The 72,089-nt window shown below is 39.7% G+C and overlaps 1 long non-coding RNA gene across 1 annotated transcript; it reads right to left on the reverse strand.

Moving 5' to 3' along the window:
• Positions 1-6,604: 6,604 nt before the first annotated feature.
• Positions 6,605-28,228, reverse strand: LOC122727771. The gene is made up of 3 exons (XR_006353198.1): positions 28,101-28,228; positions 7,382-7,454; positions 6,605-6,709 (listed from the first exon to the last, which is right to left on the reverse strand). It is a non-coding gene; the product is annotated as an uncharacterized LOC122727771 (long non-coding RNA).
• Between the last annotated feature and the right edge of the window lie 43,861 nt (positions 28,229-72,089).

A 72,089-nucleotide genomic window follows, 5' to 3' on the forward strand; every position in this document is an offset into this window, starting at 1 on the left:
TAAATCCTACCTCAGACCCTTACTCACTAAGGGCCCACTGCTTAATGACTGGCAACCTCAGATTCCTTATCTTGAAAATAATAACCTTTTGTTGTGTTGAAACCTTAAAGTGCTAACAAAAATGATTGATCATTATTGTTCATCAATCAATCATTCAATCAACAAACACCTATTAAATTCCTGCCCTGTACCCTGCACTATGATGGATACTGAGAATACCAGGACTAAAAAAAAAAGTCCCTGACCTCAGAGAGCTTATATTCTGCTGAGGCAACAAGACACATGAATATAAGTAAATATGAAAGATATACAACATGTTTTAGAGAGCTTAAAGGGCACAACCAGAGGGCATCAGAGAAGGTTTCATGTTGGAGGTGGTATTTGAGGTCCTACACTGTTGTGTTTTTTTTCAGGCAATGGGGGTTAAGTGACTTGCCCAGGGTCACACAGCTAGTAAATGTCAAGTGTCTGAGGCCGGATTTGAACTCAGGTACTCCTGAATCCAGGGCCGGTGCTTTAACCACTGCACCATCTAGCTGCCCCTGGAGGTGGTATTTGAGCTGAATTTTAAATGAAGCTGGACATTCTTAGAGGCAGAGATGAGGATGGCATGCCTAGGAGTCATCCAGAGCAGTCAGTACAAAGGAGCAGAGATGGGAGATGGCATTCCATGTACATTGAATAGCAAGGCCAGTTTAGCTGAGATATTGAATATGTGAATCATGTGTAACAAATTGGGAAAGGTAGGTTGCAGGCCTATTATGAAGGGCTTTAAATGCCAAATGGATGAGATCATATTCCATTCTAGAGGTAAGAGAGAACCCCTGGAGATTTGGAACAGAAGAGTGACAGGGTCAGCCCAGCTCATTAGGAAGATGAATTGGGCAGCTCTGTGGTGGATGGATAGAAGAGGGGAGAGACGAGGCAGGGAGACCAATGAGAAGGCCATTGTTATAGTTTGGGGAGGTGACAAAGGCCTGAACTAGGGTGTTAGCTACGTGAGTAGAGAGTAAGGAACAGATGTGTTATCTGTCATGAGTAAGAAACAATGGCATGACAACAAGAGAAACTCTAGATAAAGTCACAAAGTGTTGTTTTTCTTTTCCCCCTTAGAAAAACAACTCCCGTTTCTAGAGTGTTTTAAGAATGACAAAGTATTTCCCCATAGTGTTATTATACCCATTTTGTAGACATGGACACTGAGGTTCAGAGACATGGTGAAATTCACACACCTAGTAAGTGACATAGACAAGATTTAGACCCAGGTCTCCCAGCATTCCCCTCCCCGCCACCTCTATACCGTGCTTCAGTCACTCCAACTCCTTTGTAGGATTATACACAGGAAGCAAAAGAATCCTGCCTTAGACATTGGATGGTTAACATTTGAATCAGGACAAAGGACCCCTGACCCATTGTGACTGTGTGACTCTGGGCCAGTCACCCAAACTCTCAGGGTACCTAGGCAACTCTCAAAAGCTATAAATTGCTCATCATTGCAGATCTGCACTGGTGCAAAGACATTGCTACAAGGAGTCAAGATAACCTATAAACTTTAATCAAAGATAATGTGATTACCTGCTGAAGTCACCAAATATGAGTCAGAGGTCATAGAGATGTCTTGAGTTGGCAAAGATGACATTTCCTGTGGTCTGCAATTGGCTGACAACAACAGCAGATGAATAACTAGAGAAAAATTCCCATTCTTTCTCCAATTTGCAATCCAGAGACCATCCCTTATCCGACCTGATTTTCTCTTTTTTTTTTGCTGGTAGGGGCTGGAAAATGTCTCAACTGAATTAAGCTAATGGAGGTCAATGTGGGGGGACATACCATTAATTTCAAAGAACAAGGAGATAGATGGAGAAAAGACAAGGTAATGATTTGTGACAGGGGGGCCCAAATTTGATTTGAACAATTCAATTACCCTTTTGCAAGTTCCCCAAAGAAATCTGTTACAATGCCTTCTACTCCCCACCCAGGCTGATAGGAGACAAAAGTTGTTTAATAACTATCCAGGATCACTTCCTCTGGGACATGCTATAGGATCCCAGGGCAAATATAGAACAGAACACAACAAACCACAGGCATAGGGAAAGGGGTGTGTGTGTGTGGGGGGCACCTGTTATTTCCATTGTTTGACCAAGAAACAAGAGATCAATTAGCAATCAGAAGGCTTTTCCGTCAGATACCTATAGGGTGTCAGTTGCCCACCATGCCACCTATGAAGCACCTACTATGTGCTAATAGTATTGTGTACTGTCGGCAGCTAGGTGGCACAACGGATAGAATGCCAGGCCTATAGCCAGGCTCATCTTCACGAAGACTCATTCTCCTGAGTTCAAATCTGGCCTCAGACACTTCCTATCTGTGTGCCCTTGGGCAAGTCACTTTACCCCATTTGCCTCAGTCCCTCATCTGTAAAATGAGCTGGAGAAGGAAATGGCAAACTACTCCAGTGTCTTTGCCAAGAAAACTCCATGCATAGTATGGTCTTTAGGGTCATGAAGAGTTAGATACGACTGAATGACTGAACACACACATGAGGCACTGAGACATTTAAGTGTCTTGCCTGAAGGCTCACAACCAATATGTGTCAGAACTAGGTTTTGAACGAACACCTTCCTGAGTCCAGGACCCTCAATCTATTATGGTACTGCCTTCCAATGGTCATTTTTTAGCTAAAAGGATATGAATCATTTTTTAATTTTTATAATCAAAGGGCAGGGGAGTAGTAGATAGAATCTTTCTGAGCCTCTTGTTCACAATGTGGCAAAGTGTCATTTCACTTTTGTGAGGCTCAGTTTCCAAATCCATAAAATGGGAATAAACGGTTGGAAAGGGAGCTTTGAGAGAGACTTCCTCCAGACACAAGTTCCCATGCTGGCCAATAGACACTATGGGAGAGTGAGAAGTCATTGTTGGTAGCAACAAGCCAGGGCAGATCTGGGCTGGGCTCTCCTGGGAAGGAGGCAGGATATCTGTGGGATCCCCACTTTGGCCATCAGATAGAGATGACTTCATTGCTATTGCTTCTTTTTTCTTTTTCTTTGTTTTTTGTGAGGCAATTGGGGTTAAGTGACTTGCCCAGGGTCACACAGCTAGTATGTGTTAAGTGTCTGAGGCCAGATTTGAACTCAGGTCCTCCTGAATCCAGGGCCAGTGCTCTATCCACTGTGCCACCTAGCTGCCCACTATTGTTTCCTAGAATTACATCCTACATGGTCCATCACTATCAATATGGGAGAGGGGTGACCTGTCCATGAGAGTCCAAACTATTTCTTGACATTCTCCAACCCTCAGGAGGACAAAGAAGGGAGGGTTAGGGGAATGAAGGAGGGGGAGAAAGAGATCTCATTTTTCTCTAGGGAATACAATAATGTGCCTATCGTTTTGTGGACCCTGGAAGAAATGTTTATGGGTCAAGGGACAATCAAGGGTGCTGACCAAAGCTGGATGAAAGAGCCGAGATGGTTGGCTTTGAATACAAGAGGCTATAGTGGAAGGGTCAGTAGAAGACTGTTAATAAGGAGGGAATATGTCCCCTGAATTTGGCCACCCTGAGTCACAGCCCCTATCACTCCACCAGAGTTATGCTCTGGAGACAAGAAGACCTTCAATACCTATATAACAGAACTGTTTTGTGGCTCAAATGTCCTAAAACATTTTGCAATTTTAAAAAGTAAAATTCAAACTCCAGTTATTTGTCATCAGCATTATTATTGTTATTTCCTTGTTGTTTGGTTGTTTCAGTCATGTCTGACTCTTATGACCCTGTTTGGGGTTTTCTTGGCAAAGATACTGGAGTGGGTTTGCCATTTCTTTCTCCAGATCATTTTTACAGGTGAGGAAGCTGAGGCAAATGGGATTCAGTGATGCACAGGGCCACACAGCTAGGAAATGTCTGAGGCCAGATTTGAACTCAGGAAGATGAGTGTTTTCCTGACTCCAGGCCTGGTGCTCTCTCCACTATCCACTTGGCGCCACCACATGTTAAATTTGTAAGGCTTTCCAGGCTCTCCTCAGAATTCTACACAAGCACAACTACCGGGGTAGAGGAACATGGCATAAACACTTAAACCTACTATTACGAATTCAAATACTTATACTTTAAAAAGACCCAGCTTGGCCTTGAAGTATCCCCATTACCTTAGTTCCCTATTTGTTTGTTTCTTTTTATGTAGATTTTCCAAAGTTTACAGAATTAGTCCTGGGAGTTGGGGTGGTGGCAAAGATACTTGGCCTTGCAGGCACAAATACCTGGGTTCAGTTCTCCCTATGACCCATGCTGGCTATGCAACTCTAGGCAAATGACTTAACCCCTTTGTGTCCCCAGGCAACTCCCTACTATTATAAATTGTACACCAGTTCCCAATTTGGATTGGTGGACGGAGTTCTCACTCAATAAACAAACCTCTTCGAAGCATCTATGTGCCAAGCACTGTGCTAAACACATTGGTTTTCTACCAATAGTTTTCTATGGCAATGAAATTACAAGTCCAGGCCCTTCCCCTTCCACCAAAAAAAAATTAAAATTAAGGCGGAAAACAAATAAATATCTATGTTTGTAGACTTAGGGTCGAAAGAGACTGAGGAGACATCTAGTCCAACACCCTCATTTTACAGATGAGGAAACTGAGTCCAGAGAGTTTAAGACTCTTGTGTCAGGGCAGCTAGGTGGTGCAGTGGATAGAGCACTGGCCTTGGAGTCGGGAGTACCTGAGTTCAAATCCAGCCTCAGACACTTAACACTTACTAGCTGTGTGACCCTGGGCAAGTCACTTAGCCCCAATTGCCTCACTAAAAAAAAAAATTTTTTTAAATTAAAAAAAAGACTCTTGTGTCAATGTAGTAAACACCAGAGCCAATATTTGAATTTGGGAGCTTTGGAGCAAAAACGACTTTCCAATGTGCCAGGCTGCTCTTTTCTTCTGGAAAACACATTTTCTGATGCTACTGCTGAAGGAGCCAAATTGCTCTTTGCTTTAGGGTAAACAAAATGAAGGGTACTGATTCAGGAAAGAAGTTCTAGAAATTATGTTGGCTATCAGCCTGGGGCAGGCAAGAGGAGAAAGTATGAGGCCTTGTTTTTCTGTGGCCTATATCCTTAACCATCCTCATCCGCTGCCCTCTTTTCTCTATTTGTCCTGGACAAGAGCATTTGCTCCCATCACCACCACTACCAACACCAGCATCAAAATCATCATGTCAGCCCTCTTGGAACTCCTCACTTTGGTATTCACTTCAGTTCTGTTTATTTCAATCCAATAGATATTTGTTATATATGTATGTGTGTTCTCTCTCCCAATTATACCGTGAGATTTTCTCCAAAAAGAGATAATATTTGTAGAAAGTTCTTAGCACTGTATCTTGTATATAGTAGGCACTCTATAAATGCATAGGGCAGTTAGATGAAGCCATAGTAGATAGAGCAGAGTGCCAGGCCTGGAGTCAGGAGTCTCCATTTCCTGAGTTCAAATCTGGCCTCAGACACTTGCTAACTATGTGACCCTGGGCAAGTCACTTAATCCTGTTTTGCCTCAGTTTCCTCATCTGTAAAATGAGCCGGAGAAGGAAATGGCAAACCACTCCAGTATCTTTGCCAAGAAAACTCCAAATGGGGTGACAAAGAATTAGGCACAAGTGAAACAATCGAACAACAATAACTATAGATGCTCATTCCCTTCTCTCCCCCCTTTCCTTAAGAGCAGAAACAGTTTTGTTTTACCTTTTTGAATCCTTAATCTTTAATACTGTGTTTGACAGTGAGTGCCGAATAAATGCTTTTCTATTCATTTATACGATGTAACCATCACTGTGCTTTATGTGAGGGATGAAGGAAGAAAAAAGAAGAGCCTTCTACCTCTTTTTTTTTTTTGCAGGGCAATGGGGGTTAAGTGACTTGCCCAGGGTCACGCAGCTGGTGAGTGTCAAGTGTCTGAGGCCACCTTCTACCTCTTTTTACTCATGGAGCATTATTTTTTAATAATCATTTGCATCCCTACTACTAGGATTGGATAATCTTAGAGACTGTATCCTTCTGTCAAAGAGCTAGAAACTGAAGAGGGACTAGGGGCATCAATTGGGGAGGGACTGAATAAGTTATAGTATGTAGATGTGATGGAGTATCATTGTACTGTAAGAGAGGATGGTGATGGTTTCAGAGAAACCTTAGAAGACTTGTATGAACTGATGCAGAGTGAAGTGAGCAGAACCAGGAGAACAATTTATATAATAGCAGCAATACTGGAAAGATAATCAACTTAGAAAGACTTAAGAATGCTGATTAACCAGCAATGACCAAATACAATCCAAGGGACTGATGAGGAAATATACTATTCACCTCCTAAGAGAGAAATGATAAACACAAAGTACAGATTGAGATGTATATGCTTTTGGACATAACCAGAGTGGGAATTTGTTTTACTTGGCTATGATATTTGTTACAAGGATTTTGTTTTTCTTTTTTAATTGGGGAGGGGGAAAGTGGGAGAGAGAAGGCAGATTTTCATTCATTAGAAAAAATCATTTAAAAAGCAAAGATTGCATCCCTGTACCTTGTGCATATCTTTGCCCCTATTTCCTTTCTTTGCAGAATATTTCTTTTTCCATAATGAAATAATTCATCCCACATATGATTTTCCTTCTTCTACATTTCTTTACATCTTTTCCCAGTACTGACTTTGTCCATCACTGCTCCTTACTTGCCTCCCTGGAAAGAAAGAGCCAGAAAAGATCTCTTAGAATACTTTGTGTTGTGGAAGCCCCACCCCCCAACCCCCAAGCCAGTGGCATACGCCCGTGCCTTGCCTTGGTATTCACACATGCTCTGCCCGCAGGATGGCCCAAGCTTTGGCGGGCAACATGGCCCTCAGAATCCGTGAGCTGATGATGAATGGCTGTGAAGCCTTTGTAATTGCTCAGGCCCCTTTGTGGGGTCAGACAATGGAGGAAGACACAAGTCTGGCTCAGGAGAGCAACGGATAAAACTGCTGGGCAGGATGGCGGGCTCCTGCCGGCATTACTACTTGTTGACATTGAAAGGATTTCACAACAAGTGAGCAGAAACAGAAACGATTCTGTTCCACGGGGCTATTAGCTGCAACGTGTGGCACTGGAGCGGTCACTCCTGATGTGTTTCCTTGCTAATGAGCTCTGAATGCCCTATTAAACTGGGATGCTATAGGCCCAGAGCCACCAGGACAATGGTATGCATGAATGACTTTCCCCATTGCTATTGGTCCATCCAAGGAGGAAGCAACCGGCAATACTCAAATTTAAATGAGGCTGACAGTATAGTTCAATGATCATTAATTAGAGTTCATGGACAGATAAAGACTCAAAGCCATCTCTAATGACAAGATAGCAGGGTACCATTACTCACTCAGGAGCTGGCCTGTGCTTGTGTCCTGTCCTATTTCTCTCTCCATATGGACTTCTTGTATCAAGTTGGCTACCTAGAAAATGAGAGAACCCCTGTCAAAATGCTCATACCTTCTTTTTGAATGAAGTAATGAATCATCAGAATAAAGGGCAGCATTATAATACAGATGTACCTAGTACCATTTACCTGTCACGTATTACCTATTGTCAAATATTAAGTTAAGGCTTATGGCTCAAAGAGCTTTTTGATAAGTTCAAAGAATTAGAAGTGCCCTCAGAGGCCATCTGGATCAACCCGCTCATTTTATAGATAAGAAAACTGAGCTCCATGGAGGTTGAATGGCTTGCCCATGGTTATGCAGGTATATCATAGGATCACAAATTCAGAGCTGTAAAAGACTCTACCGCTCATCTAGACAAGTGGTATCAAACTCAATAGAAGTGAGTGTCATTAAGCTATATGTGAGCTGCTAGGTGGGACAGTAGATAGAGCACCTGGCCTGGAGTCAGGAAGACCTGAGTTCAAATCCAGATTTGGACACTAGCTATGTGATCCTGGGAAAGTCATTGAATAACTGGAGTGAAATTACTATTGTTTTCCCCAAACCAAAGAACTAATTTAATTTAAAATTTTTTTAATTTTTCATGATTTATAAACCATGCTTTCTGTTGTACAGTCTCTACCAACCTATTATACGCTCCAGGGATTTCATTTTCTCCTTTTTAATTGGCTTTTCTCCAACTTGGCAAATAGCTGCTGTTGATATGGGTTCTGGGAGTTGGTCTGGACTACTCCAGTACGTTGGGTAGGATCCTAGCAGCATCTTAGAATACAGAATTACTCCAATCCATCTATGACCTCATCAGAGTGGACATTAATTACCCCTAATGGTATCATTCTTAATCCATCCATGCCTGCTCATCCTGCATGATTCTTGTCTGTGTTGTCCATCATTCCAAGTGTTCAAAACTTTTCTTGCTTCCTCTTCCTTGATTTTTCAGAAATCAGTGGAAAAAATGAATGGCCAGATGGTTGTCTCTCACCCTTGCCATGTGACCATCCCACCTGACATTTTGCTCATTGCTACTTCCATGGTGCAGGAGACCATGAAGAATGAACCTCTGAAAGAAGGTAGGAGTATTCCTAAAGTTGCATGAATTACCCAATATCTGTCTATATCAGACCAAGGCTGAAACTGGACCTCTATAAGGCAAATGATCTGATGTAGAAAAGCTATTTTTTATGTGTTACCTTCTCACATCTGGATCAGGTTATGGGCCTCCTAGAAGCCCAATATAGGTAATATCAGTGTCCTAAACAGCTGGCTCTGCACTTTCGAAACGCCATGGCGTAGGGGTTAAAGCAGATTTCAATCCCACTTCTGACCTTCACCATATGTGTGACCCTGAGCAACATCACCTCTCTGAACCTCAGTTTCCTTATTTGTAAAACGAATGGTTTGGACTCAATTATGCATCACTGCCTTTCCTATCATCTTTGGCATGGCTAAATTGGCTTGCTTTTCTGTATCTTTACTTTATCATCCTATATGTTAATTGTCCCACTCTGCTTCATATCATTTCAAAAAAGATTATTTATTTTTAACATTCCTTTCTTTTGAAATTGAGGTCCAGGGGCGGCTAGGTGGCGCAGTGGATAAAGCACCGGCCCTGGATTCAGGAGTTCCTGAGTTCAAATCTGGCCTCAGACACTTGACACTTATTGGCTGTGTGACCCTGGGCAAGTCACTTAACCCCATTGCCCCATAAAAAAAAGAAAGAAATTGAGGTCCAAAATCTCTCTGTCCCTCCCATCCTCTCCCCCACCCACTGAGAAGGCAAGCAATGTAACAATTATACATGTGGAATCATGCAAAATATATTTCCATATTAGCCATATCACAAAAAAGCAAGAAAAATAAAGTGAGAAAATTTCAATTCATCTACACTCAGAGTTCATCAGTTCTCTCTCAAGAGGTGTGTAGCATTTTTTCATCATGTGTCCTTTGGGGTTTTCTTGGATCATTGTACTGATCAGATTAGCAGAATCTTTCACAGTTGATTATCATTACATCATTGCTGTTATTGTGTACAATGATCTCAAGTTCTTCTAACTTCACTTTGTATCAGTTCATATAGGTCTTTCCATATTTTTTTCTGAAACCACCCCTCATCATTTCTTATACTGCAATAGTTTTCCATCACAATTATAGGCTACAACTTGTTCAGTCATTCCTCAATTGATGGACATCTCCTCAATTTCCAATTCTTTGCCACCACAAAAGAGCTGCTTTAACAATTTTTGTAAATACAGGTCCTTTTCCTTTTTCTTTGATCTCTTTGGGATACAGACCTAGTAGTGGTATGGCTGGGCATACACGGTTATATAGCCCTTTGGGAATAGTTTCAAATTGGTTTCCTGAAGGTTTGGACCAGTTCCGTATTTCACCAACAATTCATTAGTGTACCTATTTCTCCCCATCCCCTCCAGCATTTGTTATTTCTGAGAGGTGGGAGGTGGTACCTCAGAGTTGTTTTAATTTGCCTTTTTCTAATCAATAGTGATTTAGAGCTTCATGTTATTGATAATCAAGTCATTTATGCCTTCACCCAAGTCTTTGATAAAAATGTGAGAGTATGCTCAAGGTTTTTGTGATTTTTTTTCTTCCTGGGATCATTTTGTACTTTTCAGTCTTGTTTTCCCCATTATTTTCCCTATCCCTTACTTCTGGCTCTTGACCTTTCGATTGTGTTTCTTGGGGGACTAGGTCTCAAAACATTTCAACTTCCATCCACACTGGGCAATTCATGGTTCAGTTGCATGGGTCACTGTCCCAACTGACTTTTGGGTGGCCAGAACTGGCCCCAGCTGAATGCTATGTTCTTCTCTCAGGCTTGGCAGAGCACTGTACAGCCTCCCCCCTCCCCCTCACATGCATAGTGTCTTGTCCTGGTGACCTGTTACATGTTTTTTTTTTTTTTTATTGGTTCTTTGGCCTGGTGTGGCGTCAGCCTTATGGAGCTACCAGAAGTTCAGAACTTTTGCTCCTGGAGGACCATGACCAAGCTGGCTGTTGGTGTCCAAGAAAACTTCCAGAGCCTGTAGCAGAGCTCTCTACAGTGCTGGAAAGAGGGAGGTAAGACCATGATATAGGAGTGGGTTTTGATGTAATCCTGTGTCTTGTCCTTGGGTCTGCTAGTACAGCTTTGATATCAATAGTGGGGGAGGGAGGAGGAGTGTTACATGAGTTATGGATCAGTGAGCATCAGTCCTGGATTTCGTCTTGTTTTTTTAACCTTGTTTTAGAATCTTGGCATCTTAGACCATGGAAACAGCTGAAGTTGCTTTATCTTTAGTTCATAATGTCTATTTTAGGGACGTTTGAGACATCAGGATTGGAGAAAATATCTAGTCTGCCATTTTCGTTTCCATGACACAGAAGTTTAGGATTGGCTGGGAGGTTCCCCTTTTCTCACCTGGGATTGGGGGGCTCATGCTGTGCAGGTTGTAAAAGAAAGCACATGGGGAAAGCAGGACATCTTGGAGGTACATGCCTGGCAGATAGGAGCAAATTTCGATAGCTATGAGAGATAGTATGATGTAATAGATGGTGCATTGGACTTTGAGCCTTGAATCAGGGTCACCTTGGTTGAACTCAGAAATTTGTTAGCTATGTGATCCTAGGCAAGTCACTTAACCTTGTTGTTCAGTTTGCTTGTCTATAAGGTGAGAGTTAGAGTCGATGACCTCCAAGGTCCAGTCCAGTTTTCAACCTGTGATCCCATATTGACCAAAACAGGACTAAGGGAGAGTGGTCAAGTAAATGTCTCCCTCCAATCAATTAATCAAGAAGTACTTATTAAGTACATATTATGTGCCAGACATAGGATACACATTCAGTATACAAGTACAAAAAAATGGAATGATCTCAACTCTCAAGAAGCTTACATTTTAAGGGGGATTAAGGACATATATAAATATGCCCAGCATAAGTACAAAGTGAATAAATATAAATATTTCAATATTAGTTAAATACAAGGTAATTTGAGAAGGAAGGCACTAGCTTTGGGGGGAATGAACAAAGGCTTCATGAAGAAGATGGCTACAAATTTGAGAGGGATTCTTGGAGGCACATGGGATGGATGGTGAAAAGATACAGATGAAGATGGAGTGGCATGCATAAGGAACAGAGAGAAGACCAGTTTGGCTGGAATGAAGAGGGTAGGAGGGGGAGTAGTGTCCAATGAGACTAGTCATCAATTTACAGATCAACATCCTTGGGATTCCATTTTTCAACAATTTCTGAATCCAACTAGCTGTGCTATTATCCAATCCCCATCTCTCCACTGTGTCTAACTCACAGAATTTCACAAGCATTGAATTTCCTTTGAGAGAAGGCTTAGTCTTTACATTAAAGGGAATATTTTATAGAATAGGACAATATTTTAAGTAACATGCTCTGACCGGAGATTTGATTCCATCAAGCAATAAATTCACACAGAATTTGCAGAGTTATGGTCCCATCCTTCCAAAACTCTATAAATAGCAAGCCTATATTATTATTATTATTATTATTATTATTATTATTATTATTATTTTGCGGGGCAATGAGGGTTAAGTAACTTGCCCAGGGTCACACAGCTAGTAAATGTCATGTGTCTGAGGCTGGATTTGAACTTGGATCCTCCTGAATCCAGGGTTGATGCTTTATCCACTGTGCCACCTAGCTGCCCCCAGTAGCCAATATTATTTAAACAGGCTTTGTGTTTACTTGGGTGTTTTTTGTTCAGCTGTCACTTGCTCCCAGGGATTCAGCAACAAGAAAAGTGAATAAAATTGGTTCCATTTCATTTCTGGCCTAGGGTTCCTTGGAAAGCTATGAAGATTTCAGGTGGAAATGAACAAACCAATAAAATTTAGCCAATAATTGGGAAGAAAACAAATTCCTGAACTTTTATCAGTCTTATCAATCCACCTGAAAGCAGATCATCACCATTCCATTCCCAATGAGTCCAAATTTACTTTCATTAAAAATTAACCAGGTGTATTTTTGATTCTGGAGCAGAAGCATGACTAGGCCTGCCTCCCTGGGATTGGGAGAAGTAATTAAGTAAGGGAAAGGTATAGGGGTTACAGCCAACAGCTTTTGAGATTTCTTCTAACTCTAAGAGACTATTACTTGATTAGGGGTGATTAATCAACTGAAAATATTTGAAGAGGTTTATAGGGTCTTGGAATATAAATGAAAGGGTTTCAGGAGTCACAGAGTCATTGATTTCGAACTGGAGACCACCTCATAGCCCCATCCCTTCAAGTTAAAGATGAGAAACTGATTCCTAAATAAACAGGCAGTATTCATATTCGGCCCACTGGATCTAAACCCAAAACACTTTTCACTAATGGAAAGTATGACTAGATCTAGTTGAAAGTCTAGCTGCTCCTAATCACTGGGACTTAAATTGAGTGGGAGACAAAATATATCTTTGCTTTTCTAGTTCACCCTTTAGCCCTACCATTATGGATGATGATTAAGAAAGGACAGTTGCAAGAATGGGTCTCAGTCCAAGTTGACACTATGTAGGGTGAATTGAAAAAGGGGACAATCTGAAACTTGTAACTGGTCCAATTGGCCTATTGGAGACTTCAACACTGACCAATGAAGTAATCAACCATGAATTTGGAGGACTGTACAAAAACAAAACTGAATCACAGTCGCATAAGTCAAGAGATTTTACTCATTTAAACAAAAGGAAACAGGGTCAGATTTCTGGGAGCATTGCTCCAATTCCACATGGAATTACTTTATATTTTTCTAAGTTTAAAGGGAGAGCAGATTAAGCAATAGTGGAGAAATGTCAAGGACATAGTAACATTTTGTGGTTTTTTGTTGACATTCTCAAACCATGATATCTGGGTTTTACACGCTAAACCATTTTGCTTCATAAGCATCCTTGTGATTTCATAAGAACATAATTGTTAGATGAGTTCTAATTGTCAGAGTTCCTCCAAGATGGAGGTAGTCTTGTTCTTTCTCTTCAGCTGTAAAGTGGAAATAATACTGGCTTTGGAATCACATGACCTGGTTTAAAATTCCACCACTGTCACTTATACTCGTGTGACATTGACCAAATCATTTGTAGGCCTCAGTTTCCCCACCTGTAAGATGACAGTGTTGGATTAGATGGTCTCTAAGATCCCTTCTAATTCTAGATCTAAGACCTATAACTGTCATTGAAACATATCCTCTGATTTTCAATAGACAGTGGCAATTGGTATGGAGTAAGGAATACCTCTTTAGATATGTAAAATATGTTGATTTTTTCTTAGATATTTATTCATTATGAGAGATTTCATTTACTAAGCTGACAGACTGTTTTGATGTGTTGATTTGTTTGATGAAGTACTTTTTTTCTCATTCTTTTTTTGTTCTTTGTTGTAAGGAGTGCCTCTTTGGGAAGAGGGAAGAAAGAGGGATCTATTGAGAAATGAACATAATGTAAAAAAATTCAATAAAAATTGAAAAAATAAAATGAGTCACATGCATAGGTATGCTAATTGAAAAATCAAGGGGCTAATTTTGGGATGGAGGGAGTACTCTTAAAGTGACAATGGTGAAAAAATACATAAAATATTTCTAAAAGAAAAGTCATGCCTTTTTAACAAATAGGTATGTGCTTCAGGAGAAAAAAACCATCAAGTTGGTGGTGGGGTTTTTAAAATTTCTTTCCATTTGCATTTCTTGTACCTTGTGGTCCTTTCTATATAATACGCCAAATTACTTTCAGGATTCTCAACTATACTATCAACTCTAACTGCCCCACTGCTAAAAACTAATTCATACTAAAGTGTTAGTGAATAAAATTCAATTTAACTCATTTACTGAGTGCACTCTATGTGCTGGTCTGTGAACTAAGAGAGATACAGAGGTAAAAATCAGATGTATTTCCTGCTCTTAAAGATTTAGAATGTAGCAGAGAAGCAAAGAGAAGAACATTTGATTACAAATATGGTTTCTTGCTTATGTGGGTACTCTCTCCATTACTGCAGACTGAAAGCATCCTGTTCGATGCAATCATACACAAGTCTATGAAATTGTAATGACTAAGCTTTAGCCCTCAATAGAAATAGGAGAAGACACCTTCTCTTGCTTTTTTTATAGGGGGAGAGGACTACAGGTGTGGAACTCTGCATAAAATGGTAGTGTGGGTTCACTTTTCTGAATTGGTTTGCCCTCCTTTTTATCCTTTGTTATGGGTTATTGCTGTCCTATGGCAGCATGACAAAGTGGATTAAGCAGTGGCCTAGAATTCAAGAAGACCTGGGTTCAAATCTTGCCTCATAAATTTACTGGCTGTATGAGCAGTCACATAATGGCTTTATACCTCAATTTCTTCATCTATAAAAAATGAGAGCCAAAGCCCCTTCCAGCCCTAAATTTATGATTTAGTGATTTTGTTCAGTTAGAGCAACTCTCACAGAAGTGTGACCCTGTTTCCTTTTGTTTAAATGAGTAAAATCTCTTGACTTATGTGACTGTGATTCTTTGTGACCCTATTTGGGTTTTTGTTGTTGTTTTTGTTGGGGGGGGGTTGGCAAAGATATTGGAGTGGTTTGCCATTTCCTTCTCCAGTTCATTTTACAGATGAGGAAACTGAGGCAAACAGCATTAAGTGATTTGCCCAGGGTCACAAAGTAGTGTCTGAGGCTGGATTTGAACTCAGCATTCTATCCACTGCACCACCTAGCCGCCCTAAATGTGATCTTGGTTGTTCTTGTCCGCTTTAATTCTAGGTCCAAATTCTTGTCGATCTGCTGTGTCTGTCCAAGATATGTGCAATGATAGATTGATTTTTCTTTTTGGTGGGGCGATGAGGGTTAAGCGACTTGCCCAGGGTCACATAGCTAGTAAATGTCAAGTGTCTGAGGCTGGATTTGAACTCAGGTCCTCTTGAATCCAAGTCTGGTGCTTTATCCACTGCACCACCTAGCTGCCTCCAATGATAGACTGATTTAATGGGCTTCCCATCTAACTACAAATCCCAATAATTATGTGCGCTTCAAACTATATGCATTTTTTTTTTGCGGGGCAATGGGGGTTAAGTGACTTGCCCAGGGTCACACAGCTAGTAAGTGTCAAGTGTCTGAGGCTGGATTTGAACTCAGGTCCTCCTGAATCCAGGGCCGGTGCTTTATCCACTGCGCCACCTAGCCGCCCCCTCAAACTATATGCATTTTTAAGTGGATTATTGGGCTGCTCTCTTCCGAGTGGTCTCAAGGATTATAAGATTGTAGATTTAGACCTGGAAGGGATTTCTACTTTAACTCTGTTGTTTTATGGATAAAATTGAAACCCAGTGAAGTTAAGTGGTCACTTGAAGTCACCTAAAAAAAATCAGTGAAAGAATCAGAATTTGAATTTGGTTCCTGTGACTCCAAATTCAGTACCTGTTCCATTATACCATGTTCCTTTCACTGGTGAGTGCTTGTAGAATTCCAGGCCCTGATGCAATGGACACCTTGAGGGTCAAAAAATGGGCATCTATAAGGAATCCTTCTTCTATCCGAACCTGGCAGAGGTAACTTTCCAATGACCCTAGGAAATTCCTCTGGAAACATGTTTCCTTGTTTTATGACTTTCTTAATGTGGTTTCTCAGAGGTTCATTGAGTAAAATGATCTCTGTGGTTGTATCAGTCATTGAGTCGTATACATATATACACACACGTGTGTACACATATAAGTACATATGTGTGTATATATGTATATAGAGATTCATATATATGTGTATACACACACACACACACATAGACATGAGAGGCATCTTGCTAGAGCAGACTGTGTTTTGTCCTACTGAGTCAAATGCTTTCCCCCACTAAAAACCACCATAAAACTACAGTGGGATCTCATATTCTCTATATGTCTTAGAAAACTGTGGTAGTCACATAATATGAGAATGTAGTGTCCTACATAGAATCTGTTAGAATCAACCTGTCCTCTTCTAATATTTTCATCAAGGATGCCTTTGGAGTATGCTTAGACTATTCTCCTGAACAATTTTAATGAAAAATAAATGGGTATATTGGGACAGCTAGGTGGTGCAGTGGATAGAGTACCGGCCCTGGAGTCAGGAGGACCTGAGTTCAAATCTGGCCTCAGATACTTAACACTTACCAGCTGTGCGACCCTAGGCAAGTCACTTAACCCCAATTACCTCACCAAAAAACAAACAAATAAATGAATTAATGAATGAATAAATAAATAAATGGGTATATCAATAAATTACCAAACATTTACTAAGTGCTTGTCTCTCTGTGTATTTCCCCTCTAGGGCCATCTTCCATCTGCGTCATTGTTCAGTTATTTTTCAGTCACATCTGACTCTTCGTGACCCTATTTGTGATTTTCTTGGCAAAGATCCTAGAGTGGTTTGTCATTTCCTTCTCCAGCTCATTTAACAGATGAGGAAACTGAGGTAAATGGAATATAGTGACTTGCCCAGGGGCATCCAGCTAGGAAGTGTCTGAAGCTAGATTTGAACTAATGAAGATGAGTATTCTCAATTTCAGGCCTGGCATTCTGTGCGCTGTGGAGCCACCTACCTACTCCCTACCTTCCATCTAATGGTGGAGACAGCAGCATCATAGTGGCCAGAGAGCTGACCTTATAATCCGTCAGACCCTTCTTCATTCCCATTGGTGTATCACATATTGTCTGTGAGACCCTGAGCTTTTGACCTTTCCATCTACTTTATATGTATCTTATGTGTGTGTACATATGCATATACATATACACACATGTATGTATATACAAACAAGATGTGTATGTATGTATATGAGTACATATGTGCCCTAGAGGCAATAGGAAACATTAGAGTTTATTGCATAAGGGGGAGGGAAAAGGTGGCAAGATCACAGCTACACTTAAGTGTAAAAATCACTTTGAGAGCTCTATGGAAGATTGCATTGAAGTGGAAAGAGGCACAGCAAAAAGGGCATTGTGGAAATCCTTGCAATAGTCAGTATGAGAGGTGATGAACTAAGATGGTAGCCATGTGAATGGAGGGAAGGAGATTTATGTCAGAGATGTAAAAAAGGAAATGACAAGATTTGGCAATTGAGTAATAGTAAAGGGGATTTTCTGAGGAGGGATGTGTGTGTGTGTGTGTGTGTGTGTGTGTGTGTGTGTGTGTGTGAGAGAGAGAGAGAGAGAGAGAGAGAGAGAGAGAGAGAGAGAGAGAGAGAGAGAGAGAATGAATGTCTGGTTTTGTTTGGTTTAGTATATGGTAGGTCAATAGTGCTCTTCAATAATACCATCCTTGATCTTTTCCATTTGGGGGAAATTTTCCCCTCTGAAAAACCTTGAAAATCAATTTCTGAGTGTATTTAAAAGTCTGTCACCTCCTGCATGAGTTTTTTCTTCAGGGATTTCGTTAGGACTATCTAGTCTTCCTTCAATGTCTATCAGGTCTTGGGGTGTTCAATTTAAACATGATGACTCCATTATCATCACTGATGAGAATAGCAATAGAAACTAAAATATCTATTCCCTTTTCACTTCTGTTTATTATCCTATTGGCTCCAACTGTGTCTTCTTTTGGTATGATTTGTCTTAGTCAATTAGTCACACATTAATGTTATTTATGAGTTTATTTCCTCCCCTGTTGGGACAGCTAGGTGGCATAGTGGAGAAAGCACTGGTCCTGAAGTTGGGAGAATCTGAGTTCAAATTTCACCTCTGACACTTACTAGCTGTGTGATCCTGGGTAAGTCACTTAACCCCAATTGCCTTAAACAGCTAGGGCCATCTCCAGTCATCCTGATATATATATCTTGCCACTGCACTCAGATAGCTCTGGAGGAAAGAGTGAGGTCAGTGACTGCATATCCCCCCATCACTTAAATTCCAATTCACTGCAAGTCATGACATCACCCTGATGTCATGGTCCTCTTTGAGATCAAAGGACAAACAACGCAAACATTTTATCCCCTGTTACTATTCATGGGGCTGAGAGGAAAAAGTGCTTAATATATTTTCTGTCTTCTCCTATAATGTTTTGCAAATAGATTTGTACTCTAAATCAGTGTTTCCTTGGACAACACTCATTTCTTTGCTTAGCAAGGAAGTCTAATGTTTCCTGGCTGAGGAAATTTGGGGGCTCTTGTTTAATAAGTAGACACTGGAATATGGATAAGTTCACATAAATAAGGCCATACAATCATTTTAACCAATAAGACTATGCATTTTGACAGATTTAACATCCATGTTCCAATATTCTCAATGAGATCATGCTCTTGCTTAGTTTAGTTTAGTTTTTTTAGGGTTTTTTTTTTTTTTTTTTTTTTGCGGGGCAATGGGGGTTAAGTGACTTGCCTAGGGTCACACAGCTAGTAAGTGTCAAGTGTCTGAGACCGGATTTGAACTCAGGTCCTCCTGAATCCAGGGCCGGTGCTTTATCCACTGCACCACCTAGCCGCCCTGATCATGCTCTTGCTAAACCATAGTTGCTCCTTCTCAGGATAGCCCTTTCCATCAAAATTAAAGAGATCTCTGCTTTCCAGAGGGATGAATTTTTAAAAAAATAAACTTTTTCCAAATTGAAAATTTGTAATTGAAATTAACATAAAAATGGAAGCTAATGCAAAGGAGTTTTTTTAAAATGCTCTAATATGAGCTGTTTTAAATGCAAGAAAGTCTTCATATTTTCTGCGAATGACCAGTTAAGTTTGTGAAATTTGGCTAATGTTCTTGGTGTGGATCTCTCATTTTATAATGCTACCCCAACCTTTTTTTCTCCATAACCCACTGTGAGAAAGTCAACATTCTGGTGATCTGAATTGATTTAGGGCACGGTGACATTTATTTAGCCCTGTCCTTTAGATAGCAGATTTCTAGAAAGTTTATTATTTACCAGGAAAAACAAGAAAACTTGCAAGTTGTGCAAAAAAAATTAATGACAAAAAGGATGAATGTTTGCATCTTGGCATAATTCTTTTCCAAATTAACCAGTCCTACCGATAAGACAATGTACTCTGAACTTCAATCCTACCGATAAAGTCCAAGAATAAAGAACATGTGAAAATGGAGTTTCTCCCCAGTTTTTCCATGTAGAGCAATGCAAAAAGTAAGTTAAATGTTGATATTGCCTACTGGTTGAGTGTAGCCTGCCTCAAGTTCTTTTTAGGGGAAGTCATTGAATCTCAGAATGGAAGGCGATTGTTGATGCTATCTAGACCCCTACCTATAGCCTCAATCCCTTGATATAGTGAGAAGGACAATCATGGAGTCAGGAGACCTGGGTTGTATTCTTACCTCTAACAGTTACTAAGTGTGTGGTTATAGCAATTCAGTTAACCTCTCTCAGCCTCACTTTCCTCATCTTTAAAATGGGGATGAACACTACATGTAGAATTTTTCTCACAGGATTGTGACCTGTCTCACAGGACCTCATGACCTGAAAGTTGGTCATACAATTTCTCAATAGATAAACCATCCTATTTTTGTACATATCTAATTCTTAGAACAGTCTTACTTCTATGTCAATACCTCAATGATTTTCTGATCACACTGATGCATATAGTCTCTCCAAAATGGTATAGATAATAACTTATCCATGCTCTTTCATCTTGTACATTTTTTTTCTTGGGAATCTTTCCATAAATCCACCATGGAGATTCTACCCAATAGGCTACAGGTTTCACTCTGAATCTTTAAAAAAAAAAACCTCTCCATAAGAACAACACTAAGGCTCTCCATCTGTAAAACTCTTGATACATTTCAAGCCCATCTCTTAAGAATACTAAGAATCACTTGGTTTTAGATTAATTATAAACATTAATTGTTGGTACTCTAAAGCTACCAACTTTGTCCAACATCCATTGACTGGAGAGGCCAACAATGATATTCTTACTATAACGAAATCAGTCAAGTAATAAGCATTTATTATGCACCAATTAAGTGCCAGGCACTGTGTTAAACCCTGTGGATACAGAGAAGGTCAAAATCCTTTGTAGTATAGTAGAGGAGCTATGCAAACAATTATATACAAATAGCATATATACAGGATAAATTGGAGCTCATCTCAGAGGAAAAGCATTAGCAATAAGGAGGATCAGGAAAGGCTTCTTTATACTGAGCCCAAATCTGACTTTTAGCTTAGACACAATGCTTCTTTTTTCTACCCTCTTCAGCTACATGAAATAAATCAAATCCTCTTTCTACATGACAATCCTTCAATTTGCTGAATGCAGTTGTCATGTCCCCTAAGTCTTCCTTTCTCCAGTCTAAAAAGAAAATATAAATCAAAGAAGGCTATTTGACAGTTGTTTGTCTTCTGATCAAGCTGATGCTTTGAAGATGATATAGTTCAGATATCAGCTTGTGACCTTATGAAAACATTTTCTGCCTGGGGGTGGGGGGCAATTCAGTAGTAATACAGTCTTCTGGAACCAATACTTGGGTTCCATGTTACCTTCTAATAAATAGAGTTATCCAAAGTCAAATAGGAGAATTTAGGTTCCCCAACTCTACCCCCTGGCCTGTTTAGTAAAGGTTTTCAAGCATATGTAGGATAATTACACCTCGGTTATGTCGTATGAGAATTCTTGTACAGATATGGATTGGACTAGATAGTATCCCCAATTCCTTCTAGTTGTAATAGTTTATGATTCTGTGCCATGAAAAAAAACTGGTGTCGAGTACAGTGCTAAGGATGGTACCTGGGGGGAAAAGTAGTCTGGGTATATGGAAAGAATGAGGGGTAATTGATGAACTAAGGGGGAGTCAAGAAATGTCCACTAACATTGGTTGGAATTCTTCTGGTGAATTTAGGTTAGGATGTGGATGAAAGTCATTGAGAATAACACTGGATGGGTAGTGATAGAAGGGGTTTGATCGTTTGATCATATTGTTGGAAGGCATACCCCTCCAACTACATTACACTAAGCTAGGTGGTGAAGTGGTTAGAGCATTGGGCCTGCAAACAAGAAGATCTGAGTTCAAATCTAGTCTCAGATGCTTAATAGCTATGTGACCCCAGGCAAGTCACTTAAGCCTGTTTGCCTCAGTTTCCTCATCTGTAAAATGAGCTGGAGAATGAAATGGCAAACCACCCCATTATCTTTGCCAAGAAACCCCTAAATGTGGTCACAGAGAGTTAGACATGACTGAAAAACTACTGAACAACAAAAATTGATCTAATTAATATAAAACAATGATCATTATTCATTTATTCATTGATAAACATTTATTAAGCTACAACTAAGTGCAAACCACTTTATTGACTTCTAGAGAAGATATAAACATATGTTCCTTAAGGACATGGAGTTTTCTTTTTGTCTTTTTTCTCCAGCCCCTTGCATAGTATATATAGTAGGCAGTTGATAAATACTTATAAATTGACTGATACACAGATCAATGAAACAGGACCACATACTTAACAAGCTTCCAATCTAGTCTCAGAATTTTAAAGATAGCTCTTTTAGTTTTAGCCTTTTAACTTTTTGGTGGTACCATGCCATTTACTCTTCCTTCTGTTCAATACTATATTGCCTAAAAACTCAAGAAGGGAGTATACATCCTCTTTCTTCTCATAACTAGCATTTATATAGTGCTTAAAGTTTGCAAAGCAATTTACAAATATTACTATCTTCATAACAACTCTAGGATGCAGATCCTATTATTATCTCCATTTTTACAGTTGGAGAAACTGTGGCAGACAGGTTAAGTGATATGTCTAGGGCCACCCACCTAGTAAATTTCTGAGGATAGATTTGAACTCAGGTCTTTCTGACTCCAGGTCTCTTCTCTATCCCCTGTAATACTTAGCTACCTACTCATAAAGCAGAAAGACAATTGATGTAGAACTGGAAGGGATCCAATAGTTCTTATAGTCCAACCCTCTCATTCTACAAATGAGAAATTGATACCCAGAGAAATTAAATAATCTCCCCAAGGTCACATAGAGTTAGGATTGGAACCCAAGCCCCCGACTTCAAATCCAGAATGCTTTCTACCTGTTCAAACTTGATGACTACTTCAGCTTCTTTGGGTTTCAATTTCAGGTAGAAGAATGGTCTTAGTCTACTTTCTCTCCTATCCTCACATACCCACCATAACTATTGCTATTTCTATGGAAAGGGTCAGCCCTAAATGGGGGTCTATTCTCTGGGCACCCAATTTAAGAAAAAGATCTCCCCATTCTCCAACTCATTCCGTGTTTAGTATCTGGGAAGCATATATGTTTCCCACATGAAGTTCCTTCAGGACTTTTGGGACTCAGTTTCTTATCTGTGAAAATAGGGTGCTGGGACTAGATGACCTCTGAGTTTTCTTCTAGCACTAAATTAATGATCATATGGTTTACTTGGACCCTCATTTGTCAAATGAGTGTTTGACTGGATAGCTTCTGAGGTCCTTCCCAGGCCTAGATAGGGAATATTAAGGGAGTCAATATGGTAAGACAGATCAAGGGCTGATCTTGAAGTTGGGAAGACCTGGGTTCAAATGCTACCTTTGGTATGTACCAGTTGTATAATGATGGACACTTCAGTAAATCTCTCAGTGATCCTAGGCAACCCTCTAGGAGCATAAGTTCTAGATGAGGAAATGATTTACCGGATGGTTTTCACATTGAGGTTATCTACACCAGGTCTGGATTATATCAACTCCCATCAGTCCCAAATCCCAATACACACAATGGTGGGAAGTGTTGCTAGCAGAGCTTCAAAGAGTCTCTGGATTGGAAGGGAACTCAGTGGACAGTGGACTCATTCTGGACCACATATCTCCACTACCACATACTAGATTAAAAGGGAATTCAGGCTGTGTGTAAAGACCTCCTTCACTGGAAGAGTCTATCACCTCTCCAAGAAGTCCATTTCGCTTTCATTTCTGGACCTTTTTGCACAGAAACCTGAGACCTCAATCTTAATTCCTTCTACTTGTGAAGCCATTGCAAACACACATATTGTTGTATGCCTCCTAACACCCACCTGAAAGCTGGAAGTTGAATTTGCTGGCATAACTCTAAGAATTATTGATCTGTTGCTGAAGTCTCCCTGGCTTCACACCAGTCATCAATTGCCTTTATGACCTCGGTCTTGCCCACAGGTATGACTGGGCCCAACAAACTCACCACCCATCACACCACCCCCTTTTTGCCTCTCAGTCAGGTATTGAACAAAGTGAAGCAAACTCATTCAGCAACCATCAAATATTTGCACAGTCCCCAGCGTTTTAACATAACAGAATCCTCTTAAAACAAATAAAGAAATCAAAACGAAGGCTCTCCCTAGTTCATGTATCCAGACATTGTCAAGCACGTTTATTTCACATTCCCCAAAGTAGCTTTCTTTTCAAACAAATTGTCCTCAAAATTCCCTCAATAAATTCTGCTCCTCTGAAAGGAGATGCATGCAGGAGTCATTTATGACTTAGGCAAAATCCTCACATATTAATCTTACTTCTAAAATTCAGGTGGAAATCACAAAATATTTGATCATGCTTGATAGAGATACCAAGTTCAGGCTCCTTCAGAGTAGGGATTGTTTCACTCTGTCTTTGCACCCCAGGGTCTGATACACTGGTTGGCATGCAGCTGTGTCTTAATAAATGCTTGTTGTTGAGCCAAGGCTCTGGGTACCTAGACCATCAGGAGATTGAATGGAGCTGAGTTGCTGAGTCCTACAAGAAAGGGCTGACTCCTTCCACTGGCTGTGCTGTATTTGGAAGTGAATTTGGTGGGACAAACATTTTATAGCAACCATTTTAAGTTTGAGCCCACTGTTCCCAGGGACTGAAGGTGGTAGATGAGAGAATGTGTCTGGCTGTACGGGGATGTATTTGTACTTCTGTTCTTACAATATCTTCTTATTAAATATCCCTTTGTAAAAAAAACAACCCAATGCCTCTAATTGTATCTGACTTGAACCCCCAGTCAGGCATGTTCTCCCCAATATCATTTGTCAGTTAATTATTATTATTTCTCTCCTATATCACTGATTGGCCGAGTTACTAGCTATAGTTGATTTGTTGATTGATTTATGCCAATTGGGTAAATCAAATTAGTTCCATTACAAAGCAATCTCTCTTTGAGGTGAGACACAAAAGAAGATATATATCAGAATGGAAAAGGTAATACAACATTTCAGATAGCTTGTTCCATTTCAAGAGTATCACTACTTTTCAGAAGGATGATAGGAAAGGCTATCCCTCTATTGATATTATGCAATACCACAGACTAACAAGTCAGGTTTCCAAAGGTTGTGTACAAGAGATAAAAGAGGAGGGGGTGTAAGCAGGTCATTGTCAGTGAATACAAAAGAGATAATGTGGTTCTGGGATAATAGTGCCAGGAAAGTAAAGCCTAGTCTGAACTGAAACTTGTGACAAATGTTGAAGATAATGAAAAGGACCAACTTAACTATGCTGAGGACAAGAGAAAAATTAGGTAAGACATAGGACCATTGCTCGGTGTGGATGCAAAGATGAAATACAAACAACAAAGAGAAGGCAGAACAACTCAACTCCTATTTTGCTCCTATTTTCCCTTCCAAGTATCTTCAAACTAGAAAGACAAGGAAAAATGGTTAACAGGATGTTGAGACCAAAGATAAATGAGGAGATGGTAATAGAACACATAATTCATTTCAATTCAATACATGATACCTAGATGAATTACATCCCAGAGTACTAGGGAGAAACATACCAGTTAAGTTCCACTGTGAATCACTATAGATTACCTTTTTTAAAAAAATTAAGAGGAATGGGAAAGGTATTCAGGATTGGAGACACGTTTCCACTTTCTAAAAGATAAAACATAGAATCTTCAAGCTATTGGCTGACAAGCCTGATGCTAATTTATAATAAAATTCCAGAACCCATTATTAAAAGGACAATTTGTAAGTACTTAGAAAGGAAGGAAGTGATCACTAAAAGTCAGCATGAATCCCTTAAGAACAAGTTGTTCCATAACCAATCAATCTATAATCAATAAAAATTATTTTTTCAGACAATGTGTTAGAAGCTGGGGAATACAGACATAAATCCAAAACAGTCCTTTTTCTCAAGAAGCATAAATTACACTGCATTCTAGTAGTGTTTAATAAGTGCATTTTGAATGAATGAATGAATGAATGATATGATTACTTTCTTGTAATATTTGAAGGATTTTCATATTGAAGATGAATTAGATTGTAATCTGTTTGTCCAGAGGGAAGAATTAGGATAAATTAACAAAACACATAGTGAATGAGAAAGATTCCAGAACAGTATAAAAGAAACTTATTAATACTAATAGTTGTATTGGAAATTGAAAATGGACATCTCCCTCCAGAAGCAAAGTAATGACTTTATTGGCCCTGAGAAAGTGTTTCACTGAGACTGGCTGATACTTTACAGGATTGCTATAGATGGATCTATAAGATCATAGATCTAGAGCTGGAAGGTACCTTAAAGGCCACTGGGTCCAACCCCTGCATTTTACAGTTGAGGAAACTGAGGCACATAATAGTGAAATAATTCACCCAGGGTCACACAGCTAGTGTGATCTGAGTGTGATCTCAGGCAGGAGTCATATTCAGGTCTTTCTGACTCCAATAGCTGTGTTCTATCCACTATGCTAGTTAGTTAGCTGGGACTCATGGCCTGGATGAGGGTTGAATTGTGGTATTTCTAAGCTCCCTTCCAATAAATTTTTATTATTTAAAACTCTCCCTCCTTCTCTCCTTCTCTCCCTCTCTCTCCCTTTCCTTCCCTCCTGCCATCTCTTTCCCCCTCTTTCTCCATTAGTCATTTTTGTTTTGTCCTTTTTAGTCTAAAATTCATACTTTTTAACAGAGTGAATACAAATAGCTCTGTAGGTCTCACTTTTCTCCATCATTACCAACCAACAATTATTTTTTGGGGGGTGGGGCAATGAGGGTTAAGTGATTTGCCCAGGGCCACACAGCTAGTAAGTGTCAAGTGTTTGAGGTCGGATTTGAACTCTGGTGCTCCTGAATCCAGGGCCGGTGCTTTATCCACTGTGTCACCTAGCTGTCCCCAACCAACCAACAATTATTAAATAACTACATTGTATAGAACACTGGGCTATGTGCTGGTAGAGATATAAACATAAGAGAACATATTCCTGGTTTAGGAGGTGCTTATATTTCAATCCTTGCTATACTTTCTCAGCAAATATCCCTTTATAAAAATTAGCTGAACTTCATTTCTTAAATAATATTGGGGAGATACTAACTCATAATCAGTATGGGGTAGGAACAAACCTAGAGGCAGCTAGGTGGTGTAGTGGACAGAATTCTGGACCTGGAGTCAGGAAGAACTGAGTTCACATTAGGAAGACTCATCTTCTTGAGTTCAAATCTAACCACAGACACTGTATGACCCTGAGCAAATCACATAACCTTGTTTGCCTCATCTGTCAAATGAGCTGGAGAAAGAAATGACACACCACACCAGTATCTCTACCAAGAAAACCCCAAATGGGATCATGAAGAGTCAGGCATGACTGGCCAACAAAAATGGGGTGGGAACAAACCACATGAGGTTCATAAAAATAGCATTGGAAAGTCAGCCCTATGGGGGCAGCTAGGTGGCACAGTAGATAAAGCACTGGCCCTAGATTCAGGAGGACCTGAGTTCAAATCCAGCCTCAGACACTTGACACTTATTAGCTGTGTGATCCTGGACAAGTCACTTAACCTTCATAGCCCTGCAAAAAAGAGAAAGAAAGAAAGAAAGAAAAAAGAAAGTCAGCCCTGATTCCTCAGAGTCACTCCAGAACCCCAAAAGGGGCATCGCCCTTGCTCTGGAGACCCAACCTCCTTTTTGTAATATACATGAGGAAAGTGAGCCCAGAGTTTATGAGCTACACAAGAATTCGATATGGTGATATCTATCTTTTAAAAAAAACTATTAATATCTCATTCTTCCCATATTTTACCATGAAGTTCAGATAGAAAGGGTCCTGGGACAAGTTGCTGTCCTGCTATTATAAGGACCGGTGGGTGTTACAGCGAATAGAGCACCAGCTTCTTCCAATCAGGAAGATCTATTTTCAAATCTGTCCTCAGACATCTACTAGCTAATATGACTCTGGGCAAATCACTTAACATCCACTTGCCTGTTTCTTCAACTATAATATGGGAAAAATAATGGTCCCTACCTCTTATGGCTGTTATGAGGATCAAATGAGATATTTGTAAAGTACTATATGCCAGTGTTTAGCATATAGTAGGAGTTTAATAAATGATCATTCCCTTCACTTCCCTTTCTTTGCAGGGAGAAAATAGCCACTGGTATAATTAGCTTAATTAGGATTCCAACAAAAACATTAAGAGATATTCTTCTTTCCCCCCAAAGAGTGGCGAGAATTGACTGAAGACAATATGTCCTTCCCTAGCACACAAAGAAAGCCATTCCCCGTTCTTTTCAGTTGCGGAGGCCTGCCTTGGGACAGCCACACTTCTCAGGAATGTCATTTCTCTGGGGTTTCGTGAAACTGAAGAACATTCAGATGCATCAAGCTGAAATATCTCCAGTCTCTCGCTCTTCTTCTGTACCATCTGGTTGGGGAGGAGCAGATGGACTGGGTCAGCAGCGGTGGGGAGAATGAGAGAGAGGCTGTATTGTTATCTGACCCACCGGGCCAACGCTAACAGACCGTCCCCAGTGACCATGCTATTTTTAGCCCGGCAGTCTGAGAAGAATCTGATACTCACACAGATTTGCCCTCAGGTAATTCTCTCATGTGAAGTCTCATCAGGATAACCCCTGTGTTACAGTCCTGGCGCCCCAGAATTTGAATCACACTGAAGCCAATGAGCGGAGGCTCTTGGTGGCATTTCAGAGTCTTTTGTGGTTTTAAAATTCAGAACATGCCAGAGGGCAGGCCAAAGCTTCCCTCCAGCCCTCTGAGGACACTTAGCAATGAAAGGCTGTAAGGGAAGGCGGATAAATCCTGCATCCTGCTTGTTGATCAGGGAAAAAAGAAGGAGAAATACTTCAAACTATTGCTGATTAGAAGCATAACTGCAGTGCTTGTGAGAAAATGGCTATAATTTAATTTAATTTGGGGGGAAGGGCTATATTTAACATGAAATGGAGGTTATTTTCTAGAAAATTCAGGTGCAAAAGCACTTTCAAGTGAAGTATTCTGATGACTGGAGCCAAATTGTGGGGTTTTACTTTCTTACATTGTCTGGGAAATTGCCTGGATTTTCTCCTTCGTTGTGCATGTGTAGACTTAGCCTCTAGGTCAGTGAAAGCTGCCACTTTATTATGTTTCTGAGACACTCAGCCCAAAGGGACTGGATGGTTTAATGGGCAGTGCCCGCCTATGAGTGCATATGTGTGTGGAGGAGAAAGGCCCTGGAAACTCTGGAAGGTGCTTATGTTTTAGCAGGGTGAACTATACAGTTTTCATGCTCTAGGCATCATGACATAAGAAGAAGTCTGGATTATGAGGAATTCAAAGAAATATGGGAAGAATTTTCTGTACTGGTAAAGAGAAAAGGGAGCAGAACCAGCTGAATAATCTCTAATAGGACAATAACAATGCCAAGGAACCTATACTTAGATTAATTGTGATCAATCTTTCTTAAATTTTATTACATTATCTTTTTAAAACAATATTTAATTTTTAATTTATGGAATAAAACAAACATTTCTAGAACATAGGTATAATAAAAATGATTGCACATAAATTGATCATAGTGATCAATCTTGATCCTAAGAACAGATAATGGAACATGCCTCCCTTCCATAAGAGAGAGGTGGGGGACTTTGGGTGTGGAAGGTCAAATACACCATCTATTACAGACACTGAGTCCATTTGTTTTTGTTTTGTTCCAAGGATAGATTCTATATGGCGGGGCACAGAAATGAATGTGAAAATGCATCAAAAAATTATTTTTTAAAATAAAATTCCATGAAAATAATATTCCATGACCCTCAAGCATATATCAGCTGAAGAATGTTGATATGAAAAAGATAGTCATTTGGATATGATTAGGCAGTTTTCAGAAGAAGACGTCAAAGCTATCTGTAGTCTTACGAAAAAGTGCTCTAAATCATTATTTATTAAAGAAATGCAGGGCAGCTAGGTGGCACAGTGGATAAAGTGCCAGCCCAGCATTCAAGAGGACCTGAGTTCAAATCCAGCCTTAGACACTTGACACTTACTAGCTGTGTGACCCTGGGCAAGTCACTTAACCCTCATTGCCCCCCCCCCACCAAAAAAAAGAAATGAAAATGACTTTGAAATACCACCTCAAACCTTATCAGATTGGCTAATATGACATCAAAGGAAAATGACAAATGTTGGAAGGGATGTAGAAAAATAGCCAGCTCTGAGCGGTTCTACAACTCTTCATTTGAACTCTCTTGCACAGCCACAAGTTACTCAAGGATAAGAATGGTTTCATTTTTATCTTTGTAGATGCAATACTGAGAATAGTACCTAAATGTAGTTGAAATTTTTTCCCTATACTGAACTGCCTCATCAAACAATACCCACCATGTATGCCTAACATAGTTCTTTGCATACAGTAGGGATTTTGTTTTTGATATTCAGTCATTCAGTCTTGTCCAACTCTTTGTGACCCTGTGGAGCATAGCATGTCCATACTGTCTGTGAAATTTTCTTGGCAAGGGTACTGGATGCTTTGCCATTTCCTTCTCCATGGTAGGTACTTACTTAATCCTTAATTAATAAATGATACCTATCCCTCTCTAACTTTCACCCCCTGATTCCTTGAGTTGTGTTGAATATGATGAGATGATACTAAAAAATAAAATTTGCTAGGGAGAGGTAAAATGGATAATTATCTCATATAAATGAGGTGTGGATGGAAGAGCTGTTCCATTGGAAGGAGGAAGGGATGGAGGGCTGGTAATGCTAGAAACTTATTCTCATCAGAACTAGGTTAAAGATGAAATAACATATGCAACTAGAATGTTAAAAAAAAGTCTTCATAACTGACAAAGAAATGGGAGGGTGAGGGGATAGGATAAGGGAAAGACTTTTAGAAGGGGAGTGTAGATCAAGAAATAGGAGGTAAAAGGAAAGTAAAAGGGAAAGACTCTTAGAAGGGTAGATTAAAGAATAGAAGGGTAAGGGAGAAATTCTTAGAAGGCATGTGGATTAGAAGTAAATTAGAAGGGGGGCAGCTAGGTGACACAGTAGGTAAAGCACCGGATTCAGGAGTACCTGAATTCAGATCCGGCCTGAGACACTCGACACTTACTAGCTGTGTGACCCTGGGCAAGTCACTTAACCCTCATTGCGCAGCAAAAAAAAAGAAGTAAATTAGATCTCTGAGAAGGGATAGGGTAAAGAGAGCCAAACAGAAGGAAAAAAAGGAATCAGATTGAGCAATGAAGTAATAAAACTATCTCTTTTTGCAGGTGATATGATGATATACTTGGAAAATCCTAGAGATTCAACTAAAAAGTTAATAATCTTAGCAAAGTAGCAGGATAGAAAATAAGCCTACATCAGTATTTCTATGTATCACCGACAAAACCCTTCAAGGAGAGATAGTAAGAGATACCCCATGTAAAATAACTGTAGACAATATAAAATATCTGAGACTATGTCTTCTAAGAAAAACCCAGAAACTATATAAACATAATTATGAAACACTTTTTATACAAATAAAATCAGGTTGAAATAACTAGAGAAATATTAGTTGCTCATAGGTGGGCAGAAGCAATATAATAAAAATGACAGTTCTACCTAAACTAATCTACTTATTCAATGCCATCCCAGTTAAATTATCAAACAGATATTTTATTGATCTAGAAAAAATAATTCATTTGGAAGAACAAAAGAATAAAAATATCAAAGGAGGGGGCAGCTGGGTGGCGCTGTGGATGAAGCATCGGCCCTGGATTCAGAAGGACCTGAGTTCAAATCCAGCCTCAGACACTTGACACTAGTTGTGTGACCCTGGGCAAGTCACTTAACCTCCATTGCCCCACCAAAAAAAAAAATCAAATGAATTAATTTTTAAAATGTAAAGGAAGGAGGCTAAGCAATACCAGATCTTTAAACTATATTATAAAGCAGTAATTATCAAAACTCATACAAAGGTGAATCAATGGAACAGAATAGGCTTATAATAGATAGTAGTAAATGATTTTAGTAAACTTGTGTTTGACAAATGTAAGGATTTAAACTCTAGGGATAAAAATTAACTTTTTAGTTAAAAATGTTGTTGGGAAAACTAGAAAGCTTTCTGACAGAAATTGAGTATAGACCAATATCTTAGATCATTTACCAAGATAAGGTCAAAATGTATACATCACCTAGATATAAAGGGAGATATCATTACGATATTAAAATAACATGGAACATATTATCTATCAGACATGGATAGAAGAATTTATGAATAAAAAAGATAGAGAGCATTGTGAGATGTAAAATGGATCATTTGTATTACATTAAATTAAAGAAGTTTTGTACACATAAAGCCAATGTAGCCAAGGCTAGAAGGAAAGCAGAAAATTGGAGGGGGGGGATTATAGAGGGTTTCTATGATAAAGGTCTCATATCTCAAATATATGGAGAACTTTGTCAAATGTATAAAAAAGTCAGTTATTCCTTAGTTGATATTCAGTCATAGGACATGAACAGGCACTTTTTGGATGAAGAAATCAAAACTATATATGGTCACATGAAAAAAATTCTCTAAATCATTATTGATTAGAGAAACGTAACTTAAAACAACTTTGAGATATCACCTCACAGCTAAGAGATTGGCTAAAATGATAGAAGGAGAAAATGACAAATGTTGGAAAGTTTTATGAAAAAATTGGGACACTAATACACTGTTGGTGGAATAGTGAACTGATTCAACCATTTTAGAGATCAATCTAGAATTATGCCTGTGAGAACCAGAGTGCCACCCCCTGCCAAGAAAGACATTGTGAAATGACCTTTTCTAAGGTCATCCTGGCTTCTGGAAGCTGCCTGGCATCCCGGAAGTTGCCTCTATTCAAAGACCACGTTTAAGTCATGTCTATTAATGGACTTGAATGCTACCAGCCAATTAGCTTGGAGCTGTGTGTGGGGACCACCCCTGTTCCATTCCTGCAGAAAGCTTCCACTCTAATGGACTGAGAAACTGTCTCTTGGGTGGCTGGAACAAGCTTGTGGTTGCAGAAGAAGCAAGCCAGGGTAGACAGGTTTCTTATCTTTCTGAACTTCATGTGTTCTCTCTTGGATGGCTAGGTGAAGGTGACTTTCCCTCTCTTTCTCTTTGCTAACCCCTAATATACTTTAATAAATGCTTAAAAGCCTGAACTGTTGAATTTATCAGTAAATCTTAGGTAGTTTCCCTCCCAAAACTGGGGTGGGGCAAGTAAGGACACACATTAGATTTTACTTATAACATGCCAAAATTGTTATAAAACTGTCTATATCCTTTGACCCAACAATACCACTATTAAGTCTGTTTCCCAAGGTAATTAAAGAAAAAAGAAAAGAACCTATATGCTCTAAAACATCTATAGCTGCTCTTTGTGGTGGCAAAGAATTGGAAATTGAGGGGACGCCTAACAATTCGGGAATGGCTAAACAATTTGTGATATATGATTGTGATGAAATACTACTATGCTATAAGAAATAATGAGCTGGTTGATTTTAGGAAACATGGAAAGACTTGCATGAAATAATGAAGAGTAAAATGAGCAGAACCAATAGAATATTGTATACACTAACAGCAATATTGTTTGAAGAACAACTGTGAATGACTTAAGTTATTCTGAATAGTATAAATACTCAAATCACCTACAAGTGACACATGAAAGAAGATGTTATCCACCTTCAGAGACAGGACTGATAAATAGAAGTATACATGGTATGTTTTTTACACATATGTACATATACATACATATATGCACACATTATCTATCTCTATATCCATCTCTCTCTCTCAATCTCTCTATTTCTGTGTCAAATGGTAGCCTTCTCTAGTGCAGGGTGGGGAGGGAGGGATGGAAGGATACAGTTTGTACAAAAAGTTAAATTAAATTTTCAAAAGGGAGTGGGCTGTCTTAGGAGGTAGTGAGACCTCCTTCTTTGTAGTTCTTGAGTCAAAAGCTGGATAATCACCAACATTTTATACCATATACCAAAATAAGGTCAAAATTGGTACATGATTTAGACATAAAGGATGATACCATAGATAAATTAGGAAAGGAGGGAGTAGTTTACCTCTCACATCTATGGAGAAGAAAACAGTTTATGACCAAACAAGAGATAGAGAATATCTTAAAATGCAAAATGGATGATTTTGACTACATTAAATAAAAAAAAATTGTGTACAAACAGAAGCAATGCATCCAAAATTAGAAGGGAAGCAGAAAGCTGGGAAACAATTTTTATGGCCAGTACTTTTGATAAAGGCCTCATTTCTAAAATATATAGGGAACTAAATCAAATTTATAAGAATCCAAGTCATTCTCCAATTGAGAAATGGTCAAAGGATATGAACAGGCAGTTTTCTGATGAAGAAACCAAAGCTATCTATTCCCATATGAAAAAATGCTCTAAATCTCTAATGATTAGAGAGATGCAAATTAAAACAACTCTGAGATACCACCTGACGCCTATCAGATTGGCTAAAATGACAAAAAAGAAAAATAATAAATGTTGGAGAATCTGTGGGAAAAGTGGAACACTAATGCATTGTTGGTGGAGCTATAAACTGATCCAACCATTCTGGAGAGCAATTTGGAATTATGCCTAAAAGGCTATAAAGCTGTGCATACCCTTTGACCCAGCAATACCACTTTTGGGTCTTCTTTCCAAAGAGATCATAAAAAAGGGAAAAGGACCCACATGTACAAAAATATTTATAGCTGCTCTTTATGTGGTAGCAAGGAATAGGAAGTTGAGGGGATGCCCACCAATTAGGGAATGACTGGACAAGTTGTGGTATATGAATGTAATGGAATACTATTGTGCTGTAAGAAACAATGAGCAGGAGGAGTTCAGAGAAACCTGGAGGATCTTTCATTGGCTGATGATGAGTGAGATGAGCAGAACCAGAAGATGATACTGTACACAGTATCATCAACATTGTGTGTTGATCTACTGTGATGGACTATATTCTTCTCACTAATGCAATGGTACAGAAGAGTTCCAGGGAACTCATGATAGAAGAGGATCTCCAAATCCAGGGAAAAAAAAAAGAACTGTGGAGTATAGATGCTGAATGAACCATACTATTTCTTTTGGTTTTGGTGCTGCTGTTTTTCTATTTTGAGGTTTTTCCTCATTGCTCTGATTTTTCTCTTATAACATGACTAATGCAGAAATATGTTTAATGTTATTGTACATATATAACCTATATCAGATTGCTTTCTGTCTTGGGGGAGGGGGAAGGAAGGGAAGGTAGGAGAAAAATCTGGAACCTAAAATCCTATGAAAACAAATGTTGAAAGCTAACTTTACATGTAACTGGAAAATAATAAAATACTTTTGTGATTAAAAAAAAAGCTAGATGATCACTGGTCATGAATGCTGAAGATAGAATTTGTCCTCTAGGTAGGGGATGGAGTAGATGTCTGTGATTCCTCTCCAGCTCTAGGTTTCTTCAGTGCTTTATTATCCTAATTTGCAGAATAAGTATATGAGGGAATGTGGATAGGATATGAAGGGAAGTCAGGAGACAGAAAGAAGCTTTAATTCAGGGCAAGTAGAGAAAAAGGGCTAGGATATGAATCAAAGCAGTCATGGGAGGTGCAAAGAACAGGCCATAAAGAAAAGGGAAGGCATCTATAGAGGAATGTGGGGTTTTTTGTGTTTGGTTTTTTTTGTTGTTGTTGTTATTGGTTTTGGGGTTTTTTTTTGGTGAGGCAATTGGGGTTAAGTGACTTGCCCAGGGTCACACAGCTAGTAAGTGTTAAGTGTCCGAGGCCGGATTTGAACTCAGGTCCTCCTGACTCCAGGGCTGGTGTTCTATCCACTGTGTCACCTAGCTGCCCCCGAGGAATGGTTTTATACGAAAGGGTAAGCAGGAGTAAGCAATAGAAATATGTACATACATACATACATATCTATGCATACATATGTGTATAGATATATAGTGTCATGATGAGAGTAGCAGAGGACTGGTAATAAAAAGATTGAGTTCAAATCTGCTTACTATCTTTATGACCTTGGACAACTCCTTTAACCACTTTAACCACTCTCAGACTCAGTTTCCTCATGTATAAAATGGGGACAATAATACAAGCGCTACTCACTGTAGAGGGTTGTTGTGCAGGTCTGTGGTGCCTGGCAAACAGGCTGATTGATATTTGGATTAAATGAGGTGATATATCTAAAATTCTTTGTGACTTTTTTTTTTTGCAGGGCAATGAGGGTTAAGTGACTTGCCCAAGGTCACATAGATAGTAAGTATCAAGTGTCTGAGGCCATATTTGAACACAGGTCCTCCTAAATCCAGGGCCCCGTGCTTTATCCACTGCACCACCTAGATGCCCCAATTCTTTGTTACTCTTGAAGTGCTATGTAAATGTACACCATTAATATTCTCCTCTGCCCTTGAAATCTTGCCCTTCATAATGTCTGGATCAATTCCCATTGCTTCTATGAGGTGTTTTATTTTTTTCTTTGAATTCCTGTAGCATTGTTCTCTCCATTTTATAACCTAAATTGCTGATAATTATTGGATACAAAATACCATGAGGTCCGGAGTCAGGAAGACTTGGGTTCAAATCCTGTTCCTAACACTTACCAGCTGTGTGAACCTGAGCAAGTCAATTAAGCTCCCTTGGCCACAGGAAACTCTCTGGGATTTGTCCTAGAGGGCTGTTGATCTGTGCCAGTGGAGGGAATTCCCATACCAGATGCTCCTCGTGTTGGCAGAAATCACAGTGCTTTCAGATATTCGTGCTAAGAAACTATAACAATTCAAAATATGGTTATTATTCATCCCTCGGTGTCTGACAATGTCAGCTTCCCAGATGGCAAAGTTATTTTGGTGGTCTCTAGAGTGTGGAAGAGTGCTGGACCTGGACTGAGGAAATCAGGATTCAAATTGTAGCTCTTTTAATTACCTGCTGTGTGACTATGAATGAGTCACTGTGAACCTCAGTCCTTTCCTCAGAGAAGTGGGAACAATAATTTTCACTCTATTCACCTTATGGGGAAGGGAAAGTCCTTAATGAACCTCATTTCCATAGACATTTAAGTCATAGATCACAGGATGAGTACTCTACCACTGCGGTGCCACCTAGCTTCCTTAGAGGTCAACTAGTCCATCCCTAATTAATTTAACAAATGAGGAAACTGAGACCCAGAGAAGTGAGATCTAAGATAATGTAAGAGGTAAGATCTAAGTCACACAGAAATTCTAAATTACTCTCCCCACCATCATAGGACCATATATTTAGAGCTAGAGGGGACTTTAAATTACAATCCAATCCCCACTGCCTTATTTTATGGAAGGGGAAACTGAGTCCCAGAAAGCAGAAGTTTCTTTGTCAGGAAGAGATAGGGTCTGCTTCATTTTGGGCTCTTTGTTTCCAGTGCCTATCCCAGTGCCTGCAATTTACTGGAGGTTTAATGAATGTTGATTCATTGAATGTAGAGGGAAAAAAAAAGTTAGTTTATTTCCTGGAGGAAATTGGATGGTTTATATAGTTTACCTTCACGTGGAGCCATGAGCCTGTTAATAAACAAGCATCACAGTTACTTCTCACCTTTATTTTTGCTCTATTCCTATAGTGCTAAAATATTCCCTTTTACCTTCTTGTAACACACCTGGCTGCATATATAGAATAACTTAACTTTAAAGGATCTGCAGTTTTAAAAAGCTCCTGCCTCACTTTAAGTCCAAATACTCTGGGTGTGTTCTGAGCCAGTCTGACCTAATTTGACTCACTTCTCCAAAGGAAATTTGTAAGAATGTCAGTCTCCAACAATCCCTGGTTACATCTTTTTTTTTTTTTTAGTTTTTTGATGCTTAAATTTCTTTTTAAAAATCATACAAGTATTTTATTATATTCCAGTTACATGTAAAGATAGTTTTCAACATTTGTTTTCATAAGATTTCTAGTTCCAAATTGTTTTCCCTCCCTACCTTCCCTCCCCCCTCCCCAAGACAGAAAACAGTCTGATATATGTTACATATGTACAGTCACATTAAACATATTTCTACATTAGTCATGTTGTGAAAGAAGAATCAGAACAAAAGGGGAAAACCTCAAAAAAGGAAAAAACCCAAAAAAGTAGAAAATGTATGGTTCAATCTACATTCAGAATCCACAGTTATTTTTTTTTTCTGGTTGTGTAGAGCATTTTCCATCATGAGTCCTTTGGAATTGTCTTTGATCATTGTATTGCTGAGAAGAGCTAAGTCTATCACAGTTGATCATCACACAGTGTTGCTGTTACTGTGTACAATGTTCTCCTGGTTCTGCTCATTTTCACTCAGCATCAGTCTACTTAAGTCTTTCCAGGTTTTCCTCATCATTTCTTTTTTTTTTAATATATTAAAAATTTTTTGTGTGTGTGAGGCAATTGGGGTTAAGTGACTTGCCCAGGGTCACACAGCCAGTAAGTGTTAAGTGTCTGAGGCCGGATTTGAACTCAGGTACTCCTGACTCCAGGGCCGGTGCTCTATCGACTGCGCCATCTAGCTGCCCCCTCATCATTTCTTACAGGACAATAGTATTCCATTACATTCATATACCACAGCTTGTTTAGCCATTCCCCAATTGATGGACATTCCCTCAATTTCCAATTCTTTGCCACCACAAAGAGAACTGTACATGTGGGTCCTTTTTCCCTTTTTTTATGATCTCTTTGTGATACAGACCTAGTAGTAGTATTACTGGGTCAAAGGGTATGCACAGTCCCATAGCCCTTTGGGCATAGTTCCAAACTGCTCTCCAGAATGGTTGCATCAGTTCACAACTCTGCCAAGAATGTACCCTGGTTACATCTTTATGGCAGAAAGCTGGAAAGGATGGAGGAACAAGTATTTCTTAAGCTCTGTTATATATCAGACATTGTGCTGAGTGTTTTATAAATATTATCTAATTTGATCTTCACAATAATATTGGGAGGTAGATGCTATTATTATCCCCATGTTACAGTTGAGAAAACAGAGGCACTGAACAGCTAGTTATGCGATTTGTCCAGAATCACTCAGTACTAAGTATCTAAGGCCTTCCTTACTCCAGATCCACCTCTCTAAGAACTGCATCACCTAGAGCTGAGTGGATAATTTGCTGTGTTGTAATTGGAGAGAGGGGGAAAGGGAACAATTTTTTTTATGGGAGAAGACACATATAGTAGTCTAGATTTAGGGGAAGGGAAATAGTATTTTATTTAATCTTTAGCTGATGCTGAGAATTTATATTTTTTTTTATTTTAATTTTTTCCCCAAGAGGTAGCATGGAGTCATAAATAGGAAGTATCTGATTCTAGATGAACTGGGTTTGAATTCCATCTCATACATACTGCCTGTATGAACCTAAGTTCCTTAACCTCTCAGTGCCCAGGCAACTCTAAGACCATGTGGCAGAAAAGGTGCCAATCTGTATTGTTCTCAGTTCTAGACCAAAAAAAAATGAAAAAGGATTCTTCTGAAGACATGCCAGCTGCCATCTTTAAACTTGAACACTTTCTGGGTGATTAGACCTCTCAGAGCTTTACTCTGTCTTCTGAAAACCTAGAGTCACTTTCCAATCATCAGAAGGCAATGGGGAAAAAAATTGTGTGTGGGGGGGAGGGATCTAGTGCTAGCTCCAAATTGGTGGGTTGGTACAAAATATGCAAAATTTGTTCAATGTAAATTCAGTGGCATAGGCTCTGACAACATGAGTTATCAGAAAAGGTCATGGTAGGAGGTGGTACCTGAGCTGAACTTTGAAAGAAATTAGGGATTCTAAAATGTGCATTAGATTGTAAACTCCTGGAAGTCAGGGACTGTCTTTTCTTTCTATTTGTATCCCCAGCACTTATTACAGTGCTTAATAAATGTTTATTGATTGATTGAGGAAGTAATGAAACAATTTCAGGCAGAGAAAAAGATCAAAGATGGGAGAGATAGTATGTTATGTGTGAGGGTCAGAAAGAAGATATGGTCAACTGGACTAGACAGTATAATGGAGAATGATGTAGAATAAGCCTGGAGAAGTAGGTCGCATCATATGGAAAAGAGAGCAATTTGTATTTGAAATGAGAGGTAATAGGGGAAGATGTAAAGAAGGAGATCTTACATTCCAGGAATGGGGGACAGCCTGGACAAAGTCATGACAATGAAAGATGGAATGTCCTATGCACTAAACAACAAGGTGAAGGTACTACCATTCTTTGCCCCCCCACCCCAGATCATAAGCTCGGTGTTAATCTTAGCTCCTCACTCTCCCTTATTTCACATATAATCAGTGGCCAAATATGCCATTTCTCTCTCCACAACATCTTTCTTATACATCCCTTTCTCCCTGTTCACATAGCCACCATCTTGGTTTAGATGTATCACCTCATAACTAGAGTGCTCCAATAGACTTCCAACTAGACTCCTGCCTCAAGTCTCTCCCCACTCCAATCTCTCCTCCATTTAGCTGCCAAAGTGATTTTCCTTAAGAACAATACTGACCATGTCACTCCTCTATTCCATAATCCCTAGTGGTACCCTAGTAACCCCAGAATCAAATAGAGACTTCTTTATTAAGCTTTTAAAGTCCTTTATGACTTGGATTTACATTTTCTTTCCAGCCTTATTATACATTACTTCCCTTCTCATACTTTCTGATCCAACCAAGTTGGCCTTCTATCTGTTTCTCATACTTGGTGCTATTTCCCATCTCTGTATCTTTGCATTGGCTGTTCCCCATGCCTGGAGTATACTCCCTCCTCACCTCCACCTCACTGAGTCCGTCTCTTCCTTCAAGTCACAGTTAAAGTGCCATCTCCACAGAGCCTTTTCTGATTTCCCATATTGCAATACTTAGAACGGTGCCTTTTAACAGTTAAGTATTAATAAACATTTTCTAATTCATTGATACTTATATTTGTATATGTTATCTCCCCCAATAAAATATAAACTCCATGAGAGGAAAGAAAATTCTGGTTTTTAAAAAATATATTTGTAGTCCGGTATTTGGTACATAGTAGGTACTCAATAAATGCTTTTAGTGGATTGAATTAGGCTAGTTGGCTAAACCACAGAGGATATGATGGGGAGTAAGGCATGATAAGCCTGGAAAGATGATTTCGAGTCAGATCATAAAGGGCTTTACATATTAAACAAATAGGTTCGTATTTAAGCACAGAAGCAACAGGGCAGAAGCGAAGAGGAAGTGCATTCCAGGCATGAGAACGGTATATGCAACAACAACAAAAAAGACTTGAGAAAGAGAGATGGAACGTCCTATAAGAACAGATAACAAGTAAGTCAAGCATCCTTTCTGATTAAAAGCCAAAAGAACAGCACTGGCCCATGGCAGCACCTTGGTATCTGCATGAAGCCATCTCATCGTTTTGATGCTTTGTTGTGGGTTCGAGATAAATGGCAGCCTGGGCTGACCTAACCTAGTCTGAATGGCCCAAAATAGCAAAGGGAGATATAGGTACTCAAGGCAGCAAGCAAGCTGAGAGCCAACCTAAGCCTTTTAATTGCTTGGGCCCCTGATAGATTGGCTCTTTCTCCCTTTGGATTCCTTTGTCAGGGAGGAGTTAAAATTCATGAGCGTCCATGCCTGTGAATGTTTACTGCAGTGCTGCTATGTTTGGAGCCAAGCTAGCTAGCCCAGCAAAGAGTCGGGGGTCTGGCGGGCCATCTGTTACATAATCATCAACAATCTCAGAAATCTGGGCAAGCGGAGATGGAGAGAACTAAGATGATGAAGGATTTCAAAGAGAACAGATTGCGGCCTTGCTCACAGGAGGGGGAGGGGGAGAAAAGAAGAAGATAATATGCTCTGATTGAGGCAGAGACAAGATTGATTACCATAGAGAACAAAACAAACTGGGGGTGGGGAGAAAACCTCATCTATGAACCTGCCGCACTAAAGCGGTCCGATGTCAAACTTCCAGCATTGAATGGGAGGTCTCTCTGATCCCCAAGCATCACAGGGAGCCATGGCTGCCTCTTGGAGAGGATAGTTGTCATGTTGGAAAGCTGGCATGCAAGAGTCTATGAAGGGCTAAACGGCCTGACTTTGGAAAAACCCTTTATCAGAATTGTCTTCAAAGCAAAGCTTGTTTGGTCACTTGGGGTTTTTTTGGAGGGGAGCAGAAGACAAAGAGAAGTGAGGAACTTCTCATTGCCACCCCGTGGAAATTACCTGTATGTGTGTATATGTAATATACTTACTTATGTACATGACTCCCTCATTAAAATGTAAGCTCTTTGAGGACAGTAAATGTTTCACTTTTATCTTTGTATCCCTAAGCCCCTAACACAATGTCTGGTAGATACTGTTGTTGTCTAGTAAGTTTTGTCACATCCTTCCTGTGACCCCATTTGGGGTTTTCTTAGCAAAGATACTGGAGTGGTTTGCCATTTCCTCCTCCAGCTCATTTTACAAATGAGGAAACAGAGGCAAACAGGGTGAAGTGACTTGCCCAGGATCACACAGCTGTAAAATCTGAGGCCAGATTTGAATGACTCCAGGGCCAGTGCTCTACCACTGCACAACCTAGCTGCCCAGATGCCAAGCTTGCAGACCACTAAAACACCCAGATCTTTCTTTGAGACCAGTTGTTGCCTAGCTAGGGTACCTTTCTCTTATACTCATGAACCTGTTCTTTTTAATCCATGTATAAAACTTCATTTTCATTTTTATTAAATTTCATATTATGAAATCCAACCCAACATTCTAGCTGGTTGCCATTGTTGGGAATTTTGACACTGTCATCATCTCAAATGTCATCAACATGCTATCTCTATCTATATCCAAGGCATTGATAAAAACATTAAACAGCAGAAGGCCAAACATAGATTCCAGGGCACCCAACTGGAGACCTTTTTCTGGGATAATAAAGAACTATTAAAGATGACTCTTGTGATTTGACCAGTCAGTCAATCAAGTCTGAATGTACCCAAAGGATGAAACTCAAGGCCTGCTGTGAGAGGTCAGGGTGATATGTCAGGTTCTGCTCCAGACATATGTGACCTCAGGCTAAAGTCTTTCTCTAGCAATGAACTCTGCAAAATGGGGGTGTCCATGCTAAACCAAAGGTAATGACCAAGTGAGGCCAGTTCAAATCACACTGAAAATTGCCCAGGTTACCATCTTAAAAGTTGATTTTTGCTTTTCTACCCAAAGGTTTTTATGACCCCATCTTTTGGCTAGAATTTTTAAAAACCTCGGCACAATCACTGGCCTGGAGCTCTGCAAACTGCACGGTGCTCCACCCACTGGTTGTAGCCATCACCATGGTGCTGGTACCTCATGTCATCACCACTTGCTGATGCCTACATGGGCCTGGAAAAATTATAATGATTGGAAGCCCAGTGAGGGCAGTCATGTGACTGTCAGAGCATCCAGCCAATTGGCTGGGAGCTGTGTGTGGTCAGCCTGGTGTTTGCTGGGAAGAAGGGAGGTTTTTCGCCATTCTAGCTAGTAGCTGGAAGGCAACAGGATGCTCCTGTGTGTTCTCAGCTGATTCCTGGGTGGTGGTGTTGTTCAGGTTGTATAATTTCCCTATCCCCATTTTATTTCCTTTCCCTTAATCCTACTGATCCTGTTTGTGTTGTTTTTTTTTTAAGTTTGTTCTTGTTAAATAAATCCTGTTCTGTTTTGAGGGAGACTGTTGGTCTCTTTCCTTGCCCCAATATTGTGGCGAGCCAGCTAGCTAACATTCCCCAATTAAAAATTGGTCCCTACCCAGTACAGAAAGAGAAAGGAATGAGATGGAAGGAGTAATACAGAATGTCCGAGATGGAAGGGGTCTTGGTGAGCTTTTGGTCTAATTCTCATTTTTGGTTTGAGGAGGCTGGGGTCCAGAAAGTGGTTCCTTTGTCCAAGTTTACTTAGATAGAGAAATGGCATCTTAGAGAAGATAAAATATTTCAGAGGCAGACAGTAGAAAGAATACCGGATTTGGTGAAAGGACCTGCCTTCAAATCCTGGCTCTTAGTCACCTGATCTTTCTCAATCTCAGTTGCCCCATCTGCAAAATTACAACTTAGACCGATTGGCCTAGAAAGTATGTTCTAGCTCGAAATCTGTGATTCCATCAGGTCCTTAGTGAATAAGTGGGCATTGATCAAGGCTCTCTGCCCTGGGACCTCTTTCTATGTTCTCTCCTTTGGTCATCTTTACCCACTTTTATGGCTTCAACAATCCTCTCAGGGTAAAGGATTTCCAAATCAGTATCTCCAGCCTCAAACTCTTCTGATCTCTACTCCTGCATTTGTAAGTAGTTGGCGGGCACTTTCACCTGGACATACCACCAGTGCCTCAAATTCAATATGTCTCCAAAGGGATTCAGCATCTTTATTCCCATGGAACCAGGATTCAACTTCTATTTTTGTTGTGTTTCTTGACATTATTGCAGAGGATTATGGGTAAGGTAGACACTGCTACATAAACCATAAGGTAATTTTCTTTCTCATGGGAAATTTTGTTCCTGTTCAACCTGTTGTGACTCTATCTTGTTAATGTGTTACTTACTATCCTCATGCGTTTTTCATCTCTGTACTACCTCCAATTTTCTTTTGTCTTACTAACCTAGTTCAAAAGATTATACAAAGTTCAGATTTTGCCCAGCTAAAGGAGAACTTGGCTATGGTGTCCATTGATGTGTTTGTAATCTGTCATACTTTATGGCTATAATAAATAAAGAACGTCTTAACCAAACAGATTGCTGAAGCAATTCTTCAATACCCCCAAACCTCTCAACTTTCTGATTTCTGTTAAAAGCATTACCCTTTGCCCAGTCACTTGGGCTTGAGACCTCAGCAACATATTTGACTCAGTCCTCTAGTTTATTCCTTACTTCTATCAGCTGCCAAGTTCCTATTGATTGTCCCTTGGCATATCCCTTCTATTTGTCCCCTCTTCTTAACTTGCCATGGTGATCACTCTCAGTTCAGGGCATCATTACCTCTTTCTTAGACTGTTAATTGGTCTCTCTGCCTCCAGATTTTCTCCCTCACCAATTAATGGTTCATGTTGCTTCAGTGATGCACTGAAGCCAGCTAGTGGTGAAGTGGATAAAGCAACGGGCCTGAAGTCAAGAAGACTCATCTTTGTGAGTTTAAATTTGGCCTCAGACACTTACTAGCTGTGTGACCCTGAACAAGTCACTTAACCTTATTTGCCTCAGTTTCCTCATCTGTAAAATGAGCTGGAAAAGCAAATGACAAACCACTTCAGTATCTTTGCCAAGAAAATCCCAAATGGAGTGAAGAAGAGCCAGATACAACTCAACAACACAAAAATCAGCAAATCAAGGTCTGATTTATCATTTTGTTGATTATCTAGACTTAAGAAAGTGATGAAGAAAATGTCAGTAACGCAGATTAAACTTAAAAGGGTGCCATACACTCATTTTTTTTGGAGAGCTGGTTGATAAACATTTACCAGCACATTTTTTCATAGCTGCTATGATACTCATGATAAAATTCCAAATAGAGAAATCTCAGCATCTCATTCCTTTGCTGAAATATCTTCAGTGGCTCCCATTGTACATTGAATAAAACCAATTCTTTTCCAGCATATAGGACCCTCCACAATCTGGCTCCAATCTTTCTAACCTTCTCTGACATTTGCCCACCTCATACATTTGGTATTCCAGCTAAGTTGAGTGATCATTCCCCATTTCTGCTCTTCCTTCTTGCACTTCCACAGATTTACAGATACTACCTTTCCCCCAAAGTTGGAAAACACTCTCTCTTCATCTGCACTTGTTGAAGTCTTTATCATTCTTCAAGGCCCAAACCAAGTGTGACCTCCTCCAGCCTTCCCTAAACTTGCCAGTAAAATAATCACTCCCCACTAGCCCCCCCCCCAAAATCTCCAAGAGAACTTTGCTAGATCTTTTCTTTACTCCAATCATATTCTATCTTGGATCATAGCCTCATAGATGGAGAGCTGGAAGGGACCTCTGAAGTCATTAGTCCAGGGCTTCCTAAACTTTTTCCACTCATAACCCCTTTTCAACCAAGAAATTTTTATGAGATGTCAAGTATATAGGTATATAAAATAGGTATACATAAACTTTTAGTGCTGCCAAATTATTTGAAACCCCCACATTCAGTTATGCAATTCCATATTGGGTCAAGATCCACAGTTTAAGAAGCTTTGGTCTAGTGCAATCCTTTCATATTACAGGAAACTGAAATTCACAGAGGTTAAATGACTTGCCTAAGGTCTCAAGGATAGTAACCATTATAAGTAGGATTTGTACTTATGTGTGTCCATATGTCCTTCCATTTATTACATTGTAATCTCCTTGAGAGCAGAAATTGTACACAGTTTTAATCTTTGTAAACCCAGTGATTATCAGAGTTTTACATGTAGAAGATGCTTTTTAAAAATTGAATCTAATTTTCATTTAAATTATAATCTGAATAAGAAAAGTACTGTTCCTGTAGACAGGGAATAATCCTCAGTTGCTACTAAAGTGAATTTTTTAAACGTCATGAATAGCTTTCTTTGTATTGATTAAATTAAAAGGAGACAAGATGGCTTAGTGGATAAAAAGCTCACCTTAGAATCAGGAAGTCCTGGGTTTGGGCTCCACTCTGATCTAAACTGCCTGTGTGACCCTGGGAAGTCACAACTTCTCAGAGCCCCAGTAAGCTGCAGAACAGGCATTAGTCAGGAGCAGGTAGAGGGAGTGATATAGATAATAGAAAGATGATGATAGCTGATGCTTATGTGGCTCTTACTATATGCCAGACACTATGCTTAGCTGGTTACAAATATTATCTCATTTGACCCTGACAACAACTTTGGAAGGTAGGTGCTCATATTATTCCCATTTTACAAATCAGAAAGCTGAGACAAGTGGAGTTTGAGGCTTGCCCAGGGTCACTCAGCTAGTGTCTGATGCCAGCTTTGAATTCACTTCTTCCCTATTACAGGCTCTCTCCACTGCACCACCTAGAGGCAGTAAGGCATAATGCCTAGGGAACCAGTCTCAAAACCAGTAAGCCCCGGATTCAAGTTTCCCCTCTCATAGATAACAGGCTGTGTGACCCTGGGCAAGTAACTGGGTAGCTCACTTAACTCTTAGTATTCTAGACGAAAGTTTCTTAAACTGTGGGTCGAGACCCCATATGGGATCTGAATGTGGGAGCCATGAAACATTTGTATGTTATGTATAATCTATTTTAAATATCTATATACCTGGCATTGTATAAAAATTGCTCTGGTGAAAAGGGGTCGCAAGTGCAAAAAGCTTAAGAAATCTGTTCTAGACAACTTTTGAATAATATAAATTACCAAAAAAAAAAAAAGCCAAATTACATTGATAGGGGGAGGGTTTTTTTTTTCACTAGGAATTCTTTATTTCTTCTTTATTTCTTATTATTTAGTTCTAACCTTAATTGTTTAGTTCTTCATTTCATGAAAATGAAAAATCTGCACAAACCCCAAATCATAACAAGGGCACCATATATAAGCTTGTGTCTATAACCAACTTTGCTACAAAGTGACATTTTCAGGAACTGGCCATTAAAAAGAAATACTTTCCCTAGACTCCATCCAGACCAGGGATTGTGTGTGTGTGTGTGTGTGTGTGTGTGTGTGTGTGTGAATTTTTAAAGGCACAAAATAAAATCCATTGGGTTGCTAATGAAACCAATTATATTGAAATCTATTTAGTAAAATATTTTTTGAAGTTCATAGACTGCAGGCTAAGAACCCCTTCTAGACATTTAGAGTTTCTAGAGTCTTCATCTATGAGTCAATGAAATTCCAAGTGGCAATTATTTGGGATTTGGCTGGATCTATAAAAGCACATTATAAGGCATTAGAACATGAAAGACCAACAGAAGAGTTAGGTTAGCGTCCCTGCCACCCTTGAAGGGTTGTAGGCATCTCTGCTTATAAATGACACATTTTTGCAAGTGGACGTGACAGGGGACAAGGTCATTGTCTGCAAGCCTTCTCTTTCCCTCCCCACCTCCCACTCCCAGGGGGAAAAACCCAGAGAGAATATATTGGAGCAACTTTACATCTTTGAAGAAACAAGTCCGTAATAGTGAGCTCTGTGGGGTGTCATTATTTTCAAGCCTGCGGTGCGTTTTCAAGGCCCTTGACCCACGAAAGTAGACATTGTCCTATAGGTGCTTGGGAAATGGCTGCTTTGGAATGTGGGGGGTCGAAAATGGTCAGGTAGGAATGTATGCAATTTACAGTTTGGAATAAAGCTGTGGATTCCTGGGGAGACTGAAGGGGAAACATTCCATGCCAGCCTTCCCACACCGTCCTGACCCCTGCCCTTCTTTCATCTTTCCTGGTCTCCCAACCCACTTGAGAGGAGATAGCCCGGCCCCGAACCTCATCAGCATTCAGAGCACCTCCAAACACTTTGCTGGGCATACAATGTTGCTCCAAGGAAGGCCCTTCCACAATAATGTCCTTAAGAGGGAGAGGGAGCAGACCCATGATTTCACTGGCAGGGAGAACTCCCTGGTGAGAAAACTCCCTCTATCAAGTCCAGTTGACATCTTATCTGCAATTTATAGTCTTAGAGAGTTTACTAGGGGCCCGATTAATAGATCATAACTAAATGCCCCTTCCTGGCTGTCTTCCCACCATGCAGTCTGCCCTCCTTCCATCATCCCCATCTCCCTCCCACCAGAACCTTGGACTCCATCCCTGGGTCTGCCAGCTGTGATAAGTGAGATTTTGCCTTATCTTGCCAGGGCCCAGGCCTCCATACCACATCTAGGCTGTCTCCTCCCATGCTGCTGCTGTTCCCTCTAAAGTTAGTCTCCATCTACTCTGTATGTATCATTTTGGGACATGCATGTGCATTTATGTCCATTAGCATTTTAGCTCCTTGAGACAAGAGACTGTTTTTGCTTTATCTTTAGAGCTCCTGAACTATCGCAGTAGGCGGCATACAGTTAGGACTTAACAAATGCTTGTCTATTTAGCTAGGATGGTAATTTGCAGAGGAGGTGCTGATATATATTAGTAGAGCGGGTGGGGTTGCTCCCTACACTCATGAAATCACTTTGCTGTATGGAGGATGTAGTGGAGAGAGAGATTTAAGGCACTTGGGAAAAATAGGGGAGTTCAGAGAGTTGCTTGGGGTACTGGGAGGTTAATGACTTGCCTAGGGTCACACAGTTGTGGTGTGACTTGAACCTAGGTCTTCTTGATTACTCTCTCCTAATGCTTCTCCTACCTGTCTGATCATTCCCACTCAGTTTCCTTTGCTGGGTTGTCACCATATCATGCCCTCAGACTGGGTATTTCCGAAGGTTCTGTTCTGGGCTCTTTCCTCGATCTCTTTCTCCCCTCCCTTCCCCACTTTTCTTTGTGTGTATGTATTTATATGCATGTGTGCATGCATGTATGCAAGTGTGTATGCATTTTTGTATGTGTGTATGTGTGTAGACATGGTATGTTACAGGAACCTCCAAATAATTTTGGCAACAGAATGGAAGACGAATTGGAATGGAGAGACAAAACAGGGAAAACAATTAGGAAATTATTGAAATAATCTATTCAAGAGGGGTTGAGTACCTGAACCGAGCTGGTAGCTGCGAGAGTGGCATGTATGCACGCATGCAGGTATGTGTTGTGTGTACATATGTAGTCGTCCACACACACAACATATGTGTGTGCACTTATGTATATCCACATTGTATATGTGTCACAATACATATATACATATGTACACAAGGAAATGTGTGTGTATGGAGATATATACAATACATTTATACACATATGATGCATATACATATGTATATGTGTATTAATTTTCATTTGTATATTTTTATCTCTATCTATAAAGAGATATCCTCATGTTCTTGTCTCCTCTGTTAGAATGTAAACTTCCTTAGAGAAGGGAATTGTTTCATTCTTTGTATTTGTAGCCTCATTCACCGTTCACCTAGAACACTCCCTGGCATATAGCCGGCACTTCATCACTGTTTTGCGATGGACTGAAGCCCCTTGAAGGTAGGAATGATTTCACTTTTGTCTTTATATCACTGGGCCCAGTGTCTGGCACACATTATGTGCCCGCTAAAGGCTTCTTGTTAAATCCAAGCTCCACAGTGATTTCATTGAACAAGAAGGGGGCCCAAAAGACGCTAGGTCTCAAGATGGATTGCCTGGCGTACTCGTTAAAATGAATTTGGAAAGGAAGAAGACAATTGGTCATTTCTCTAGCCCTCTCCTGATTTCTCTGGCTCATTTTGGGCAAGTATCTTCTAATCCATGTTTCTCAGAAGAACCTGCAGGTCAGTGAGGTGAAAGTCCCACCCCCCTCCCAAGAACTAGCATTTTGCTGAGTCTGCATATGCATCCTTTGATAGGGTCTCACTGTGAATGGACCATTTCTCTGGAGAAAACCTATGGCTGTGACCTTGAGGTTGGAGCAGCTTTGTTTCTCTAAAGCAACTCATTCCCAAAGCGGCACCCCCCACCCCCATCCCCACCACTCCCCTTCTTCTTTTGGCCAATTGTCTTTGTGTGTCTCCAGCTCTGAATGTAGCCCACCGGACTCTGTGCCGGCCCCTCCCTTGTCTGCTTTGCACAACAGTCCCAAGGGCACAAAGTGTGAGCTGTAAAAGCCCCAATTGTGCCTGACTGGTGCTTGCTCCCACTGTTGGTACAGTACATGTCACCGTGTTTAGCTCCCCAGCTCCTTTCTCTGTCTTTGCTTTCAAAACCCCTGTTCAGATGTTACAATGGAGAAAGAACAAAAAATGCATGGGGGTGGGAAGGGGAGGGGGGATAGGGAGGAAGGGAGTGTAAAAGGCCTGTTTACTCAAGGCATACAGGCAGGCAGCCCAAACAGCCTGATGGACCTCAAGGTTTCACATTCTACCAAGCAGGAACTCTAGACAAAGACTGCAGGGAATAATGAGAGAAATAAATAAATGTCAGGGATGGTCCTTTTAAAATTATCATTGACCAAACAAAAGATGGGCAGTCAGTTAAATAAGGCACAGCCATAGACTGTGGGGCAGCCTTCTTTGTTTTTGTTTATTAATTATCACACACAATGATGCTGACAAATGGAAAATGAATTTCCTAGATTCAATTTTTTAAAAAGCCATGTGGGCTGTCTGTCCAGGATCATCTTTTTGGGATACAAAGGGCATAGTGGGGTGATGAGAAGGTCTGATAAGGTCCAATTACTTTAGAATCCTACAATGAAAGGGCCTTGACATTGAATAATCACTAGGTATTGTACTTGCCAGGGTAGAAAGAGGCTTGGGGAAATGGAATGAGTGGCAGATTTGGAGTCAATGAGCCCGAGTTCGAATCCCAGGTTCATCACTCACTTAACTACCTTTATGAGCTTGGGTAAGTTACTTCATTACTGTGGATCTCAGTTTCCTCTTTTGCAAAACTGATTTGCAAAAAACAATCTGATTGCAAGGGGCTATATTTCGATGTTTTTTGTATCCCCAACACTTAGTACTCTTACACTTAAAAAAATGCTTCTTGAAGTGGATAGAGCACCGGCCCTGGATTCAGGAGTACCTGAGTTCAAATCTGGCCTCAGACACTTAACACTTACTAGCTGTGTGACCCTGGGCAAGTCACTTAACCCTAATTGCCTCACTAAAAAAAAAAACAAAAACAAAACAAAAACAAAACAAAAAAATGCTTCTTCACTGACTATAAAATGATGGCATTAATAAGTGCCCTTTTAGGAGATTTAGGGCTTTAGGGTTCCCTTTAGCTCTAAGTTCAGAATCCTTTGGCTAACAAGAATTCAGTTTGGGTTTGCTTTGTCAATTTCAGTTTAAAGGGCATTTCAGTCGTACAACATTAATAATGAAAACTTCCACAGATATAGCTCCCTCTCTCTATGCATATAAAGCACTGTCAAGACACTAAGCTATTCAGACCAGGTACAATTATTACCATTTTGCATAAGGGAAAAAACTGAGAACAGAGAGACTTGTTCAAAATAACTGCAGCCTTACCACCCTGAATATGCCCAATCTCACTTGATCTCAAAAGTTAAACAGATTACAGCCTGGTTAGTACTTGAATGGGACTTGTTTAAAATAATTAGACAGCTTGATGGCAGAAGACTTAGAGTCAGAAGAGCCAAGTCCAAGTCTTGCTTCAGACACTTAGTTAGCCACATGAACCTGGATAAGTCATTTTACCCCTCTCAGTCTCAGTTTCTTCATTGTAAATCAGATATTAACACCAGGGTTGTCATAAGATTCAAATGAGAAAACATCTATAAAGTGCTTTGCTTAAGGCATTCTATAAATTCATCAACTAGCATCTAGTAAGTGCTAAACCATTGGAGATGCAAAGAAAGGCAAAAATAGTCCCTGCCCTCAAGAAGCTAACCATCTAATGGGGAAATAAATAAAAATAACGATATACAAACAAGATACAGGGAGGATAAATTGGGGATAGTCCCAGAGGGAAGGCACTAAGAATGAACTGGACTGGGACAAGCTTATTATAGAAGGTAGGAATTTGGATGAGACTTGAAGGAAGTCACAGAATCAGGGAGCAGAGATAAGGAGGGAGAGTATTCTGGAAATGGGGGACAGCCAGTCAAAACACACTGATTTTTAGACAGTGCTTTAAAATTTGCAAAAAGCCTTATACACATTAATGAATTATTCATTATAACCCCATGCAGTTACAACCATAATTGTAGATGCCACGGGCTTTATGGTTTTATTAATCTAGAGAAAGAAAGGGCTTCACAGTCTCCTGTTCCAGTTCCCTAAATTTTACAAGTGAGAAAACTGAGTCTCAGAAAGTTTGATTGATTGGCCGCAGGTAGGTAGCAGAGTCATAATGTGAATCAAAATTCTCCAACCCCCAGATCTGACCCTTTTCTCATCAGACCATATAACCTTTAACTTCAGTTTATAAATAAAGAAACTAAGGCATGAAAATCATCAGTAACTTGACCAAGAGTCATATAGTGAGAGCAAGAGCAGGGATTTAAACCTGGTTTCATCCAGACCTCAAATACTCTAGACACTCTACCATGCTATGCCATGTGTCTAGTCAACAGTTAAGCTGAGCTTTGGCCCCAGTTCTTCTGACACCACATCCAATAGTACTCCCACCGTGCCACAGTGTTAGAGTTCTTTAATGAAAGCATTATAATTAGACTAACCCTTCCTCAAACCTTTCATATTTCAGTTGACATCATGTTATAGTGGAAAAACCCCTGCTCCTAGAATCTAAAGTCAAAAGGATGCAGTTTCAAATCCCACCTCCAATTCTTTCTTCCTTTATGACCTTGTGCAAATCATTTAACCTCCTGTGCCTTGCTTTCCTTGTGGGTAAAAAGAGAAAGATAGATTATGTGGCCTCTGAGGTCTCTTCCAGGTCTAAAAATATGATTCTATGACTTTCTGAAGCCCTAATTTTTGCCTATATCTTTCAGTCCAAGGCAAAAAGGTGGGAGTTTTCAATAAATTCCATTTTATTTGCAGATTTTCACTTTGGAATTTCATTTCCTTAATTACTTCTTAATTTTTTATCTGTGTTTGAAATCTTCAATGTTAATTCTTACTCACTAAGCTTTGTTATCAAAGATAGGATGTTCAAATCTCCTATTTCCTGGTATATAGATCAGGTGTTTTTTTTTTTTCTTATCATGACCTTACAGTTGGATATTTCTGTTGAGGTGTCCCTTACTGCTGGTTGAGATAGTCCCAGGAATGCCTCAGAAAAGAAAGGATGGCTTAGAAGTTGTAGTCAGGAATATAGTTGTTGCTCACCTTGTGGCAAGGAAGCCTCATAAAATACTTTCATACATTCTGTTTCTAAGATCTCAGGCAATTTATTGTATAACCCAACTCATGGGGCTTTTTTCAGGTCAATGAACAAATACAGATAGAGAGAGAAAACTACCCAGACTCCTCAGCGCCACTCTTCTCTGGTAAGAAGAGGTCATACTACATCAATATTATGTGTTGATCAACTGTGATAGACTAGGTTCTTCTCATCAGTACAACGGTACAAGAAAGTCCCAAAGGACTCATGATGGAAAAGGCTCTCCAAATCCAGAAAAAAAAAGAACTGTGGAATATGGATGCTGATTGGACCATACTATTTCTTTTGGCTTTGGTGCTGTTGTTTTTCTTTTTTAAGGTATTTCCTTTTTGCTCTGATTCTTGTCTTATAACATGACTAATGCAGAAATAGGTTTAATATATATATATATATACACACACACACACACATATATATGTATATATATATATATAAAATGTGTGTGTATATATAACCTATATCAGATTACCTGCTGTCTAGGAGAGGGGGGAGTGAGAAAAATTTGGAATTGAAATCTTATAAAAACAAATGTTGAAAACTATTTCTACATTTAACTGGAAAATAATAAATACTTTTATTTTTAAAAAAAGAAGTCATACTAGCTTCCTTTCCCTTCTTTCCAATTCGGTCAGTTGTATAGCCATCCCACCACCTGCATTTTTATCTGCTTGCCTGCAGGCAGCCTCTGAAAGAAACTGGAACCCTCTTTACAACTATTGGCATCACTTGCTGCCTCCCTGCTCCTCCAGCTAAACTGTTCTTCCTCCCTAAATGTAGAAACAATTTGGCATATTAACCTAAATTTTTCTTTTTGCAGGAAAAATGGGAAAAGGTGCCAAGTGATGTACAAATAATGGCCTACACATTTTAGATTTTCACAGAATATATGATGAGCTTGAATAAAACAAACAATTCAAAGATTTACTCTGAATTTAGCCTACAGAAGTTCGCATGTGCTTTCAAATGACTTTTTGGAAAAAAAAACTCAGTGGAAAACCAGTGTTTGTAGAACTATATAGGATCATTGGTTATGACCTAGAAAGGGCCTTAAGAAAAATAACTTTGAAAAGGCCTTTAAGAAAAATAATTTTGAAGACATCTTTTGAAAGGCATAAGCTGTGACCATGTTTCCAAAAGAATGATGAAGAACTCTGTTACCCATAATTTTTGGACATGGCCAATGTGGTTTTGTTGTTGTTGGGGTTTTTTTGTTGTTTTTGCTTGATGGTGCATATTTGGGTTTGGGGTTTTTTTGGTTTGTTTTGTATTGATCAGATTTGTTAAGTCTTTCATAGTTGATTTTCATTACAATATTGCTGTTATTCTGTATAATGTTCTCCTTGTTCTTCTCACTTCACTTTGCATGATTTCATATGTCTTCCCAGGTTTTTCTAATACCATCTCCTTCATAATTTCTTTCAGCACAATAGCATTCTATCACATTCATATATAATAACTTGTTCAGCCATTCCCCAATTGATGGGCATTCCCTTGGTTTCCAGTTCTTTGTCACTACAAAAAGAGCTGCTATAAATATCTTTGTACAGATGGGTCCTTTTTCTTTTTCTTTGATCTCTTAGTGTATAAACCTAGTAGGGATATTGTTGGGTCAAAGGGCATGCACAGTTTTATAGCCCTTTGGGCGTAGTTCCAAATCGTTCTCCAGAATGGTGGGGCTAATCATTCTACCAACAATGCATCAGTGTGCCTCTTTCTTCCACATCCCCTCCAGCATTTTTAACATTTCTTTTCTGTAATTTTGGCCAATCTGATAGGTGTGAAAGGGTGTCTTGGGTTTGTTTTAATTTGCATTTTTCTATTAATGATTTAGAGCATTTTTTATGATAGCTTTGATTTCTTCTTTGATGATGCATACTTTGTACAAGGAATTGTTTTTCTTTTTCCAGTTTAGGGGAGGGTGAGATGGGATATTGATCAGGTTGCCCCTCAAAAAGGAAAAGAAAATAAAGTCATTAAAGTATTTTTTACACAGAGAAGAGAACATAAGGAAAGTCAGGAGGAAATACAGACAAGTAGAGAAACACTGTGTACCTGTTGAATTAATAATGATATACTCTCTATGCGTAGTGTATTATAAAAGTGCATTGTGTTGATCAGAAATATTAAGTCTTTTACAATTGTTTTTCTCAAAGGCCCTTTCTAATTGACCACTTGTTGACTAGGATTGTGAGGAAGTTTTCATTTGGGTTCTATTATTGCCTGTGTGACCTTGGGCAAAGTACTTAAACTTTCATGGCCTCAATGGGCTTGGGAGTGAAGGCTGGTTTTGGAACTGACTCAGAGAATCACATACCAGTTCATTTGAGCATGAAGTCCATATCATTTAGGAATTTAGATGGTCCTCTCAAATCAGCCCCTGAGCAGACCCAGCATTCTAGCCATTGGCACTAGATTCAGAGTCAGATGACCCGGATTTTATTTCTGGCTCTGTGACTTGTTCTATCTATATAACTTTGAGAAAGTCAACTCACCTTTCTGGGTCTCAGTTTATTCATCTGTGAAATGGGGAGACTGAATTAAGTGGTCTATCTCTAAAGATCTTTCCAGTTCTGAATCCTATGATCCTCCAAACTGACACCCTCTCAGAAACTTTTTATTTTGTTTTATTTCCGGGCAATTAGGGTTAAGTGATTTGCCCAGGGTCACACAGCTAGTAAGTGTCAAATATCTGGGACTAGATTTGAACTCAGGTTCTCCTGAATCCAGGGCTGGTGCTCTATCTACTGCATCACCTAGCTGCCCCTCAGAAACTGTTTATAATTAGATACTTCCCTAAAATTTAATGTATTCTATTTCTAGGTAACCCAATAGATAGAGCACTGTGCTTGGATTAGTAAGACCTGAGTTCAAATCTAACCCCAGACACTTACTAGCTGTGTGACCCTGGGCAAGTCACTTAACCTCAACCTATCTCAGTTTCCCCATCTGTAAAAAATGGGGGTAATAATAACACCTACCTCCCAAGGCTGTTGTGAGGACCAAATCAGATAATATTTGTAAAATACAGTGCCTGGTACACAGTAGGTGTTTAATGAATGCTTGTTCCTTTCTTCTTTCTCATTGAACAATGTGACAATAATTTTTTAAATACCAGGCACAGGAGATAGAGAAGTAAGAATAGAAAACAGTCCCTGTCTTCAAAAGGCTTCCAGTCTACTTAGCAGATACAACAAGAACATAAATAAGTAAACAGAAGCATTTGGAGGAGGGAACACTCACTTAACAAATGAGGGAATCAAGAAAGACTGATCCTGGCACTGTCCTGACAAAGGGATAAGTCTCCTAGCTGCACCTCTGGGAATTAGTGCAAACCAGTCTAGCCAACCAATGTGTAGAAACAGGGCACTTTTATATGTGAAGTTCACTTCATGGAATTTAACAATTTATCAGTCTCTTTGGATATACCAGGAGAGAGTAGTGAAGATGTGTTGCCTTTGGAGGAGAGCTCATCCAATGAGAATAAAGGACAAAGATTTGGGGATACCTGAGCTGAACCTTGAAGAAAGCTAAGGATTTTATTTTGTACACATTACAATCATGTTAAATATATTACCACATTAATCAGGTTGTAAGAGAAGAATCAGAACAAAAAAAAAAACACAAGAAGAAACAACAACAAGAAAAGCAACAACAAACATGAAATAGTGTGTTTCAATCTGCATTCAGACTCCATAGTTCCTTTTCTGGACATGGAGAGCATTTTCCTTCATGAGTCTTTTGGCATTTTCTTGGATCATTGTATTGCTGAGTAGAGTTAAGTCTGTCACAGTTCATCATTACAAAATGTTGTTAATACTGTGTACAATGTTCTCTTGGTTCTGCTCATTTCACTCAGCATCAATTCATGTAAGTCTTTCCAGGTTTTTTGAAATCCACCTGCTTATCATTTCTTATAGCACAATAGTATTCCATTACACTCATCTACCACAACTTGTTTAGCCATTCTCCAATTGATGGGCATACCCTCATTTTCCAATTCTTTGTCACCACAGAAAGAGCAGCTATGAGTATTTTAGACATGTGGGTCTTTTTCCCTTTTCTATGATCTCTTTGGGATATAGACCTAGCAATGGTATTGCTGGGCTAAGGGGTATTCACAGTTTTATAGCCTTTTAGCTAAGAATTTTAAAAAGTGGCAGTGAAAAGAAAATGTGTTCTAAGCATGGGGGATAATTTGTGCAGAGGTAAGAGATAGAATGTCAAGTTCCAGAAAGAGAAGTAGAACAGTCTAGCTAAGCTGTAGAGTGCATAAAGCTGGGGTGGTGTGAAATGTCTGGAAAGGGAGGCTGGAGCTAAGTTGTAAAGGGCTTCCTATGCCAAAGCGTTCTATTTTCGAGGCAGCTAAGAGCCACTGAAGATCCTTCAGGAGGGCAGTGATGTGGTCAGACTTCTACTTTAAGATGATTACTTTGGCAGCTGTTTCAGGAATGAATTAGAGAGGGAAAAGATCATAAGAAGAAAGATTGAACTGTTCCTTTCACTTAGCATCTCACCTACACTTAACCAATTTGGACTATCCCAAGCCTCAATACAGTAGTTAAATGGGTTGTTGTTGGGTTTGTTTGTTCTGGTTTTGGTTTTTTTTTTAGCACATTATTATTTTTGTGTTTGACGTGTTAGTGTTAAGCTTCCTTCAGATGGTACTTCAGTTCTCTCATAGGGATGAGTGTATTCTTTCTCTCCAGCTAGATGGCCAGATGTCTGAGGGTAGGGGTTGTGCTTCCTGTTTGGTTTTGTTTCTTATGCCTGCCTAAGAAATTTAACTCATAGCCCAATGTGATAACCAGCGAGGAGCCTTGAACCACCAGGGTTAATGTCCAGAATAGGACTGATGGTTTTTACAATGACGCAAGGGGGCAGCAGAGAGCCAGGTGGCCAGAACCCTGAGGTTGGGGTACCAAGCTTACAAACAGCAGAATAAAAAGTATTTTAAGGACCTGGAATGGGGCGAGGTGGGAGGTGCATTCTAGCCTATGGAAGGAGTAGGTAGGGTCCTGAATCAATAAAGTCTTAGCTTTATATTCTCGTTCTCTCTCTTTTTTTATATTCTCTCTTAAGAAAAGTACAGGAGAAATGTAGAGGTCCATGCAAGTTTATTACACAGAGTACATAAATAGCAGATAAGAAGAGAGGGGGTCATGGCCAATTAGAACTGACAACTCCCTTGGGACATCCTACTGTTTGACCATACTCTTGACTGCCTCTCACGGACCTTTGGCCTTGCTCCTTCTGATCTCTGAAGGTCTCCTAATACTTAGTGAAGACCTGATAACCTGCCATATAGTAGGGTTTAATAAAGGTTGACTGGCTGATTAATGAACTTTGGTACCAGCACACTGACAAAAAAATAAGCCTCACAACTACACCTCTGGGAATGGACCCAAAGCAGGTGGGACATCAGGGTGAGGGAACAGGGCACTTTTCTCTGTGTTATTTAACAATTTATCCTTGGAATAGCTCTACAGATGAAAATCTTCCTTAGGAGATGACAGGTGATTTCAACTCTCTGGGCTTCAGTTTCTCATCTGTAAAATTAAATAGGCTTTACAAGATTGATTCATAATATGTAGGTGACCCATACTTAAAGTTAATTCCTGATTGGTCCTTGGAGGTTTAGTTTTGGAGAGGCACCATGGATAGGGCACTGGATTTGGAGTTAGGAAGACCTGTATTCAAATCCTGTTTTAGACACTCACTAGCCAGGCGACTTTGGGCAAGTCACAACCTCTCTAGGACTCAGTTTCCTCACTTGTAAAATGAGGGGAGTTGGACTCATTGAGCTCTAATATACCTTCTGGCTCTAAATATATAACCCTATGAAAAGCAAGTCCTTATTTTTTTCCACCCAAACAAATAAAAACAGCCTTGAATGATTAAGCCATCTGCTGTTACATATTTAAACTGGAGTCTTTTGTTAATCTGGGGTCTCAGCAAACAAACCTAAAAGAGAAACCAAGCAAATAAACAACAAAGCAAGAGCTAGGTATCATAATGGCTAGAGCATTGTACCTGTACTTGGGAAGTTGTTTGTTTTTAAGTTGTTTTTCAGTTGTATCTGGCTTTCTCTGACCCCTGAGTTCAAACCCAGCTTCAGACAGTAACTGTGTGACTCTGGGTAAGTCATTGTTCCAGTTTCTTTATTTGTAAAAGGGCTTTGAATTCAATTAACTTAAAGGCACCTTACAGCTATAAATCTATGATCCTATGAATAAGCATTTATTAAGCACCTACTATGTGCAACTAGACTATGCTTTGCTGCCAGAAAGTATGTTCTGTGGTAAACAGACTTTACATTGGATAATCTTAAGCTACTCAAGGTCCCTTTACCTGACTTTCTGAATCCCAGGTCTTCTTAAGTAAAATTAGGTTCATTTCTAGGTGTTTGGGAATCTATTCAGCCCATAGTCTCCTACAGGTGGTCTGCTTCCTACTAGGCAGTCCTTGGACTTTGAGGGAAAATGTTACTTGGCTCAACTGAAATGGAACTATTTTATGCTAATCTCTAGATCAAATCTGTAGGGGAGACCCAAATCCTCACAGGTCTCTGTATGGGATGGAACAATGGGCCAGATCTAATGGGATACAATTCAGTCATTATAAATGTAAAGTCCTATATCCAGATCAAAAAATCAATTTCTGAAGTACAAGATGGGGAAGACTGGGCTATATAATGCATTAGTCATATTTCCACAAGGTTTTAAGATTTCTGTTTGTTAGGCAATATTCTGTGTGAAAAGGGGAATTTTAGGTGATCATAAATTGAATGTGAGTCAAAAGTGTGACATGGTAACCACACAAACTAATGGCTGAAGAAATCAAAGGATCATGTTCAGAATAAGGGAAGTGATCATTGTCTCCGTTCTATGCTAAGACTTACTATAGAGTGTCCTTCCATTCCAGTCCCCATATTTTAGGAAAGATGTAAACACACTAAGGTAACTATTGGGGCAAAGCTCCAGAATGGTGACAGTGTAGAATCTAAGCTATAAGAAGATTGGTTCTAAGACTTGGGGGATGTTTAAAGCTACAAAGAAAAGACTCTTGGTGGACAGGAGGGATAATGGCTGTCTTCAAGTACCACACAAGGAAAGTTGGATCAAACTTGTTCTGCTTAGACACAGTGGAAGAAACTAGAATTTACAGAAAGAAAATCTTCTGTTTGATAGGAAACAGACATATCCATACACACAATTTGTTGCTATTCAGTAATTTTCAGTCTTGTCTGACTCTTCATGACCCCATTTGGCAAAGATATTGGAATGGTTTGCCATTTCCTTCTCCAGTTCATTTTACAAATGAGGAAACTGAGGCAGACAGAGTGAAGTGACTTGTCCAAGGTCACACAGATAGGAAGTGCCTGAGGCCAGACTTGAACATAGGAAGATGTCTTCCTGATTCTAGGCCCATACTCTACCAACTGTGCCACCTTGCTGCCCTCCGCAAAAGTGGAAGAGGCAGCCTGAGGGTGTGTTGAGTTCCTCTTCCCAATGAATTGTAATGGTCTTAAGGAAAGGCTGTAGAGTGGATTCCTCATTTTGCCTGGATTGAATTAGACGTCCTCTGTGGTCTCTTCCAACTCTGAGAGGCTCAACCTTCAGTGCCTGGAGATTACCAAGACTATCCTAGTCTTGACTCAAGTCTTTAAAGCTCTCGACTCAGCTCAGAATTGGGATGGAGGCAAGCAGTGGCCAATGACTTGGAATCACTATGGCCCAAGCTCTTCCATGCTCTTCCCAACTCTCATCCAAAGTAAAAATGAAATGAACTAACCCTGAGCAGCTGTTCAGTCTTTGGGAAACATTGTTTTTGTGACACTCTACTATGACAAGCAGAATGAATGATAAAGGATCACTCAGGAAGGAAGAGGCTCAGGTCCTGCCTTTGACACAGCCATTTGACTTAGTGGAACAGCTAGGTACCACAGTGGCTAGAGTTCATCTCCCTGAGGTCAAATCCAGCCTCCGACAATTAGTAACTGTGTTTTGTGGCTCAACAGTCACTTTGTCCTTTGTTGCCTCCATTTCCCCATCTGTAAAATTAGCCGGAGAAGGAAATGACACGTCACTCCAGTATCTTTGTCAAGAAAACCCCAAATAGGGTAGCAAAGAGTCAGACATGACTGGAAAAAAAGGACCGAAGAACAACAGCACAGCTCTTAGTACCCCAAGCAACTACTCACCTATACTAAAAGTTACAGAGATGTTGCTGACCTGCAAGCAGTGGACAACACAAAAGAATCACAGATTAGCACTAAAAACCAAACTAAATAAACCAACAGACCCATAATATTGAACCAAAAAGAATTCTTCCAGGAAAGAGGAATAAAAGGGAGAGAAGGAAGATGAAGCAACAACTTATAACAGAGAATAAAAAATAAATGATAAGTGGCATTTCCTCTAGCCAAAACATTCCGAAAGCCCTCTGCTGTCCAGCTATCATGACGCACAGGTAAATCCATCTGACCTGGGCAAGCAATTCCAGTCTGGCTGCCAGGCCACATTACAAGGGTCATGTCCACAAGGATACTCTATTTGTCCAGGAACATGTCTGGCTTTTAGGAAGCACAAACACATTTGGTTTTGCTTCCATCTTGAAGAACAAAGTTGTTTTATTTATTTTGTCCCTAAACCCCATTGTATGCTTAGAGAATTTTCCCCTTTCCTGGTCTCTTTGTGCAATAATCTAGTGTGGAATCTTTTTCCCACAGGTTTAAAAAAAAAGCAACAGTCCCTCCCACCCCTCTTGCCCGACCCCTTTCAAGTGCCCCAGAGCAGCTGGTCGTGTTTATTGCTCTTCTTGAACATTAGGTCTGTTCTATACAGGGAGCAAGATTGATTATCCTCATTCTAAAATGTGAAGATCCAGCGTGTGCCTTTGTCCTGGGTCCCCTGAGAGGGGGATTGGCATCAGGAAGCACTCGATCCAGAGGCCGCATCTTTCGAGGGCTGTCGCAAGTGACAGCAACAGGATGGTCTGAGTGTGTTGTCGTGCCACCCAGAGTCCCGTCATTTTCCACTGCCCACTGTGGGCCCACTAGGATTGACTGAACAAAACCCTTAGATGCCCGAGCCCCACACTGTGCCCACTTCCCAAGGCCAAAGGAAATCCCAGGCCATGTCTGAAATGACCATCCAAATTCATTTTCTTTTCATTTGGAAGTCCAAGGTGGGTCTAAACAGCTACACATTTTAGAGGGTATGAGATGCATTCATTTCTAATCTCCTTACTTCTCTGTCTGTTGGTCTGTCTGTCTCTGTATCTGTCTGTCTGTCTCTCTCTATCTTTCTTTCTCTTTGTCTCTGTCTTTCTCTCTCTCTTAAAGGTAAACCAATCAAAATATGCCCCAGGATTCTTTGCTTTCACTCCCGGAGGCTGGCTATGGGCATCAAAGATGAATTACCCAAACCTGGCATGAGAAGAGTTTCCCCAGCGTGTTTCTATTTTTTTTTTTAATTTTGTCACCGGTTTGGCCGGAGTTAAGGCCCAGAGCCCCACAGTATGGAGCCAGCTTGCCAGGCCCAGCCAAGACTTGGAACCAAAGCAGCCTGAGCTGAGCAGCAGGCAGGCCACCGAGGCAAGGGGCTGATTGTCCTGCCTGGCGGCTGCATCACCACAGTTCTGCTTTGAATCCGAACAAGTTAATTTGGGAACATGGCCTTCTCAAAAGAAACACTGCTCAGCTCAGCAGCCACAGAGTTCATGCGGAGAGATGCCCTTTTCACCAGGTAGAAAACAGTAAATTATATTTGAAATCCATTCTTTTTTCCCCCCAAGTGGGTTAAAAAAAATTAGCATTCAAGAAATTTCTTCCTGATAGTCTTGTTTCTCCAATGGTAGCTGGTATTTTTGACATGAATATTCTGCAAGACCCAGGGTCTTGCATTTCACTCTCCTTTAAAGTTGTACAGACAGGGAAAGAGCTTGATTAATTGAATACAAATATTTTATCTATTTACCCTAAGCTTACCAGAGGCTTGAGAAATAGATTTCAGAGAACCTAAGTCCAGCAAACCAACTAAGAGAGCCCTAACCACTAAAAAGGAAGACATCTTGTATAATGAATAAGTGGCCAAATGAAGTGTGACCTGATATCAAGCAAAGAAATCACAGAGATAGGTGCTGATGAGGCTAAGGGGCAGGGGCTTATGGCACCCAAAAAATCCAGAATCCACCAAACTAATGTTTTTTTTGGGGGGGGGGCAGGGCAATGGGGATTAAGTGACTTGCCCAAGGTCACACAGCTAGTAAATGTCAAGCATCTGAGGCTGGATTTGAATTCAGGTCCTCCTGAATCCAGGGCCAGTGCTTTATCCACTGTGCCACCTAGATGCCCCCCAAACCATTTGGAAAACCTTATTTTTGTACTGGTATCATGCTCCCTGGGATCTGACACTGAGCAGAGTAGGAGGAGAGGAGAGGAAAGGAAGAGGGAAGTTATCAAGAGATAAAATGGCACTGGCTCAGTCAAAAGCCTTTCAGACCTACATTCCATCTACTCCTGCCAATAAGCCAATTCAAAAGTATTTATTGGACATCTGGTGAGTTTCCAGGACTTAGCTGTTAAGGATACAAAAGATATTTATGGCCAAAGGATTGAGAGAAGGGAGGACCTCTGGAGTTCATAGGATTGCAGTAATGTAGAATTAAAGCTGGAATGGGTTTTAGAGGCCATCTACTCTAACCCCTTTATTGGACAGAGAAGGAAACTGCAGCACAGAGGCAAAATGTCTTAAGATGACATATGTAGAGCTGGAAGGAAACTTCGAGATTATCTAATCTAATCCCCTTAATTTAAAGAGGAAATAACTAAGGCTCAGAGATGTATTAGGATCACAGAATTAGGGAAGAAAGGGGCCTTAGAAATCATTTTGCAGATGAGGAAACTGAAGCCAATCAAGGTTAAGTGACTTGGCCAAGGTCACACAGATAGTACCTGACAGCTAGGATTTGAACTCAGGTCCTGTGACTCCAAGTTGAATGTTCAATGGACTACATTCTGTTGTCTCTTCCAAGGTCATGAATGCAATAAAGAGCTGAGCTTAAATTTGAAGCCAAAACCTCTGACTTTGGATCTCAGGTTCCTCATCCATCCATTCATCCATGGCACCCATCTATCCATCTGTCCATCTAATCATTTGTTGATTCAATAATAAATTTAACATTAATCAATCAATCAATTTTGATTGATTAATTAACGTTGAATTCTGCTATAGACCAGACAAAAATGAAAGTATTCCTGCCCTCAAGAAACTCACATCCTGCTTGTGGACTGGGGGTGCAAACAATATGTACATATATAAGTCAATCCAAAATATATTCTAATTTAAATACAGAATCCTTTCAGAGATTGCAGGCCAGTGTATTCATAAATGGAGGATCAGGGAAGGCGGTGGTACTTATCATTATTGTTATTTGTGCTTTGTTCTGGAAGAGGACCATGACATCAGGGTGATGTCATGACTTGGACTGAACTGGATTTAAGTGAGGGAGGACTATGCAAAGTAACCAGCCTCACTCTTTCCTCCAGAGCCATCTGGGTCCAGTGGCAAGATATCTATCTATCTATCTATCTATCTATCTATCTATCTATCTATCTATCTATCTATCTATCTATCTATCAGCATGATGACTGGAGATGGCCCCAGATGTTTGAGCAATTGGGGTTAAGTGACTTGCCTAGGGGCACACAGCTAGTAAGTATCTGAGGTGAGATTTTAACCCAGGTCCTCTTGACACCAGGGCCAGTGCCCTATCCACTGCACTACCTACTGCCCAAGTTGGCACTTGAGTGGAGCCTTGAAGGATAGATTCTAAGTAATCTAAAGGAAGAGATTCTAGGAAGTCATTGGTAAAAATGCATCAATTGGACTACATCAGAGGAAGCATGGAGTAGTGGGATAGGACATAGAATGTAGAGTCAGGAAGATGTGGGTTCAAAACCCACCTCAGACACTTACTAGCTATGTGTGACCCTGGGCAAGTTATTTAACTGCTGTGTCTCAGTGCTTTACTTGTAAAACAAGGGGGCTGGACTTGAGCTCTAAGGTCCCTTCTAACTGTACATATATGATGCTATGACTAGCTCCTTCCATTTCTTGATTCTTTGACTCTAGAGGAAGCATATTTTCCACTTTGCATGGTTGCTCATAACCAGGCTCATCAACCTAACCTCCTTTTCAGCTTTCCTCTCCCTTGTGCTATCTATATAATAAACTATGAATTTCTTCTACTGTTTCATCAAATATTCATAAGAATGGAAAGAGCCTATCGAAATATAATAGCTTATCAGTGGAATAAATTAGGCAAATATTATACAGAAGCAAATAAACCCAGTAGCCTGCTGTTTGATAAACTCAAAGACTGTAGCTACTGTTGTAAGAGCTCAGTATTCAACAAAAACTGTGGGAAAACTGAAAGCATTCTGGCAGAAAGTAGGTAGAGACCAACATCTCATACCACATACCAAAATAAGCTCAAAAGGGGTATATGACATAGACATTAAGGGTGATATCATAATCCAATTAGAGGAGGAAAGAAGAAAATGCCTTTCAAATCTATGGATAGGGGCAGGGTTCATGACCCCAACAAAGTATAGAGAGAGGATCACACAAGATTAAATGGACATTTTGATTACATAAAACTAGAAAATTTTACACAGACAAGACCAATGTAACTAAAATCAGAAAACTATACAGATAACTGGGCTGGGGGAGGGAGGAATCTTTTAAAGCAAGTTTTATTGAAAAAGGTTTCATTTCCAAGATATGTAAGGAATTGGTTCAAAATTATAAGATGTGATTCATTTCTCAGTTGATAAATGGTCAAAAGACATGGACAGTTTTCTAAGGAAGAAATCTATGCTATCAAGAGTCACAGCTTTTTATGTACCCATATAAAAATGTTCCAAACCACTAATAATTAGAGAAATGCAAATGAAAGTAACTCTGCAGTTCAATCTTATTCTCAATAAATTGGCAATGTTGAAAAAAATGGAAAATGACAAATGTTGAAGAGGTGGTTGATGGAACTATGAATTTGGAAATATGTCCAAAATGCTACAAAGCTATGCATACTCTTTGACCTATAGATACCACTATCAACCTATACCCTCAAAGAGGTCAAAGAAGGAGAAAAAAGACTGAGAGGTGCAAGAATATTTGTTACAGCTCTTTTTTATAGTAGAAAAGAAATAAAAACAAAGGGGGCACCCATTAACTGGGGAATAAGTGAGCAAATTATGGTAAAGGAATGTAACAGTACTACTGTGCCATAAGAAATGATAAGAGGGGGCAGATAGGTGGTGCAGTGGATAAAGCACCGGCTCTGGATTCAGGAGGACCTGAGTTCAAATCTGGCCTCAGACACTTGACACTTACTAGCTTTGTGACCCTGGGCAAGTCACTTAACCCTCATTGCCCCACAAAAAGAAAGAAAGAAAGAAGAAAAGAAAAGAAATGATAAAAGGAATGAGTTTCCGAAAAACCTGGATAGATTTGTATGAACTGAAGTAGAGTGACATAAGCAGAACCAAGAGAACAATGTATACAATAACACCAATACCATAACAACTTTGAAAGCTAAAAGAACTCTGATTAATGTAATGACTGCCTTTGATAACAAAAGACAACGAAGCCTGCTATCCACCTCCTAATAGACATATGCGGACTCAAGATACATAATGAAACATCTATTATTTTCTGACATGGCCAATAAGTGGATTTGTTTTGCTTGCCTGGGCATATTTTTATAAAAGGTTTTTGTTTATTTATTCTATTTTTATTTTCCCCCAACAGTGGGAAGATGGAAGTAGAAGGTAGAGAAATTGCATTTATTATTATTATTTTTAAATCAACTTAAGAAAAAATAGAGTGAAAAGAGTGCTAGGCTATGTTCCCCATGACCTAGTGTTGAGATCTAGTCCTTCCACCAACTAGTTTTGTGATCTTTGGCAAATCACTTCATCTCTTAGGCCTTACTTCTTCATATTCATCTTTTTTGGGGGGATGGGGGTGGCAATGAGGGTTAAGTGACTTGCCCAGGGTCACACAGCTAGTAAGTGTCAAGTGTCTAAGGCCGGATTTGAACTCAGGTCCTCCTAAATCCAGGGCCAGTGCTTTATCCACCATGCCACCTAACTGCCCCTTCATCTTCATCTTGAGGGCCACTGAGGTTCTTTCATAATCTGTAAATGTATCAATTACAAAAGCCAAAATCTTGGTTCCCAGCTACTAGCTGTGGAACTTTGGAGATCCACTTCCCCTTACTTTCCTCATCTTTAAAATGAAGGCATTTGATTACATCATCTTTAAAGTTCTTTGGAGCTCTAAATCTATAATCCTAATAGCCCATGATCTTAATAAAATAGCCCTCTTTAATTTCCTAACCAGCTCCACACTGATTTTCATTAAACATTACTCTAGTCCCATTATTCCTCCTCTCAAATGCCTGCAAATGCCATTCAATAACTTTTGAGTAAAGGTGAAAACTTCAATTATAAGAATAAGTCCCTATACTAACTGATACCTCATTACCAAATTGATCTGCTTGATACAATATCACTATGCTCTCAACTAAGTTCTGAATGGTTATTCAGCTTGTTGGCCTTTTTTTGTGAGGGGGCACAGAAACTCTTGAAGATCATCTATTAAGATGTAAAGAGATTGTTTTCCACAATAATGGAGAGAGCCTCCACGTAGACAAAGACACCAATGCTCAAACTGCTTTTTTTCTTTTTTTTTTCAATGCTCAAATTGTTGAAGAAATTGTTAAGTATAGGCTAGCTGTATTCCTCTATGATATTTAGAAATGGAATTCAGAGATGAAAAGAACTTAGAGATCATCTATCCAATTCCCATGTTTTACAGATGAGGAGAGTAAGGTCCAAAGTGGTGAGGTGAGTTGCCCAAGGTCACAAGCTAGAACTTGAATTCTGGTGTTTGGATTCCAAATCCAGTGCTCTTTGATTTCATTTATGCAAAAACTTTTCAATTCCATGTAATGAAAATTATCACTGGTATCTGTTGTGATTGCCTCTATCCATTGTTTGTTAAGAATTATCTCCCTAGCCTTGGCTATGAAAAAGGTACCTGATCTCATTCTCTTCTAATTTTTAAAATGATGTGACCTTTTACATTCAGGTTACATATCCATTTTAAGCTTATTGTGATTTATGGTGTAAGCTGTTGGTCTAAATCTAATTTCTGCCAAATTGCTTTCCAGTTTTCCCTGCAGTTCTTGTTAAATAGGGGATTGTCCCCTAGGTAATTGTACTTCTAAGGTGTATCAAACACTATGGTACTGAGTTTGATCTTTTTTTTTTCTTATCTAGTCTGTTTTGCTGTTTTAATTTTTATAGTATTGAAAGTAATGAGTAAGCATGTTTAGTTTTTTCTTTCTCCTCTCTTCACATTCATACACACACATTTCAATTCATATAATCTCAACAATATAAAGGATTTCAGAGGTCATCCAGTTCAATCCACAACGGATGATGCCTTTCCTCTTCAATACTCCTGACTAACCTCCCCTTGAATTACCTCCAACACTAGGAAATCCTTAAGTTAGAATATGGCATCATAGATTTCAAGCTGAAAAAAGACCTTAGGGACCATCAGGATCAACTCCTTTTTACAGAAGAGAAAATTGAGGACAAGAGAGCTGAAGTGATTTTTCCAAGTAGACACAGCTAGTAAGCACTGATTTCAAATCCAGGTGTCTTTCCTCCTACCCCATGCAGCTCTTGCAATTTTGGACAGCTCACTTTGAGATCTCCAAGGGTAGTTGTTGTTTTAACAGAGAAAACATTACATGATTTAACTTTCCAAAATCTCCTCTCTGAGCTTGCCAAGCTAATCTGGAAGAATACTGAATCCAGAATCAAAGCCAGTGGTTATCCATGTTTGCTAAACAAAAAGGGCAGCTTAACATTTCCAATTTGCATGTTTTATCTAGGCCACATGCATCTTCAAATAAAAGCCACAACTCAACTAAAAAGAGATGTGTTTAATCATCAGACCAGGAACAACAGGAAAAATAAAGCATTAGGGATTGAAGGCAACTTCAACAGAAATAATACCTTTTTTTCTGGATTCTTGAAGGTTCAACAAGCAAACTGTGGGTGAAGTTGCTCCATCCAGGAGGCAAGGGACTGAGCTACTAATTCCAACCTGTTTGTACTTTCATCTGATCTGAGTATGAGGTAGGCAAGTATTTCTCATCTGGCCACTGCAGCCTGGCCATCTTGGTTCTGTATGGAGCCAGAGGCTTCATGGAGGGTTGTACTTTGGAATCTGTAGTCCTGCTACATATATGTGGTTTAATGTGTGAAAGAAGTCAGCTGATTTGCTTGACCTTCTCCAGGGACTATGACGTAGGATTACCTAACCTTAACTCTATCTACCTTAGAGAAGGGAGCGAATATCTGAGATGTCACAGATTGCAAGAAAAAGGGTTGGGCAGGAGAATGGAAATTGGTCTAGTCATTGCATTAGGTAGCAAGATGATATTGAATCTTCAAACCTATACTCTTTACCTCCCTGGATAAACAGCCATATAATGAACCAAGTAAAGAAATTAAAGTTGATCAAAGGCAAGGAAGAATAACCTTTTTGCGGGGGGGGGGCATTATGGGGGTTAAGTGACTTGCCCAGGCTCATACAGCTAGTAAGTGTCAAGTGTCTGAGGCCAGATTTGAACTCAGGTACTCCTGAATCCAGGGCCGGTGCTTTATCCACTGCACCACCTAGCTGCCCCCAAATAACCTATTTTTATATAATATTTCCGATTTCAATGACATTTTAAGGTTCATAGAGTCACAAATCTAGAGATAGAAGGGAGCTCAGGGATTTGTTTCTAGTCTAATTCTCTCATTTTTCAGATTGGGAACCTGAGACTCATAGAGAATAAATGACTTGTCCAAGGTCACACAGGCAGCAGGTAGAAGAACCAAGTTTCAAATGTAGATCTTCTGATTCTAACCCTAGGTCTCTTTTCATTATGAAATACTTCCTGGAAAGTGCTTGTTTTCAATAACTTCATGAGACAGGTGGTATAAATATTAGTTTTAAGTAGTATTATTATCTCCATTTTTTCAGATGTGGAAACTGAGGTTTTTGAGAGCTTCAGGGACTTGCCCAGGGTCACATAGCTGCTTAGTGTTGAAATTAGCAGTCAAATCCAGGTCTCATCTGACTCCAGATAAAAATGAAAACTCAGATCTCTCCCATGCTTTAAGATTTACCAAATAGATTTCTTAGAGGAGGAGGAGGAGAAGGGCATTTCAAATATTGTCATCTTCATTTTACAGAGGAGTAAAGGTATCCTCAAAGAAGTGCAATGATTTCCCCAGACTCACATACACACACACACACAAACACAAGAACACACAGATACATGTGCATACAATATCCTCATACACTCACATTTACTTATGCATCTGTACACACAACACACACTCACACACATACATATACACACTTACACAATGCACACACAACACTCATACACACATAAGCAGACACATATACACACACACCCCTATGAAGTATCAGAAACTGGTCACTTCTGATTCCAAGTCTGATGTTTTTGCTACACATCATGCTTCAAAGAGAGATTTTAAAAATTCCAGCTTTGTTTGAGTGGCATGTCCTGGAGAAGACTTTTTTTTTTTTGGTGAGGCAGTTGGGGTTAAGTGACTTGCCCAAGGTCACACAGCTAGTAAGTGTTAAGTGTCTGAGGCCAGATTTGAACTCAGGTCCTCCTGACTCCAGGGCCAGTGATCTATCCACTGCACCACCTAGCTGCCCCATAGAGAAGATTTTTTATGAGCGCGCTCTTCCTTCTGATTATTAGCATCTTCTCTCTCTTGTAATTACTTTATATGTATCTTGCATTTGCTCATCTATGTACATGCTCTAATCTTGAACTCCTTACACCCAGTAAATTGTAAGCTCTTTGAAGGTAGGGACTATTTTTTTTTCTCTTTGTAGCTCTAGATTCTTATGTGGTAACTTACATGGTGGGCACTAAATAAGACTTTGTTGAATAGATCTGAATAAGCAAATCAGGCAGTGGGCTCCAAAGCAGTATAATCTCTCCAGAATTTAGCACAATGTCTGACTCATATAAGGTGCTTAACAAATGCTTGTTGACTGATTTTAGCTCTAGGGAGAAATAGAAAAAGGAGAGTGAAAGAAGACTTCAAGATTGTAAGCCTGGGGAAATATCAGTGACAGAGATAGGGATCTCAAGAGAGAACTCATAACGGATCATAAATTTAGAGCTTTATTTTAGATGATGAAACTGAATCAGACAAAAGAATATATATTAATGCAATCACTATAGCTCAGAGACCCCAGCCAGGAAAATTCCTAACTTTCAAACAGAGATTTGGTTCTATGCCATAATTTAAAGTTTTTTATATTTCCAACTATCTTATTGCGTCTTTGTATGTGGAGCAAAACTAGGTTACAAGAAACACTAGATAAAAGCAGCAAGCACAGTGTATTACACTTCCTATTATTGGATAGGCTAGGGAAGGAAAAATGGGGAAAGAGTAAACCTTTTGTAATTTCCCTTCTATCCTTGATGAGGTGAGTATACTTAGTAGCTTCTATCTGAGTTTTCTGTTTCAAGATGCCTGCATGTACCCCGTGACCCACCTAGATCTCTCTTTTCTGTTCAGTTCACCTGTTGCCCTTGTCCATCCTTTTTCCCTTGGTTTGTTTACTTCTGAGCTGGTCTAGGGATAC

This window comes from Dromiciops gliroides, chromosome 5, assembly GCF_019393635.1.
Source record: "Dromiciops gliroides isolate mDroGli1 chromosome 5, mDroGli1.pri, whole genome shotgun sequence".
Lineage (NCBI taxonomy): Eukaryota > Metazoa > Chordata > Mammalia > Microbiotheria > Microbiotheriidae > Dromiciops > Dromiciops gliroides.